The sequence below is a fragment of the Uranotaenia lowii genome, chromosome 2 (genome assembly GCF_029784155.1).
Source record: "Uranotaenia lowii strain MFRU-FL chromosome 2, ASM2978415v1, whole genome shotgun sequence".
Classification (NCBI taxonomy): domain Eukaryota; kingdom Metazoa; phylum Arthropoda; class Insecta; order Diptera; family Culicidae; genus Uranotaenia; species Uranotaenia lowii.
The window spans coordinates 305722045-305794133 of record NC_073692.1 but is presented as its reverse complement, the minus strand read 5'-3'; the positions used below and the strand labels follow the sequence as shown (position 1 = coordinate 305794133).

At 37.2% G+C, this 72089-nt stretch overlaps 5 protein-coding genes across 6 annotated transcripts in view; 2 read left to right on the top strand and 3 right to left on the bottom strand.

Moving 5' to 3' along the window:
* The first annotated feature begins 35534 nt into the window (after positions 1–35534).
* Positions 35535–36405, top strand: LOC129747742 (39S ribosomal protein L21, mitochondrial). Its single transcript, XM_055742079.1, has 2 exons — positions 35535–35730; positions 35787–36405. Exons 1-2 carry the CDS (start codon positions 35673–35675, stop codon positions 36326–36328), a joined length of 600 nt encoding a protein of 199 aa, XP_055598054.1. The 5' UTR covers positions 35535–35672; the 3' UTR covers positions 36329–36405.
* Positions 36406–37549: 1144 nt separating this feature from the next.
* On the top strand, positions 37550–38811 carry LOC129745727 (copper transport protein ATOX1). Its single transcript, XM_055739045.1, has 3 exons — positions 37550–37753; positions 38015–38093; positions 38277–38811. Exons 1-3 carry the CDS (start codon positions 37745–37747, stop codon positions 38408–38410), a joined length of 222 nt encoding a protein of 73 aa, XP_055595020.1. The 5' UTR covers positions 37550–37744; the 3' UTR covers positions 38411–38811.
* On the bottom strand, positions 38552–40708 carry LOC129745726 (POC1 centriolar protein homolog). 2 transcript variants are annotated; one of them, XM_055739043.1, is made up of 4 exons: positions 40585–40708; positions 39596–40476; positions 39250–39537; positions 38552–39104 (listed from the first exon to the last, which is right to left on the bottom strand). In XM_055739043.1, the coding sequence occupies exons 2-4, from the start codon at positions 40451–40453 to the stop codon at positions 38886–38888; spliced, it is 1365 nt and encodes a 454-aa protein (XP_055595018.1). In that variant the 5' UTR covers positions 40454–40476; positions 40585–40708; the 3' UTR covers positions 38552–38885. The 2 variants fall into 2 exon arrangements, with proteins under 2 accessions (XP_055595018.1, XP_055595019.1); XM_055739044.1 differs by having other exon boundaries at positions 38962–39537.
* A 7208-nt stretch (positions 40709–47916) lies between these two features.
* On the bottom strand, positions 47917–53793 carry LOC129742849 (uncharacterized). The gene has a single exon (XM_055734785.1). The coding sequence runs from the start codon at positions 53791–53793 to the stop codon at positions 47917–47919; it is 5877 nt and encodes a 1958-aa protein (XP_055590760.1).
* A 7267-nt stretch (positions 53794–61060) lies between these two features.
* The window catches only part of LOC129742848 (bestrophin-4-like), a 12078-nt gene continuing 1049 nt past the window's right edge, over positions 61061–72089 (bottom strand). The window contains exons 3-4 of the mRNA XM_055734784.1: positions 65167–65970; positions 61061–61900 (exon numbers count right to left, since the gene is read on the bottom strand). Of these exons, the coding sequence (XP_055590759.1) occupies positions 61145–61900; positions 65167–65970 (1560 nt within the window). The 3' untranslated portion in view covers positions 61061–61144. The remainder of the gene's footprint in view (positions 61901–65166; positions 65971–72089) is intronic.

The following is a 72089-nucleotide window of genomic DNA, read 5'->3' as shown; positions in this document are numbered from 1 at the left end:
TCAGGATCAGCATAAGGATCCGCAACCTAATGTGATACATCTCTTCATTTTTAGTAGTTACCTAATCTCTTGTTTGAAGTACAGTGAAAATTGATGGTTTTGTTTATTTGTTTCATTTAATTCATCAAAATAAAACCTCTCTTCAAATTTCATCCGGGCTCACCCAAAGCATTTTTTGAAAAGAAAAGCTTTTAAAGTTACTTAGCTAGGTAATCCCCTATATACAACTAACAAATCTGTACACATTTCTGATGGCTCTACCCCAATCCGTAGCCAAATAGCTGCGTGGGTCAACAACGAGGCCACAAAAAGTTCGTTCCACACATTTCAGATTCAGACCAACAACATTAATTACCCATACGCGCGCTGTGGGACAGCCAATAAATGCAGCAATGTTCCACAATCACATACCTCCCACGCAGTCTGGCCTGCCAGAATGACTGTCAAGTACATCTACATCTCGCTCACTAAACCTTTGCACAAATATGGAAAGATATGAGTGCCAAATGGTGGTAGCCAATTGCAATAATGCAATGGTAGGTGAAGCTAGGCTGTTTTTAGTCAAGACAGGAACGCTCGGTCGGGTGCGATGGAATCCGATTTTTTTTTGCTGTTTGCACCGATCGATCAGCCCACTGCAGTCTCTGAGATAAGTCACTTAATCTTAGAACAGTAACTACTAATTGATCGGTGGCACAATCTACTCAGTAGTTCATACTTTTGCTCAAAGTGTTGCCCAGCAAGAAGCTGCTTTGAGACACATTTTTCTTGTGATCTCTGCTAACACCATTTGGTATATCTAACTGCGAATGAGACATCTCACATATTTTAAGCGTCCTTGGAAGAGCTGTGTAGGCTTTTAAGAGCCCGTTCTAATTAATAAAATACATTCACCGTAAACTAGAACCATCAAATCATAAAAGTCCATACCGAATACCGAAGGCAGACAAATTGAAGGTTAATAAAAAGTTGATGAGTAGATCTCCAGAACCAAAATCATGTTAAACTCAACTAAAAGACCACCAACGGATTCGGATCCGGGCAAATGCATAAGTATCGCGCCGTCATCAGTCGTAATATTTGCTTTTTTATTGGCAATTGTCAATTTTTGGGAACAGTTTCAGCGCGTTTGTACGTCTTGCACTTTCAGGTGATTATTTATTGTATTCCCCAATATCTACACCCAATGCATGATCCGAGGCGCGCTGAGTAGTAAATTTTGAGATTCCGAAGCTTCGCACCGTATTTTCAATTATGAGAGGGAGTGGCGATTTGCTCATTTCATCGGATTAAAAATGACAAACTACCTAAAGGAAGAAAGCGTACCTGGAAGCTGTGATCCCACTAATGATAATTTGTTGGGATGATGACTAAACGAAATGCCTTAAGAGGATCTTCCGAAGACTGGTGAATTTATGATCCAGAATAAATAAAATAAAATAAAATAAAATAAAAACATGCATGTTTATGCCAGATATAATAATAGGTTAAGTAAGAAAACATTTATGAACAAGTTTATTGTGTTTTGAGTAATCGAAGATCAAACTAAAATATTTTTAAATGATCAAAAAAACTTATTAAGGTAGGTATATAAGATTTTTGTACCGAATATTCATTTAACTTTTGTAGTGTTACTAATAGGGAAGCCGTAGTCGTCTCTACAGGTTATATAGAAAGTTATTCAATATTGGTGAAAGTCTGCAAGAGTTAAGATTCCTAGATAGCACTTCTATGGACACCGAATCGAATGCCCCTTTGAGCAGAGACGTTTTATGAAGCGAAGTTTCTAAAGATAATCCATCCAAGAATCGCCGCCAGTCCTTATGTTTCTTGCCCTTGATCAAGTTCTTGAACTTGCGTTCCAGGGCCAGATAACTTTGGAACTTCTCTGGCAATCCAGTTTTGCGAAACTCAGCAAACGCCTTGAATTTTTCTTTGAAGTTAGTACAAAACACAATTGGGTTGATCAAACCTGATAGAGGAATATTATCCGAACTTTTTGTTGCTTGGGGTATGATTGAAAAAAATTGAATTACAACCGTTTCAACCATATTTTCAGGCTGATTAAACAAGTCATTAATTTCTGAAACATGATTATTAAGCATGAAACATGATTGATTCAGGAACAAATAGAGTATCAAAGCAATCGAAAGATTCCTTTAAATTCAACTACTGTATAAGAAAATTTTTTGAACTGAAAAGAATCTTTCGATTGTTTTAATTCAGTAGAATTTTTCAAACAAGTAGGCTTCCTGTTGAGAGCAGAAATAGTGAGGAGTTAACCAGACATTAATAAATAAGAAATAAACCCCCTTATTCTGCGCCGCGCGTGAGGTGACGATAGTCGAATTACCCTAGTCACCCGATTCCAGTAGTCGCTTTAGGTGAGAAACGTCTTTTAGAATGAACTTTTTGAGTTCTTGTCCTAATCTAGTAGTCAGCTGGGCATGAACCTCTGTCACATCGGCTTCGGGAATAAGGTGACAAGACTCACGTGATTCCGACTCGAGTCGACTATCGTCACCTCACGCGCGGCGCAGAATAAGGGGGAAAATATTTTGTTTCGAGTCCACCGTATCTAAACTCAGTTAAAAAACGATATTTTGCAATAAGCATGATAAAGTCTATGGGGTGATAGATAGTTCTAGATTTCCGTTTAGTAAAAGTCATTTTTGGACTTCAAAACATTTATTTTCTCATTTTCTCGCGTTTATTTACTTTTTTCACTTTCATGTGTAGAAGATCAGTAAATGTAATTGATAAGAATTTGTTATAGAAAACTTACATAATGTTCAAATTGTAATACTCTGGTCAATTTGCACGTCAAATTACCCCGAGCGAACAGCTTTGGAATGTTAAGATAATCTTTGAGTATTTGAAGATTTAAATTTATTCAACAACTTGGTTGAAAAATGTGTAATTATTTGACTCATTGTTTTAAAAATATCAGATTTGGAAAAAAAATACGAGAAAAAAACTTATACAACTTTTTTCCCAGAAGTCAAAATCATTCGAAGTTTTGAGTCAAAATTTTATTATTCAAAATATTTAAGGAATCCTACAGTTTTTTTTTTCAGAGAAGTGTTCAGATTTATTTAACCAATTTATACATTTTTTAAAAGTTATCTAAAAACAAGAGCTGATAGAAAAAACTAAAAAAAAAATTTGGATTCATCGCTCCAAATTTTTTTAAAATTAGCTCTTATATTCTTTGCGCCTCGGAAAAAAATGAATTTTGTTGCCTTGTGTAAGTCAAAAATCATAAAATGAAGCATTCCTGGTAGCACACATTTAAGAGCTGATTTTTACTGTTTCGGCAGCGCGAATCCAAATATACATTTTATTTCATTATTTCAGCTCTCGTTACAGAGATTCAAGGCTCACATTTCGAAATAGGTAGAAGTTCATTTAATAAATTTGTGCCCTTCTTTGAAAAAAAATTTAAAATATTACAAAGATATGGAAATAAAGGTTCTCAATAAATTCAATTCAATGGTCAACTTTTTCCATGACTGCGAGAAATTATAAATTATGAGAAAAATTTACATAAGCTTTTATTTGAAATTTTTCCAGTTCTACGAAAATCAAGGAATTTAATGAAATTTCAAAGAAATTTGAAACCGAAATAATGTTCTCCAGTCTTCAACAAAGGTGTTAAACAATTTATATCTTTAATATCATAAACTTAAAAACGCCCTTTTGTGATATCAGAAATGGTTATACCTATCCTATCAAATTTTCTTAAAAAATGTAGGATTACATTTATTTTCTAAAGTTTCGCTTACACTAGGAAATCTAGACAAATCTGTATCCTTCGTAAAATAACAGATAGTGAAAAGATTAAAAATCAGTTTTCAGTTCTTGGGTAGGTTTATTAGTTTATCAGCAATAAAAGACTAATTTCAGTAAAAATAGGTAATGTACGCACTGCAACATGATTTACACATTGTTTCTCAATTTTCACCATCATAAAATTCTTGATTTTTCACTTTAATCATTTTTAAAACGCGTTTTTACTTAAATTTGTTGACCTGGGTCGAGCAGAGCACTATTAATCAGGGCACGATGAGCGTTTTCTGCCGTATATTCTAGCAGCGAATTCAACTCGATGAAGTCAACTGAATAATAGAGCTACAGCTTGACTTGTTTCATCTGTCGATTTGGCCTATTGGTGAGGTGTCGGAGAGGTAATCAGTAGTTCGATTCCTGTTCGAGGGGAATTTTTTTCACATACTATTCATGATTTTTTTTTATTGAGGATTTGAGGATTTTGATGTAGCATCGTCCGTCAAACAAAACAACAGAAACATAATGTATGAGCATGTGTTAATTTTTTGAATTCTACAAACAGACCTAGATTATTTTGATATTGCTTTGTTTGATGAATCTACACGCCTCACCGTTTAGTGCAAAATGCATCGATCATGAATGATAAATGAAAAAAATCACCTTGACCAGGAATCGAACTCGAGTCTACTGATTACCTCTCCGACACCTTACCAATAGGCCAAATCGTTAGATGAAACAAGTCAAGCTGTAGCTTATTATTCAGTTGACTTCATCGAGTCGAATTTGCTGCTAGATTCCCCGGCAGAAAACGCTCATCGTGCCCCGATTAATGGTGCTTATACTGCTCCAGGGGGGGTTCTCATTATGCCCCTACAGTGAATGGTTTTCAGCTTCCGGCAAAAAAATTTAAATTGCTTTTTTAAACGTTTTTATGTACCTTTTTCAAGTTTCATCAACAAACAATTAGGCAATAGACTATTTGAGTGTCTGAACTCGAAACAATGATGTAATTCACATATTATAGCTATGGTCAAATAAGCGTTTTCCTTAAGGTGGCCATGATGCCCTTATCTCCCCTATGTAGTTATAATATTCAAACTCAAATTATTATTGCAAGAAGCGCTAGAGTTTGAACGTTCTAAATTGAATTTATAAATCCGTAATATTTTATATTCGTTTTCTTTTTTGTATTAGCTTTATTTTTTTCATTTGGATGATCGTTGTATAAAAAAAAATGTGGCAGATTTAAAACGGGAAAATGTAAAATGTGATTCTAAAATTTAAATGCATCTTTTTAGTTGAAATGGTCTAGTTTTAAATTTTCTATTTACATAAATCACGTTCAACAGGCAATGATAGAAAAATGTTGTTGCCTTTCTATGTTATACATGTCATGGTTTTCACCCCGGGAAAAACAATGTGACAGAAAATTATCAATAGCGTGGATGATCTGAAGTGAACAATTACATAATGTTTGAACTTTTTTTTAGATCAACTATTCAGCCGACGGCGATTGTTACCAAGAATCGAACTGGAAGCTGCGAACTTCCACTATGGGAGATCAGACGGACAAATTCGGAAAAGTGATTGTCATTAATATTTTTGCTATATTTTTCATGGAAAGTAGACACTTTATTCAAAGAAGTTCAAAACTTTTGGAGCTGTAGGAGCATAATCAAGATATTGATAAATAAAGATGAACAATGACGGAAAAATTCAGAATTTCTCGGAAGAGCTCAAGTAGGCTTGGCCTTGTAAAGACGTCAAAGTTTTCACTCCTTTTAAAATTTTTTTCCTGAAGACAGATTCGCATGCTCTGTTGACTTGACCGCCGTAGGAAATGATGTCGTCAGCTTCCGTTTTTACCAGCTGTAGGCACTGGTAGCGCTTGTTGAAAACGGATGTTTGCCTACCGAAGATCTTTTGCAGTGTCTTGATGGTGTCAGCAAAAGGGATGTCCTTCGGCAATTGGGGAAGGATGTAGTTCACGTAGCGACTGTGGAAACACGTGTCCAATTTTCGGAGCAGGAGCCTAACCTTTGCTGCATCGTCGAGACTGCGTGCGTTGCTTTTGAACAAATCCGAGTAACGGGCGAACCATTTTTCGAATGTGGTGCCGTTCTCCGGATCGAACCTGAACTCGCTGATGTTGGTGGACAGCGATTCCAACACCTGCTCTGGGTTTGCTGCTTGTGGAACGGCCAACCGCTGGAGAAGTTTTGTCATCTGCAAAATCGCTGCTTGGAGTTCTTAATTTGCTGCCATTCTTCCTCGGGTTCAATTCTGGATGAGCAGTTGAATTCCAGAAGTGTCCTCGTCGCCAATTGATATGTCTTCCAGATGCTTCCAGAAATAAGATACTTGGACGTACTAATAATAAGTTCTTTATTCTAGGCAAGTTACAATTGGAATGAAAAAACTAACATGTGCTTTTCAGTCAGTGATTGCTTAGATCGATTTTAAATTTCAAAACGATTGCTTCGATGGTCGAATATGACATTGAAGGACATCGACTAAGGTGATAAACATTATTGAGAAGTACGCTGTAGCTTATTGAAAGATCTCGTGGAGACGTCTTCCCTCCCTCGTGAAACATTCTGCGGAAAGATGTCAAACAGTCTTAAAAGTTCCGGTGCCAAAGTTCCGAGTGCTAAAAATGCATCAGTCCTGCTCCTGCAAACAAAAACGCACGGATCTGGATCAGTGAAATATTTATACCCTCATTGAAAACATATTTGTTGAGATCCAAACTATTTACAGACTTATACTTTTAAATTGCATTAGTTAAAAAAAATTATATAAAGCGTTTGGCAGTGAACTCTACGCTTTATTCCTTTTCTTATTCTGGTATCTTAAGCGGTATTTTATTTATCACATGGTTGTTCCTGGCCGTAGTAATTTCATGTAACAGAAATTACGTTTAAAAGAAAAATGGAGGATTCCAGTCTTTAATTTTCCAGAATGTTAACATGTTTTGGCCATGTTGGTAAAAAAAAGAAGTATTTTATAATTTTTCGAAAATTTGGAAACATTTTTTTATGAACATTAACATTGTTATATGATTTTAATCGCCGTAATTTTTATGATTATAATTTTAATGGCATGTGCGGCGGAATGAAAACTAGAGAGAATTTATTTATAGAAATTTGAAAGAAAGGTGGATAGACAGGCATTAGTGCGCTAATAGGGGGCCGTCCACATACCACGTGGACAACTTAGGGGGGGAGGGGGGTTTGGAAATGTCCACGCTTGTCCACGAAGAGGGGGGTAGGGGTTTGGGTCATGTCCACGTGGACATACTTACTTTCAAAATATTTTCTATAGGTGAATAAATATTAAGATGTTTAAATCAAAACCTTAAAATTGCAAAGTGCTCCAGTTCAAGTTTAAACAATTAGTAGCTACTTGAACGCAAGTGATAAATATGATAATTAAGAAATATAAAATTGTTAATATTATTTTTTATCAGGAAATTCTTATTCGTTTTTTTTTTTCAAAATCAGCCTTTTTAATAACAAAAAGGCTTTTAGTGGTGTTTTCTAACTGTCAAAACATAGGTATTTCAAAAAAGCTATTTGAAATCTGTCCACGTAGACATCCGGGGAGGGGGGTAGGGGTTTGCCAAATGTCCACGCTTGTCCACGGAGGGGGAGGAGGGGATCAAAAATCTCATTTTTCTGTCCACGTGGTATCTGAACGGCCCCTAGGAGAAAACTTGATAGGTGTTGAAATTTTAGGCTAGAGGGCATGCTGATGAAAAGCTCCCATGAATTATTCCGCCTTTGCACTACACGAGCTCGTTTGAAGTGTGTGTAAAACCACGCTTTCAAACCACTCAATTCTCTTTCTCAGTATCTCATGTATAGTTAGCTAGTGTCAAATGTCAAGTTAAGAAAAAGAAGATAACGTATGAAAAAAGAAGATAATCGAAATTTGAAGTTTCAAATGTTCAAACGCGTGATGACAGTTTTCAAGCAAGCGACAGTTGAGAAATCTAGCAAAGTTGAATCAACTTTGCCTAATGGCTTATTCATCTTACATATTTATTTATTTATTTATTTATTTATTTATTATTAAATCAACAGATCAAATATTGATCCAAATGATATTTTAAAATTAAAAACTAACAACGAATACAAATCTACACTGAACTTAGAACACTAAGAATTCTTCTTCGGAATAAAACCTTCGAAACGTCAAAATCAAAATGTTCTGAGAAGCGGTTAAAAGTCTTGATGACGCCAATTATTGCAGAGTTGGCCCCGTAATTGTTTAGTCTAACAGGAACGAAGAGCTGAAGATCCCGATTCCTCAAACCACGAGGTCGGACGCTAAGTGGAAGAACTTCCAAAAGTGCAGGATAGTCGATTCTTGATGAAAGCAGATCAGCGACGAAAGAAGCACGAGTGGCGGTCCTGCGGGCTTGCAGCGTGTCGATGTCGATCAGGCGGCAGCGGCTTTCGTAGCTGGGAAGTCGAAAAGGGTCTTGCCAGTTTAAGTGTCGAAGGGCATACCTTAAAAAACGTCGTTGGATGGCTTCGATGCGATCAGAGCCGTTTTGATAATATGGGCACCAAACCGCAGAAGCATATTCGAGGATCGATCGAACCAGACTGCAGTAAAGACTCTTCAGGCAGTAGATGTCCTTAAAGTCCTTCGTCATGCGGAAAAGAAGACCCAGGCTTCTGGAGGCTTTGTCAACGATATAGTTGGTGTGATTCTTAAAATCCAGCCGCGCGTCGAGGATCACACCAAGATCTTTCACGTGTTGAGCTCGAGAGATTGCATCGTTTCCAAGGAAATAAACGGCTGAGAGCGGGCGTCGTTTGCGGGAAAATGATATTACTACACATTTATCACGGTTTAAAGGTAGGCGATTGGCATCACACCAGGAGGCAAAGAGGTTAAACTGGTTCTGCAGGAAGTTCACATCCTCGGAGCCATTGATAGAGTAGTACAGTTTCAAGTCGTCGGCGTACGCCAATTTTGGTCCGTCGAGGAGTTGCAGCACGTCATTGAAGTAAATTAGGAATACTAACGGCCCTAAGTGACTTCCCTGAGGCACGCCTGATGAAGCTGAGAACTGCCTGGAAAAACAGTTACCCGTACGAACTGTCAATTTACGTCCCGTAAGGTAACTGCGGAACCAGCCAATGAGAGATCCACAAAATCCTAAACGCGCGAGCTTTCCGATGGCAATATCATGGTTCACCTTGTCGAATGCGGCATGAGTAAACAAAATCAAATGTATCATGTATCACAATATTAACTAGAAGTTTTTTTTACATCCGTGTTGTGATTTGAAAATTCTATTAAAAATTTTAAATCCTAATTACCTACATAAATATTTTGATGGCTTGATGCGAAATTCTTAGTAGTTCGACTTTCGATCTCGCTGTCGTTGAATAAACCCTAATAATTAGGAAGCCGGAACGCTTTTGATTAGCCAGGAGCACGTCTGTTTCCAAGTCCACACTTAGTCCACATAGATTAATGTAAATTTCCATAATTTATGCAGCATTCGAAGGTTTCCTTTCTATTGAGATCTTTCTATTTAAGGTTTGGGATTTGCTGTACTGAAGCTTAACATTGTATCAAAGACGCAACGCCCCCACACGCAAAACGAATGCCGCAGTTCGTTAGTTAGTCTAAGCTTATTAAGCTGCTCTCTCCGTCTCAATCCGACTTAGGTCAGTAGCAGCAGGTCCACCGCACGTTCGATGGACCGATTTGTTCTGCAATTTCTTTTTCTGTATTTCCTTTTTCGCGAAACCGCGATTCAAAGTTTTGTTTTGGCCGCGTCTTGCCTTAAGGATTAGGACTCCTAGCTGCCTACCTACTTATAGATGGGCGTATGTATTATAATATACTAAATCGGGTACAGAGAGCTTTCCCGTACGAATCAATGTTTGTTTTCGCCAATCCATTCATTGGAGCGAAATCCATTTTCGAACTATTTGATTACAAGCTTTGCTCTTTTATGAATCGCGCGCTCTTCCCCTTGTACGTGTGCGTTAAAAATTTTAATAAAAGCCGATGGATATAAATACTTGCCTGACTAGAGTCTGCCTACATTGTGCGGTTTTGGACGATTTGATTTATTGTGTTTATAAGGCAGGAATTTGGAGCAGGAACCGGAGCTTGTTGGCCAAATGGAGCGGTCACAATTGGCCTAATGAAATGTCAACGAAAAGTTGCTAATGAAGCACGGCATTGTATGACGAATTAAAATCTGTAAATGGCAACGAATCGATCGAAGAAACTGATTCATTGCCGCCATCAGAAAGAATTCGGATTTGGATATTTTAATCTTTGATAATATTCCGATCTGCGAATTTTGGATAGCCTTCGATGCTATAAATAATCCTCATGCAATTTAGAGTTAAAAAAAAGAGTTAGTTTCAATTCTGTAAGATTCTAAATCGGCTAATTACGCATGCGTTTATTTTAAACAGCCTTGTCTATTCTATTCTATTCTATATTTTTTATTTATAGAGGATTTTAACCAACTTGGTCATTCGTCCTCTTAAAGGAACAGCCTTGTCAAAATAGGACTCAAAAACGTCATGAATTCGATGAATACATCAGTATCAACTATTATCATTATTCTTAAATTTGCTTTGTCTGAGAACTTCTCCGTTTCCTAAAGGCAGTTACAGTTAAGTTCACCGGACCAGACTGAAGGTGACTCCCCCATGATTCGCTCATTAACTTCGCGCTGTCACACCACAGATCAGCCCAGGAAGGTAAATCTTCTCGTTAACCAATTACGCCAACGCACCTCAATTTCCAACCCAACCAATCCGCAAGAGCACTTCAACAAAATGGTTCGATTTTTTTTGTTCGCCGCGACATTCATCAAAACCAAAACCAAAAAGAAACAAAATCTGACACCTTCATCAATCACCATGGTATTTCAAAAAAAAAAGTTTACTCCAAAACAGTTCACCTGAATTCGTGGAGGAAATCTGTCAGCAAAAGACTTCGAAAATTGTTAAGATATTATGACTTTGAAAAGTAGGACCTTCTCAATTGCACAGCTTTTTGTTTGCGACCTTTAAAGGCGGGCGATGGAAAAACTTCAGACCAAATATTCATTTTGTCACCTACGTTCAAATTCCATCAGTTTGAACTTTACAAGTGCTAAATATTCGTGAAAAATTAAAACACTTGATAAATAGTTCATATGGTAATGGAAATTGTTTCAAAGATAAATGTCAAATTTGCTGGATTTTTCAGCATTCGATTGTGTTCTTGTCATTTTTGCAGGAAAATCAGCAATCGGCAAATCAGCAATTGTTTTTATTGCTTATTATATGCACAGCCAGTATTCAAAATTTAATTCTGAATTGAAACATAAATTTGCGTACGAAAACAAACAGACTCCAATTTGACAACTCGATTGTTGATTTTCCAACAAAATAGAACAATTTCTGGAAAAGTCTCAGCGATTTGAAACCCCGAATGCTGAAAAATCCAACAATTCGATAACCGATTGCTGGTTTCCAGCAAAAATTCAGATTCCTGAACATTTCCAGCATTTTTTTTTGGCTGGAATTCGAGGCAAAAATTTACTGTGTACAGACAACGATATGTTTTTTTTTAATGAGGTTTCGATGAACAAAACTTTGATCTTTGTTGCTAATGAATAACAGTCCTTCCAAGCAAGATAGTGCCATGTGGAAAACGAGGAAGCGAGATAACGCAATTGAAATTTTTATCTGTTTCTCGAATTTTCGCTAAATTTTCCACACATTTCCGGAATTTTGTAATTCGAAATTGGTCAATTTAGATTCTAAATCTGATGAATTGATGAACTATAACATTAAGCAAACTCTCTAAATTCCAAACTTTCGAGAGCTCCTTGAATGCATTGCGTGAAATGTGCACACCTCAACATTTTAACGGAATTTTAATAAATTAGCGTTGCATCACACGATTTACAAGTTTTTTTTAGAGATTTGATTTGGCTATGATGTTCTAGAATATTATAATCAAACATTTGAACATTTGTCTAGCAAAGTTAAAGTATTCAGCTTTTGAATTTTGTAGATAAACTAATTAAAAAACGAAAATGTCTTTGTGGTGGACGATGGACAGGCGGAACGAATAGAATTTCAGTAGGGGAAAGGTTTCCTAAATGGGCCTATCGGGTTAAATGACCCTACGGCTGTTTGACGAAATGGCTGACTAGACAGCCTATCTGACCAATGCATTTTGAGGGTGATACGCTTAGAACATAAGGCATGAAAGAATTTTATGAATTTACAAACTCAAAAAAATTTAAAAAATCATACAAGATTTTGATACATTTTGATGTAATATTTCGACTTTTAAAAATTATACGTAAAGAAGCCTAAAACAAAAAGTAGGTTGGTTTTGGTTTCTTACTCAAATAAACTTAAGAAATAAAACATATTTCAGCTTTTGTGGAGGTTTAATAATGATTATATAGTGGAATAATAGAGTGTTTTTGTATGCCCCCATCATGTTTGTAAAATGCCTCCATCCTAAAATAACAGGTTAAATAGAATAAATAAATGATTTTTATCATTGAACCTTCAAATCTAAGCTCTGAATAACATCTTAAGAGAGAATTGAATATCTAATATCAGATTCGATAAAGTTTTTCTCATGGATGAACTGCCTCCATAGTATGGCAACCCTAACTTTTTTTTTATTCCATAAAATTATAATATACATAGATTTTCGTAAAACTTCAGCTTTGTCGTACGGGAATTATTACTTTCTAGCAGTTTCAATGTAATTATACGGAAATATTGCCCAAAAAACAGAAATTTTGTTCAAAACATAAAAAGGCGCATTTAGCCCGCACGGTTTGAGGTTCGGCATTTTAGACAACACTTATAATAAAATCGTTATCTTGGAAACAGAAGAAAATTTTAACATAAAAATTACTCCAATGTATAGAAAACAGATGCCTGCACTCGTGTATATAGTTTTTGTAAACATATTCGACGTGATATTTGAATAAATCAGCGTTTTGCTTAATAGGAGCATATAGCCCGCTCCTCCCCTATGGGCTTCATCAAATTCGCTTTATTTTTCTAATTACATCAATTTAAAGTATTTTTTTGTGTGAATATTCAACAAAGAAAAACTTTTGTTGGAAAAGAGTTTTTTTTAGGGGATTTTAAACCAGTTGGTTTATTCATCCCCACTTGGAAAAGAGTTTCCACAATTTTACCTTTTTACTAAAACTGTTGCACTATAAGATGTTGCGTGCTGCGTGCTGTGAACAGAGATGCCAATTTTTTTCAAAAATGAAGCCATACGGGCACCAAAGTTAAATGTTGTTAAATGTTAACCCTTCGTTTCATAAAGTAACAAATTTGCAACAATTTATGTATGGAAAAAGTGAAAAGTCGTATTATATTTTGATTTTTTTTTTCATAATGTACACATCATTTCCGACTGTTTAAAACGATTTTTAAGCAAAAATAAAAAAATCATGAAATGAAGGGTTAAAATCTCGATCTTTTCATCTTAAGAAATGAATATCTCCGGAACGGCGTTAATTGTTGTGGGTGAATGTGTGATTTTTATGTAAAATTTTACGCTGAACAAATTGGCGTTTAAAAAAAAAATGGGACCATTTCGAGATAGTCGCATTTTAAGTTTCAAAATTCATAAAAATTGGGTCTACATTACAGTTAATAATGTTTATTGTTAGGGAGTACGTGGCATAGCAATGAATATTTGAATAAGGTAGGGATTCTCGAGTGAACAGTGGTGAAAGACGGACGTCGTTTGTTTTACTCGCGCATTATAAAGGAAATCGAGACACGTGCTTTTGAAAAAAAAGGAAATTGTTTCATTGAGAAAGTGTGGAATCGGAAAGCGAATCTAGGATAGTGATGAGTGCGAAGACGGTGTCCCCCAAGGGGCACCGAGTGAAGAAAAGGAAATTTCTAATGAAATGGGAATAAAGTTACGTGATGATGGTCCAAGTGGAATCAAAGATGGCGGACCTAAAAAATTACGTGATGATGGTCCAAGTGGAATCAAAGATGGCGGACCTAAAAAAGTCCATGAAAATTTTATGTACAAGGAAAATGATGATGGTCCCTTTAGAGTGATAGTGTGGAAAATAGATGAAAATGAGGAGGGAAGTGAAGAAAATAGTGTTGGCCTGAATAAAATATCAGTGGGAAAAGTGCTCAGCCAGAATGGCTTTATGAAATCGGTTTTGGATATCAAAAAAGTGGGCAGGAGTAAGGTTATCGTTTACCTCTCCGACTGGAAAGAGGCAAATCGAATGAGCAGGTGCCTAAATTTCGCTCTTCGAAAATTAAAAGCTTACATAGCTTGGGAGTTTGTGACAGTGAAAGGAGTTATTGGAGGTATCCCACCAGAGCATACGGAAGCAGAGCTCAAGGAAGATCTGGTAAGCGAGAAGGAAATCTTCGAAGTCTTTCGCATGTATCGGAAAGAACAAGGTAAGAAACTTCCAATTTCTAAGGTCGGGGTGGTGTTTCGCAGCAGTCAACTACCTCAAATGGTTCGGCTATATGGGGTTAATCTCCCTGTGGAGCCATATGTTATGAAAACCGTTATGTGCACCAAATGCTTACGGTTCGGCCATATTGCCAAATTTTGCAAAGAAGGCAACGATGCGCCAACTGTGGTGAGAGTCACGCGAGAGCAGAGTGCGGTAAAGAGACGAATTGTGTGCATTGCAAAATTGCAACGGAAACCACGAAGCGACAGAAGAGAGATGTCCCGAAAGAGAGAAGCAAAAAAATATAAAACGAATGATGGCGCGAAAAAATCTCACTTACCAGGAAGCAAGAGACGAATTTCGTGTGACAACCAAAAATAGCTTTAGCATCTTGACAGAGAAAAGTGATTTCCCAACAATCTATGAAAGTTATGCGAAAGCAGTAATGCAAAACAAAGCGCAAATTGTTACAAGTAGACCTGAGCTGAGCAAGCGTAAGCCAACTGAACAAAAAAAGAAAGAACAGAAAGAACCTGATTTCACTGGCGATCAAGCCGGGACTAGTCGGGAAAATGGAGATAACATGAGAAACAAGAAACGTAGAGCCACATCACAAATAGCAGTGGCTTCAGATGACATTACAATGGAACAACATTTGGAGCTTCGAAAGAAATGGGAAGATAAACTAAAAGAACAGATTAAACAAAAGGAATCGTACAGAGCAGTAATGAGTAACTCTTTTGAAAAGTTAACCGATATTTTGTCAGGTACCGTTTCATCGGATGCTCATTCCATAATAATAGAATTATATAAAGCTATTGGTCAGATACTGGGAATGAAAATAAATTACGATATTGCAAACGACTATACGAATGATGAGGAATTTTCGGATTTTACAGAATAATATCCAAAGCCTGAGAAATAAAAAGACGGAACTGCTTTATGAGTTGCATACAAATAATTTCTATGCAGCTTTGATTTCTGAAATTTGGGGAAGCCAAGAGGAAATAGGAACCCTTAACCTAACAGGTTATCATAAAATATTAAACTTGAGACACGGCAGAACAGGAGGAGGAGTAGGCATCTATCTAAAAAATAATTACAATTATTTGGAACTAGATTTGAGTACGCATGAACTTTTTGAAGTAATTGGAATAATTATTCCATACTTGAACATAAATATTGTATCTATTTATATCAACCTGAGAATCCCAATTACGGAACTATCCCAAAATTTAACATGTCTACTCAGAGAAATGAACAATCTTCATAACGTTATTATAGGAGGAGATTTTAACTCACACAATGAAATCTTTGGATGTGATTCTACAAATCGAAAAGGAACCCTGGTGTATGACATTCTATGCACCACACCATACTTGATATTAAATGACGGAAGTAAAACATTTAAGCCTGCATCTGTCAATATCACACCTAGTGCACTGGATTTGACCTTATGTTCCCCAAATCTCTTCAATGGGTGTTCGTGGAAAGTAAACGACCACAGCTTGGGAGGTTCGGGTCACCTTTTGATAGAAATCGAATTCCACACAATTAAAGAAAAGAAAGGACGACTTATTTATAATAAAACGAAAATAAATAAAGAGATATCATGCATTCAGCCTGAAGATTTTGATTCTTTTGAAAATTTTGGAAAACTTGTACAAGACTCCCTGAAGCGTAATTCAGGTAGAAGCTGTTTTAAACCAAAATTTTATTGGAATGACCAACTGACCGTGTTGTATAAAGAAAAACAAAAAGCAAGAAGATTGTTCAACATAACTTCGAACGAGCTTAACCTTATCGAGATGAAAAAGGCTGATGCCAAATTTCTCCGACAAAAAAAAGAGCTTATGAAAGAAAAGTTGTGCGAGATCACGAAAGATATTGACCCACGAAACACCAAAGCTAACTGGATGCTAGTACGACGACTTAGGTACAATGATGAAAGCAGACCTAAAAACAATAAAATCCTAATTTCAAAAGACAACGCTGAAGAATTCCTTAAGCCTAGTCCACACTAGGAGACGATTCGTCTCGAGACGGTCTCAGCGTCTCCCATTTTCTTCGGGAGACACTGAGACCGTCTCATGTTTCCAACAACAACAACAGACAACAAAGTTTGTCTCGCACAACAAAAATCGCAGTTCATGTTGCCTAGTGTGGACTAGGCTTTAGAATCAACTTTGGACCAACAGTCGATAATAGTCCAATACAAACAAATTCAACACAAGTACAACCTGACAATAAAATTACCCTACACTGAACCAAATCTGGCAATAACATTTATAAGGTCAATCTAATAAATCTTAAAGTTCAGTGTGTAATAGAAGCTACTGATAAATCCAGTACAAAATATTGGAAATTCCATTGAATCTTAGCAGCTTGTTACAATCACTACCAATTACAAGAATTTTTCGATAAATTTTAGTAGTTTGAAGTTAATATATTTTTTACAGAATAGCTATTCCTCCATTCAGTGTGCTTAAAATTCGTTATTTTTCAGTTTGAGTACAATGAGTTTGTAAGTTTATATGTTTTAAACCTCATAGAAATGGGTATAATTGTTTGAAATTGATTTTTTAGGAATAGATACGGTTGCTACAAGCTTCATCAATAATCCCTCCATGCAGGGGAAGCGAAAAAGGCATTCGATCTTAGACCAGTTGTTAAACAAATTGTTCCTCCGCTGGGAGGAATGGGAAATCACCTTCATTAGGGAATTGGATTGTTCTTCCCGGAAGAGATGGATGGAACTGCAATTTATTAAAGGTAATTTTTCTGACATACATAATCTTGAGCATTTTTATATAAAACTTAATTACGATTCCAGACATCCAATATCGTATGTTTTGGTCGGATGTGCTTTCGATTCTCATACGGTACTGGATTGAGTCTCCTAGGGCCCGCCGGAGAATGCTTTCTATACCCGGAAAAAGTGCATGCCATCATCCAGCTAACAGAACATGATCGATTCTAAACAGGATTGAGGCGGAAACCAGGTCTGTTCTGATTTTAAATTGAAAGGTAAATTAGAATTTGATGGTTAATGTTAAGATAAACAGGTCTATAAACTGCTTTTCTTTTTTCAGATTGAAAAAAATTTCCGTAAGGATCATCGACGAACTAACAGCTGAGTCCAGAATTATGCACTCGGGAATGTGGCAGTGAAAAAGCTGGAGCAGGCGGAATCAAACAAACAAGACAAACTACGTCCTAAGTGTCTATCTTTTACCCGTTTACCAAGGATGCCACTTACTGAAACAACATTTGATTGCATTTATAAATACATCAAATTTTAATTCAATTTTGAAGCTAAAGTTGCTTTACTGATCATATCACACACGCCAGCAATTGTATATCAATACAACTTAAAAAATAAAATCACAATAATGCCGAAAAATAAACAAAATGCGAGCATATTTTATTACACGGATAAAACCATTCATTTCACTACCTTGAACAATAAATTTTATTAAATTGGCTCGCTTTAGAATTCATTGGAAAAAATTTAAAATCAATCATTCGTCTAATGGTAAAAAGTATTGGATTTTCTTTTAGTGCAAAAACACTAGAATTCCCAATAAACCTTATAGCCAGATTTTGTTCAGTGTAGAAGAGTGGAATAAAATAATAAACAAGAAAAAGAAGACTTCAGCACCTGGAATGGACCGTCTAACATATGAAATGCTGAAGAACTTAAATACGGAAACGAAGCAGAAGATAGTAAATGAACTTAATAAATATGTTGAAAATGGTTATCTACCAGACCATTTGAAAGAAATTCGTGTAGTCCCAATTCCTAAACCAGGGCGTGATCTAAACGATGTAGCGAACTATCACCCAATAGCTTGTCTCCCAACAATTGTAAAATCCATTAATTCCATAATTCTCCGCCGTATCCAAGATCATCTACAGAACAAGCATATTCTGCCATATCTTTCCATGGGTTTTAGAAAACAAAGGTCAACCGAAGACTGCCTAGAGTTTGTTACCAATCACATCAAGAAAGGAAAAAGACAATCAAAAATATGCGTAGCAGTATTTTTTGATTTTACAAACGCATTCAATCATGTGAATGTACATAGATTGACTGAACAGATGATAAAACTTGACTTCAACAGAGATATTTGTACCTGGATACTGAACTTTTTGAACAACAGAAAATTAGCTGTGCAAACTGAACAGGGTTGGACTTACACAACGACTTCAAGAGGCTTACCACAAGGAGACGTTTTATCCCCGACATTGTTCAACATTTATACTGCTCCGTTACACTCCCTAGAAAATGAAGAAAATGTCGTCACAGTACAATTCGCAGATGATTTCGTAAAAATCATTTGGGCTGATTGTTTACAAGAAGCTATTCAAAAGTCTCAGCGGGTAATCGAACATTTCATGAATTGTGGTGAAAGAATTGAACTACAACTGAATCTCAACAAAACTAAAGCGGTTTTGTTTCAGAGAAGATACACAGACTTGAAGTTACAAGCTAGAGGAGTAAAAATTGAAAATTTAAGATCTTTCAAATACTTGGGAATCACTATTGACCAAAATCTGAATTTCGGGATACACGTGAGAACATTGAACGAAAAGATTAAGGAACGACAAAATATGTTGAAGATTGTTGGCAGCATAAGAAACGGAGCTACACCAAAAGTTATGGTTCTGTTCAACAAAGCTCTCTACGGGAACTATCTTGCATATGCCAGCACAGTCTACTCAAGCACCAGCCTCTCTAATCAAGAATCGTTGGAAGTGACTCATCGGCAATGCCAGAGAATAGCCACTGGATGCTCGAAAACCACCCCAATAAACACCTTAGCAGCTCTCTCTAACGAAGAACCACTCAAACTGAAGAGATACCAGACAACCAAAAAAAGAATCTCGCTACACTTTAGGAGGAAAGATGTAATACACGCTTGAAATTTATTAACCAATTACACTAGTTTACAGCATTTTTGAACTCAATAAACTGAAGGTCATTTCTAATGTGAAATCGGGCGCTGAATCCGAAAATGAAATTCAAAAAAATCTCAGTAGAGCCGTTTTTGAGTTATGCTCCAAATATGAAATTTCGGAAAAATTAAAAAAGTCCTTGTACTTAGATTAAAATATCTCGGACGGCACAACAGTAATTTGAAATCCCTCTTTTGCATATTGAAGGTGAATAAATTTTCTATCGATCATCTGAACATTGTTTTTGCGTTTGACCAACAGTATTGTTGATATGAGTGACTTTATGAGAAAAAAAATTATAAAAAACGCATTTTTTTCGAGAAAATTTTGTTTCAACGAATGTTTTAGACTCGATGGTAGCATTTGAAAAATCTGATTTTGTTTTGCGCTTCAATGTCAATTTAAAACAAAGATTTTAAGTAGTTATTTATCAAAATCGGTTGAAAATTGAAGAAGTTATAGCTACTTTACCATAACTGTAATTTTTGCAATTTTTAATAATTAAACGAACCGCAGTACACTTATCATAGTATAGGAAGAATGAAACATGGTAAATCTCACTCGCTCCAAGTCAAAATAATTTATTAGCTTTCCAGAAGGTCACATGCCAAGTTTCAGGAAGATCTGGCCATAGGGATAACCGCAATAACTTTTCTGTTTCAAATCCAATCGAGTTACAATCTTCGGGTGAAATATTTGTCTCAACTTAGGCTTTAAGAAAATCAACCATAAAAAACAATCAGCTAGTGATGAAAGAAGTTATTGATGAAAAACCAGTATTTTTCGTTCCTTCCGGGCAAAATACCTTAAAATTTTATTTACGTTTGAGACTCAAGCAACCCCTCCCTATGGCCAGATCTTCCTGAAACTTGGCATGTGACCTTCTGGAAAGCTAATAAATAATTTTGACTTGGAGCGAGTGAGATTTACCATGTGTTATTCTTCCTATACTATTATAAGTGTACTGCGGTTCGTTAAATTATTAAAAACTGCAAAAATTACAGTAATGGTAAAGTAGCTATAACTTCTTCAATTTTCAACCGATTTTGATAAATAACCACTTGAAATCTTTGTTTTAAATTGACATTGAAGCGCAAAACAAAATCAGATTTTTCAAATGCTACCATCGAGTCTAAAACATTCGTTGAAACAAAATTTTCTCGAAAAAAATGCGTTTTTTATAATTTTTTTTCTCATAAAGTCACTCATATCAACAATACTGTTGGTCAAACGCAAAAACAATGTTCAGATGATCGATAGAAAATTTATTCACCTTTAATATGCAAAAGAGGGATTTCAAATTACTGTTGTGCCGTCCGAGATATTTTAATCTAAGTACAAGAACTTTTTTAATTTTTCCGAAATTTAATGTTTGGAGCATAACTCAAAAACGGCTCTACTGAGATTTTTTTGAATTTCATTTTCGGATTCAGCGCCCGATTTTACATTAAAAATGTTGGTCAGTTAATCAAGTTCACGATTTTTTTTAAATTTTGTAAACTTGTGTTATCGTTAAAAAGTAACCATTTTCACACCTTTCCGCGTTAAGTGATTTTTTGGTTTTTTCCATAGAAGTCATTTTTTGACTTCTCTTGAGAAGTGGAAATATGGTTACTTTTTAACCGCAAGAAATTAATGCGGAGAAGTTCAAAAACGGTTAATTTTTAACCGTATCGCCAAATAGAAAGAAAGCAGATTAATTTGTTCTTAAAAATGCTAGAATTGGGATTTTCTTAACTAGAAAAAAAAAATTACTGCGGGTTTTAGAGCAGATTTTTTATTTTTGTGTACTTTTTCATTGGCATCGATAGAAACTGCCGTATCTATGGACAGCATTATACTGCTCTCAACGGTGGTGTGTTAGTAGTAAAACGGGAATCAACTATTATATGTGGAAACCGTCCGTCCAATCGGTAACATTATTTATTCCACGCATCTAGAAATCCGTAGCAGTGGAAGCCGGTTTACGGGCTAGGATATCGAATTCGTTTCCCATATGATTTAATTTGGGGTCACCAGATGATGGGAAACCGACTACGGCACGAAGTATCGCTAAGCGAAACCGGATCCAAACACGATTACGAATCCTCTACGTTGCCAGCCGTTTCTTGGAACGAGCAAACATTACCAGGCATAGATGGCAGGTAAACCCTGTGGGGGAGAAAAATAAATAAATTACCTCTACATTGCCGTTAACCTCAGATAGCTTTCTGCATCTAATTTTTTTTCTTGTTTACCTCATCCTACGGCTGCTTCAGGCCAGTGTCACAAGCCCAAAATTTAGCTTCCTTCAGGAATCCTTCCAGTCTGAATTTCGGTAAACTAAAATCGATCAGATAAACACCGCGCCCATTCTTGTCACTTGGAGCCATTCGCATCGTCCTGTTCCCGATGGTGGGAAAAATTTGGGTCAACACGCTGTGTGGTCCTAAAAAGTGCTAAAAACTTCATCACCCATATTCAGACTGATCAGACTGCAGCTTCCAGGACACTGCTGGTATCGAATATTATAGCAGTACTAATCGAGAGCATCCGGCCTTAAGAAGCGGAAGAGCTCTTGAGGGCGATTCACTGCAGCTTTTGCTGGTGTTGATTTTCCTAGTGGTACTTAACTCAGATACGGATTATTCGCGGTTTCACCGTGGAGTAAATGAATTTGCACAAAACTTAGAAAATATCGACTTATTACTCTCATGATGAGAGATCCTATACGATCCTTCAGGCCAGTGTCCCAGACCAAGTGATAGGACCTGTTGAAAATAGAAATGAAAAGTGAATTTCAACATATTTGGTTTAAAAAACTGCTGAAATTCTATAAAAAAAACCAAAAATGCATCCAGTAGCAATTTAAAATAGATTCAGAAAAAAATACCTACCTTTAAAGAGAGCGCGAGTTTCCGAATAAGGCCACAGTATCTTTTTATTTTCTTTTAATGTTTAAATACTTGAAATTCAATTTTTTTCTCTGGCAAAACAACAAAACGCGACCAACAATAACATTTACAACTTCCATAATGGCGCCGAAGAGTTTTCATTACAGGGATGAATTTAACCATAGTTGTGGTAAATGCTAAAGAACTTAAACCGTGGTTAAAATTAAGCGAGAAATATCGTTAAAAAATAACCAAATTGATAGTTCTCCAGCAAAAACCAAAAAATGGTTACTTTTCAACCATAAATGGTTAAAAAAAAATGAGCGTGTATACCACCAGCTTACACTCAGAATCGAAACAACCCAAAAATAAGAACGGCAGCGCATCAAAACAAAGTTCCACAAGCCTTCTTGATTTTGGGCTGCTGTCAATACACCAAAATCAAAGTTCGAAGCTCGAACTGACCGCCCCAAAAAAAAATCCCTTTTGTTTTCAGATAGTTTCGTTTTATTTTCGTGTAACCTAAAAAAAATCAGTCGCGCTGAGAAAACAATGTCTGGTAAAATACTTTATGATAAACTTTATGGTAAATAACTTGATGATGCTTTTCTTATTCATTCTAATTTATTGTTTTTCAGAATTCAATTTTTTCATCGATTGTATCTTCTTCTCAGCATGATTTGCATCATGCCTCTAGCGAATTTCCGGAAGCAAGAAAAACCTTAGTGAACCGAAAAAAGCGGATGGCGATCTGGTGCAGTCGCAGAATTTGCCTTCTGAAAACGGGACATCCGGATAGCACTACGCTGTGGACTCAACATTGCAATGACATGGGCCGTTACTGAATGGTGCCAATCGCCGGAAGTTTTCGAAATGAAAAGATTTCGAAAGTTCCGTTTATTGATCGTAGCCGCTGTAGCCAAAAGGATAATCATCAATTTCAGTGACCATTTTATCCTTATTTTCTTCAATATCAATCGTGTAGGTCAGACCAATTGATATTTCAACAACAATTTAAATTTTTTATCAGTTCCGTTTTTTTGCGATGGCAATAGCACTTTGTTCTTCTTGACCGTTTTCAATGAAAATTGCAGCCTCGTTTTTCTTCAAATTACCTTTTCGATTCAAAAAACTTTTGCTGAAATTAGTCAATTGTTAAAAAAGTAGTTGGGAAAATAAAATATGTTTATAAAATATGAACGAAAAATATTTTTTTTATTCTATTTGTATATTCCCTTTTGATAATTAGTTCATGAAATGAAAAAATCCCAAAAAAATCCCTGCCGCATGACATGCCCCAAAATTAAGTTGCAAAAATGACGTTTATTCTCAAGTTTGGGAAAACCCCCTCAAACTCATTTTCGTCGGGAGCCAGTTTCATCCGATTTTGCGGCATTTCAACTTGGTTTTGGGTTGTTCCGGCCTAGAGTGTATATGCAACTTGACAAGGAAAACAGAATGGATGAGAAATATGTAACACGGAGTTAGCTCAGTGGGTGGGGATTTGGGAAAAGGTAAACAAATGGGAACTCAGGGTCGTTATGATGATGCAACGCGACACTTCCTTTCCGCGGAACTCGCAGCAGGGTGATCCAATCAGAATTGAGTCGACCAGGGGCGTACACGGGTGATTACCTCTCATGCTAGCAACCAGTCCAAATTTTTAAATGATATTAACCGAGGCGAACCAAGCATGACCATTCATGAAAGTGAATATTTAAAGCGATCAATAGAAAAATGGATAATAAACAGGTGTAAATCAACTAAATATTTCTAACAAAATTACTAAAGCCGTAGATTGAAATTTACATAATTTTTGGGGTTTATTGCTAACAAATTTTGGGTGTGTTGACGTCACAATTTCGGTTTAGCATACTTGCGGTTAGTTTTCTGGGCACTTAGCTGCAGTTGCTGGAGCAGCAGAACCGACGAAAGATGTTATTTACAGGAACCAGGAAGAACCGACGGATGTCCATCGGATGATGTTGCTGTTGTTGTTGTTGTTGTGATCGACGAATGCAGAGTCCTCAACAGGCTTCTTTCCGGCGTCCCGGAAGAGCCTGGAACTTGTCGTTGGTAATTCCGGCCTTGTGTCAAGCACCGGGAGGACTTCGTCGGTAACCTTGAAGTGGCGAGCAAGGTTAGGATGTTGGTCTCTTTCTGTCTGCTTCTGGATTGGCTTTTTGGTGCCGCTGTGTGTTTCAACTGTACGATGTAGCTGGCGAATAGGCATAGAAACAAGAAAAGGCCCTCTTGGACCTGCCAAGTAGGGTTATAAAACCTGCGACTGATAACATCGTCCACGTGGTTCACAAATTGTTTTGTTTTTGTTTTACAATCATTTACCTTTTCTATTAAACGTGTTTTTGTTCGGCATAATGTTCATAATATGTTGTTCTTTTAACGATCTTTAGGCTATAACAAATTTACATTAAGATTTTAACATGTGGTTTTTCGTCTTTATCGTTCCGTGTTAATTTTACTAACCGTACTATTTTCTGCATTTTTTTAACATTTACACCGTACTAATTATCGTGCTTTTAATACGTTTTTGTTTTTGTACTCTAGAATAAGTAGAAATAAATTAACCAATTTACACCACAAACTTTAACAAATTTTACATTACTTTTTACACAATACGCGCACTTCTTTACTCTAACGAGATCACAGACAGAAGGGACATGCTTAGCGGTGCCGATATTCGCGAGACCTCAAGTTTTGGCCGACGCCCATACTTCCTGCAAAATTACATGGTGCGTCGTTCTCTGGGTGCCCACACTTCCCCGCGACGACCCTGGTTGAGCACGACGCCTATGGATCACTCAGAGAAAGAGAGTGCCTGTGCGGAATGACAGTTGGGTTGGGTGAAGTTAGCCGTTATTTCGGGTGACATTTGTTGTTTTTCCGTAAAGGACAGGGATGATTCGATTTTGTGGCGGAGCCACACAAAAATATGTAACAGACGGTTACATTACCCCATCGTCCCTTCTCAAAATGAATGAACTTTCATTCATTTTGTTATGAGAGAGATGATTGCAACCGTCCAATTGAAATAATTTATTTTGATCTAATCAAAAGAATATTTCTTTACTATGGTGTCATTTTAAACGAAGTACCTATATCTCAATCATCACTTGATTGGAACAGTATCGTTTGTTTCAGTGTAGCAATTTTACTGACGGTCACTCACGACAACGTCAAGTTACTGAGTGTTTCGTTGACGGTCACTCACGACAAACGTCAAGAACAAAAAGAGAATGAAAATGTTTTATGTAAACATTGGAGCTGGCTGGTGATTTTAACTTCTGCAAAATTAATCTGTTCATAATTCACGGTAAGTATCCTCAAAAATCTTATTATAGGCAAATTCTAGTTATAATTCAAGTTTTTCTATCTCCTCTCTTTTTAGGCTAAAATTGCAGAGAGGAGAAGTCCGGAAGAACCAGGAACTAAGCGAAGGATTCACAGGTACAGCTTGATTTGCTTCAACATATCCGAAATCTTGGATAACAACAGTTGAGCAATCATATTTAGGTTGTTTTGATGGGCCGTTTTCGTATTCTCGCATCACAAGGGCCGCGGTTCCAGGGACGGAAGAAAATCGGCACCAATCAATGTTTCAGGTAGGTTTATGTATCGTTTTCTTTAGTAAGCAGATACTTGATTGAATTTTCTTTTCCTTTTCAGTTGCTGAACTTTAATCGGTCACGGCGAAGATCACGATGGATTCCCGGACAAGTTAGCGAACATTTTGGAGCTAATTGCACTTCTGCAAAGAGTGAATTGATCCATTGATCAGGGGCCTATCTGGTGAAAATTTCTTAATCGATTGATTTCTCACACCAAGGTGAAAAATTCTTATGTAAGTTTAACTTGTTTTCAATTAGTCTTATGCAATTTTATTCTTATTTTTTGTAGCTAATAAATTGATAAGCAACAAGCTTTTGAGTTTGTCTTTTTTTTTAAATTCGAAATTCGTTTGACGTATCCAAGTTTAATGTCATTATTTTGAAGGTGGGGAAAAGTATAAAGAACTATGCGTCTCATGTTTGAGGCATGTTTTGATTTAGTCGTATAGGGTTCACATTTGGCATTGCGCTCACTTAGACCTCACGTAGGTCTTGAATGAAATCAATCAATGAAATCTTTTAGAATGAAAGTGAAGTCCAATCGAATCTCATCTTAATTAAGAAGATTTCAATTTCCAAACAAAAACGATCTCAGCATTTGAAAAATTTAAAGATGCTGGTACAACACACTGTTTAAACTTATTCTCATTTACAGAAAAAGAAATATTTACATGAAAAGAAATAATTGGGAGATAAACAAAAAGATTACGGAAAAAAGAATTGCTAATTAATGAAAAGTGTTCTGTAAATTTGATTGTTGGTTTTTCTGTGAAAATTGTAACGATTATTACTTGATTTTTGATCTTCGAATCTAAATAGTTATCCTCAACAAATTGAGTTTTCAAATCAACAAATTAACAAAATATAATGCAAAATCCATTTTAGTAGAGGTGTTCTTTAAGGAACCTTCTTATGCAAATTCAGCAAATAATGGGATGGTGTTAACTTACTTACTAGACTATAATATGAAATAAAAAGGAAGAAAAATATTTACAATTTGTACAAACTTTCATCGTAATCCGAATTCTATTTTATCAGACTTTGATACCATTCTAAGTATCTTTTGGTTCAGTATGATTCACTCGAAATATCAATCTGAAACACAAAAAATAATAGTAAAAAATAATTTTGATTTATCGTAGAAGTGCAATGAAAACTTTTTCAATAACATAGGTTTTTAGAACACTGTTGAAACAATAAATTATTGCACTGATCGATGATTTTTTTCAAACAGGCCACGGGAAAACTTTTCTGGTTTCACCAAGGTAAACAATTCGGTGCTGTATCATTTTTGTATGAACGTAAGTCCGGTTCCGTAACAACCTGTTCATCAGCTCGAAACTATTATCGGGTTCGCGATCGTTTGGAGAACGATTCAAAAGCTTAACAGGAACTGTTATCATTCCTCCCTCCGGGGTTCTGGGAAAAAGTATCGAAAGTAAATTTTTTTGCGGGCGCCAATTTGTAACACGGAGTTAGCTCAGTGGGTGGGGATTTGGGAAAAGGTAAACAAATGGGAACTCAGGGTCGTTATGATGATGCAACGCGACACTTCCTTTCCGCGGAACTCGCAGCAGGGTGATCCAATCAGAATTGAGTCGACCAGGGGCGTACACGGGTGATTACCTCTCATGCTAGCAACCAGTCCAAATTTTTAAATGATATTAACCGAGGCGAACCAAGCATGACCATTCATGAAAGTGAATATTTAAAGCGATCAATAGAAAAATGGATAATAAACAGGTGTAAATCAACTAAATATTTCTAACAAAATTACTAAAGCCGTAGATTGAAATTTACATAATTTTTGGGGTTTATTGCTAACAAATTTTGGGTGTGTTGACGTCACAATTTCGGTTTAGCATACTTGCGGTTAGTTTTCTGGGCACTTAGCTGCAGTTGCTGGAGCAGCAGAACCGACGAAAGATGTTATTTACAGGAACCAGGAAGAACCGACGGATGTCCATCGGATGATGTTGCTGTTGTTGTTGTTGTTGTGATCGACGAATGCAGAGTCCTCAACAGGCTTCTTTCCGGCGTCCCGGAAGAGCCTGGAACTTGTCGTTGGTAATTCCGGCCTTGTGTCAAGCACCGGGAGGACTTCGTCGGTAACCTTGAAGTGGCGAGCAAGGTTAGGATGTTGGTCTCTTTCTGTCTGCTTCTGGATTGGCTTTTTGGTGCCGCTGTGTGTTTCAACTGTACGATGTAGCTGGCGAATAGGCATAGAAACAAGAAAAGGCCCTCTTGGACCTGCCAAGTAGGGTTATAAAACCTGCGACTGATAACATCGTCCACGTGGTTCACAAATTGTTTTGTTTTTGTTTTACAATCATTTACCTTTTCTATTAAACGTGTTTTTGTTCGGCATAATGTTCATAATATGTTGTTCTTTTAACGATCTTTAGGCTATAACAAATTTACATTAAGATTTTAACATGTGGTTTTTCGTCTTTATCGTTCCGTGTTAATTTTACTAACCGTACTATTTTCTGCATTTTTTTAACATTTACACCGTACTAATTATCGTGCTTTTAATAAGTTTTTGTTTTTGTACTCTAGAATAAGTAGAAATAAATTAACCAATTTACACCACAAACTTTAACAAATTTTACATTACTTTTTACACAATACGCGCACTTCTTTACTCTAACGAGATCACAGACAGAAGGGACATGCTTAGCGGTGCCGATATTCGCGAGACCTCAAGTTTTGGCCGACGCCCATACTTCCTGCAAAATTACATGGTGCGTCGTTCTCTGGGTGCCCACACTTCCCCGCGACGACCCTGGTTGAGCACGACGCCTATGGATCACTCAGAGAAAGAGAGTGCCTGTGCGGAATGACAGTTGGGTTGGGTGAAGTTAGCCGTTATTTCGGGTGACATTTGTTGTTTTTCCGTAAAGGACAGGGATGATTCGATTTTGTGGCGGAGCCACACAAAAATATGTAACAGACGGTTACAAATATTACACATTCCTGGAAAAGGTTTACCTCGATAACTACGAAGAGGTTCGTAAGATATACGGATCATGGCACGCTCAAGGCGTACAAGTAGATGTACGACACCATATAGAGGGAATGCCCATTAACAAGAAAAACATGTCCACTGAAACCATGAAACAAATGGGATTGGAATATATAAGAAATGAATATTGCCTCTGGAGAAAAGTTTTTACGGATGCCTCAAGAACAAACCAAGGTTGCGGAATTGGGGTTTTCGAGGAGGAAGACGATATCAGAATAAGCATTAAATTGGACCAGCAAACAAGTATAATGACAGCGGAACTACTCGCAATTAGATGTGCCTTAAAAGAAATAATTAGATTAGAACCTGTTCGTACTGTGATTTTAACAGACTCACAGTCTTCTTGCTGGCTGTTGGAGTCTCATACTGAACTGAAAGACTGGGACGAGCTAACTGGAGAGATATGTCAAGACCTCATGGCAACGAGAACGGTCCTACAATGCACAGTGGTGCAGAACATCAATCTAGCTGTACGAAATTAATAGCGCCCAGGGATGAAGAGATAGACATTCGGTGTCTTCAGCAACATTGTTCAGTTTTACATGGAGCATATTCAAGTATCAAAATTTTGGCCGAGGGGTCCACCGATAGCGAGATAAAAATGCTAACTTTTTTGTTCTTCAAATTAGAGCTTTGATGTCTTCGACAAAGATGTTTATCTGATCAAAATACATAAGTTTATTGAATATGTTAAAGTCCTATCACATCATTCTCAGGAGTTACAGTCAAAGTAAAAAAAAAACTCTTGAAAAACAGTTTTTTGAACCTGGCACGTTGTAGATTGGATAAAATGGTTCGCTGTCTTTGAAACAAAGTTGTAACAAGCCACGATCTACAATTGTCTCATACATTATGATGGGTTTAGAAGTTGCTGAAGCCCTATAGAAAGCATTTAGTGTATTTTATTGGCAATTTTGGAAGGCTCCTTCATCGAAAAGTGCACATTTTCGCATTACCCCCTTTTTTGTGATTATTTTTGATGATAAGCAGAAACATTTCCATTTGAAATTAGCGGGGAAAACGGTGGAACTAGTAGAAATTTGAATGATTGAAAATACACTTTCTATATAAAAATTACCAATTTTATTTATAGAAAAATACGTTGAAAACATTTAATTTATTAATAAACTGTTGCAGTTTTCCTTTATATAGTTTTTTTTTCATTACAAGACGTTTAATTTCGATTTTTCAAATCATTTAAACTCCAAAAAAATCTTGGAACAAATCTGTTAAATTTGGTAGAAGTAGTTATATTGTACTGGCAAAACCGGTTCTATTATTCATTTATATGATATCAAATACTAATTTAGTGCTCTACCAAATTTAGCAGATTTGTTTCATTAATTTTTTTGGAGTTTAAATTATTTGAAAAAAAAAATGAATTTTAATGTCTTTTAATAAAACAAAATATATGAAAGAAAACTGCAACACTTTATAAATAAATTAAATGTTTTCAACGTTTTTTTCTATAAATAAAATGGTTGTCCTAAACTTCATTTACCCGAAAACCATTGCCCAGAATGAAAAATCCCCAGAATTTCAATCGCCAGAAAGAACCATTCCCCAGAATTTTTTTCCCCAGAAAAATTTTCGCCAGAATGTACAATTTCCCAGAATTTTTTTTAACCAGAATGAACCATTTACCAGATTTTTTTTCGCCAGAAGGACCATACATAACTTTATTCGTTTGCGGCAAAGCCGCAACCAACGAGGATGAAGGGGCTGAGGCGGTACAAAACCGCCGAAGCTCCCAAATCCGAGGTGGCCGCCGACCCGCCGTCGGAAGCGGCGGCCCCATTACATTGGTCTAGGTCTGGGGGAGGAAGACTGAATAAAAAAAGAAAAAAAAATTCAATCGTCAAATTTCTCTCATCAATCTACCGACCAGTGCGAAGGTTCAAAATTTTACTTTCTTATTTAGTAATTTTTAATAAAACTTTTTTCATGCTGAAAAGCACTTGTTTTGCATGAAACAATGATTTAATTAGATTTTGTTTTGCTCTGGCAAATTCCTACATGATCAGGAGAATTATGTCGCTCAAATTTCGTCAAAGTTTTGAAGCTGATAAATAAAAATGGCTTGATTAATGGTTGTTCTAAAAATATAGCTAAATCTAAATTTAGCACCTAAACAACTGAGTTACATGACTCACTACACGAAACTGATCATCTAATGTTAAAATTTGAACGATTATAAATCTTTTCAACAATTGCTGGCTTTTTGCCGAACAATAAAAAAACGATGCAGAAAACGATGCAGCAAATTTCAGTCTTCCTCCCCCAGGTCTAGGTCTGCCGGGGCTTCCTAGGTCTGCGTGAAAGCTAGGGGTGATCCCTTCGCCCCGTCCGCCACGCGACAGCGTGAAGGACAATAAACAACAATTTAAAGTTCGAACGCGCAGCGTGAGGAGTCGGATACCAAAACCAAATAAATCAAGTACCCAAACCACAAAACATAGTAGGTATCGGTTCTGAAATAATTTTAGTTGGAAACTTTGAAACAATTGGTTTCATTTGAAAAACCATTTTGAGAAATTTAATTTCGTATCATATGAAATTTACAAGAATTCATTAGATTTAACAGCACAAAAATAGAAAAAAATACAAGAGAAAATAATCTGGGATTTGTGTCATTCTGGGAAATGTTCTATTCTAGGTAAAAAAATTCTGGGAAATGTTCCATTCTGGGAAAAACATTTCTGGTAAATGGTGCATTCTGGGGAATTTTTTTCTGGGAAATGGTTCATTCTGGGGTTTGATTTCGGGTATTTGTCATTCTGGGGAAAAGTCATTCTGGGCAATAGTTTTCGGATAAATGGGATACAATCAAATAAAATAGGTAATTTTTATATAAAAAGTGTATTTTCAATCATTCAAATTTCTACTAGTTCCACCGATTTCCCCGCTAATTTCAAATGGAAATGTTTCCACTTATCATCAAAAATAATCACAAAAAAGGGGGTAATGCGAAAATGTGCACTTTTCGATGAAGGAGCCTTCCAAAATTGCCAATAAAATACACTAAATGCTTTCTATAGGACTTCAGCAACTTCTAAACCCATCATAATGTATGAGACAATTGTAGATCGTGGCTTGTTACAACTTTGTTTCAAAGACAGCGAACCATTTTATCCAATCTACAACGTGCCAGGTTCAAAAAACTGTTTTTCAAGAGTTTTTTTTTACTTTGACTGTAACTCCTGAGAATGATGTGATAGGACTTTAACATATTCAACAAACTTATGTATTTTGATCAGATAAACATCTTTGTCGAAGACATCAAAGCTCTAATTTGAAGAACAAAAAAGTTAGCATTTTTATCTCGCTATCGGTGGACCCCTCGGCCAAAATTTTGATACTTGAATATGCTCCATGTAAAACTGAACAATGTTGCTGAAGGCACCGAATGTCTATCTCTTCATCCCTGGGCGCAATTAATTTCGTACAGCTAGATTGATGTTCTGCACCACTGTGCAATGGATTCCCAGCCATGTAGGGATATACGGAAACGAGCAAGCGGATTTATTGGCCAAACAAGGAGTAGAAAGCGATGCAATACTAGTTAACAAATTGTGTTGGAATGATGCAGTTTGTAACTATAAAAACCAATTAGCAGATGTAACAAACCAGTGGTACAAAGAATTGGCACTACAAAACAATAAAGGAAGGAAATTCTACGATCTGTTCGAGAATTTCCCCAAAAAACCATGGTATTGGCATTCAAAATTAGATGGACGTCAGATAAGAACTTTAAACAGAGTAATATCGGGCCATGATTTTTCGAAATACTGGCTCAGTAAAATGAAAATAGTCGAATCAGACATATGCGAGCTGTGTGATCAACCAGAAACAACAACCCATTCTCTGTTTGAATGTATCAAATACACACACGTACGCAATCACTTTGATTGGGAGCTCTATAAATCCATACCTCAACTACTCCATCCTAATAACGGAAATATAAGACAAGATGAACTAAAAAACATCCTCAAATTTCTACAAATGGCACACCTAGAAGTGTAACGTAATATCGTTACTGAGACGTCAAACCCAAGTTAATTGGCGGATATGAGGCATAGTTCCTCAAGCCATAATCATCCAAACTACAACAACAACAACAACGAATAAGGTAGTGCCAAGAGCCATATTGTTTTTTTTTTGTGACGTCACAAAAACGATTGTATCAAAAATTAATATGAGAATGGTGAGAATTTCAAAGAAAAACACGTTTTAGAACGACAATGAATTCCAATTTCATCTTGATTATGTTGTAAGGCCTCTATTTCACTATATTATGAAGTTTTTTGATCCTTTGAAGATTGCATTTAGTTTTTTTTTCTAATTTTATTAATGAATACAATGTCGCCTTGAAGCTAAAACGTGTAAAAATGAAGGAAAAATCAGCTTTAAAAAAGTTTAGCTGGTAGATATTGAGTGTTCGACTGATTGTCATGATTTTAATCCAACCAATTCACCATATACAATTCTTATGTAGAACAATTGACATCAATACATGATTGTTAACTCAGTTTACAAAAATGCCATTGAAAGATTATGGTTTTGTATAAAAATTTGTGTTTTGATCACTTTATTGTAATGAGGAGCTTAAACTGCACTGACTTGAACAATTTCATGTAAGATTTTGAAATAATTTTAAAGTTTTGCAAATTTCAGTGGGAAAAATCCATCATTTTTTCTAACTTCGATGGTCTATTTTATAGAAAAAAATATTCGAAAATGCAACTTTTTTCGTACCGATCTTGAAGAGCAAGAATCCTTCTACAATAACATGTTTTCGAAGTTGAAAATTTCCAGCAGATTCTTCGAATTATCAACGAAAAAAATAAGTTTCCTAATAAATTAACAGATTGTTCGTGATTGTATGAATATCTAATTGCTGAAAAAAACTGGCACTATTGCTGGTACCAAGGTTTCTTTATAGAAGGTTTGCTGACTTTTGCAGTAAGTAGGCGAGGAGAGCGCGGGTGTTGGTGGTGCTCGTTATCTTTGTTTATAAACATAAGAAAAAAATTGATTGGTGAAGCAAGATGATTCAATTTAATCAGAGTTCATTTTCAGTGTCCTCAAGTCAGTTTCCATCAGCCACCGGCCGTTGTTCGAAGCCAACCAACCCGAAATTCCAAACCAGCTGATTTCTTTTGGACCGGTGTTTCCCATACTAGCCAGCTTCTAAATAGCCTACACCAAAAAGGTTTTTTAATATCCGCGATCAACCAGCCATCAAACCAAACCCTCGAATACCAGAATCCTTCCCTGACACCGGCAGTCATCAGACAACCGATCACCCGCAGTCCGAGCTCATCCTTAACGAGCGCACACGCCGGATTTGTGTGTAGCAACAACAGCAGTGTCGGTGAGGATATATCCAAGCCAATCGGAAAACATTGCAGCCTGTTTCTGCGGTGGCAGAATGCAAAACTCACTGCTGAAACCAACCAAGTTGAGCTGCATATCATTCCGGATATTCTGAAAGTGTTTACCTATCTGTTAACGTCACACTTAATCTTTTCTCCTGTGATCGGGACAATTCCGTCCTGTATTTTCAACAGCTGAAATTACAGGACGATTTCAGGACAGAAAAACAGGTCAGGAAAACAGCTGTCCAATTCACCTGTAGGTTCGAAACGGTTTCGTCCTGTGATTTGCGGTTTGTTTTTCAGATGCTTCTGAACGTTCGAGACGGCTTCTTTCCTAGATCTGTTCCTTTCTTCCAAACCAATCCCAAATTTAATTTGTTTTTCTATGTCCAATAAAGAAAATGTTTCTTTTTTTTAATTTAATCGTTTAATTAAGGATATTTGGATACATCATTCTACGCAGAACACTAAGAGAAATTTAAAAATTATTGCACTTAACAAAATGAAACTAGAATAGAACTCTCGTCTGCCATAAATAAATCCTAAAAAGAAAATTTATCAAAATTACTCTTCGACTCCACATTCTCAAGGCATACGACATACCTACTTCTGAACTGCATCTTTTTCGGTTCACTATTAGCTGGCGAGAGATGGATATTTCTTGGATATTCCCAGCAGCAGCAGGACTTCGGCGAGAAAATTTCAAAGTGAGCCGGCACAGGAATCAAACAGTCCAGTTCGTTAGCTGATTAGTACCTACCTCCGGACAGATATCGTTTAGCCCTTTAAATAAACTCTCCAACAGGCTCATTATTTTGCGAATGTCTTCGTCTTCGAGTACTTTGTTGGTAAACAAACGCAACGTGTCCATGGTAGCCAATTTGAAACCTCAACATGGCTGATTCGAAAATTTCGTTGATCAGTACACCTACTATATACCCCCCTTGGCTGGTACTAAACTTCAAATGTCGTGCAACACATCACCTGCTGTGTACTAAAATACAGCCCTGCGTGCGACTGTGACGAATTTTATTATCGCAACATGAGCCGTATCATATTTCGAAAGGACACAACTTCGGACAGTTTACGAATACTCAATTAAATTGAGAGTAAATTTATTCAATACAGAATTCTTAATTGTTACTTAAGTAACAAAAGAACATTAAAAAAAACTAATATTCAAAGTCATAACTGTATACGTATGACTTTGAATATTTTAAACACTTTATAATATATCTTTAACCTGCTCGAACTCGAAACAAAAAAACATGGTGATGATTTTAGTAAACAGATTAAGACAAACATATTAGTTCTTCCGAATATTACAAATTTTGATAACAGGACGAACTTCAAAATAAAAAAAAACTTGTGATTTCTAGAAAAGATTCGCCTTTCTGGAATGATAAGCTAGATGTTGCCGGCTATGTACTAAATTTTTCCAAAGACTTGAAATCGTGATTCGGTTCTCAGTGCGGATACAAACAAATACAAAATAGTCGAATAAATGGTGTAATATCCGTATTTTAACGTTATTTGCTATAACCAGTGAAATTCAAAATGTTTCCTTTCCGGATAAGCTCAGTGCTGAGAAGCGTAAACACCGCATTTGCTGCAAGTAAGTATTTTTATTCAGAGCGATTTCCTGACGTTGATCATGTAATCAATTTGCAGATGTTTTCAAAGCACTTCCGCTTGCACCACAAACCGTTTCCGGTGCCTGTAGTTCCACACTGCTGCCCCGATGGAACTCATCGCTCGTAGTCCCGCAAAGTAATAGCAACCCATTGGCAGAGATGAACAAACAAATTGGAACCGGCACCGAGGGACGTCTATTCGCTGTAGTGCAGCTTTGTGGCAAACAATTTAAAATCACTTCCGGAGACATCATCATCGTCGAAGGATATTGGCCACCTTCAAACGGGGACAAGATCCGATTGGACAAAGTTTTGCTGGCTGGGGGTAAGGACTTTTCCGTCATTGGAACCCCGCTTGTTCCGGCCGGTTTGGTTGACATTCAAGGAACTATTATCGAGAAGACGCTATCCCACACAAGAACCCACTTCCGGAAGAAGCGCAGGAAGCAGTACATGAGAATAAACTTCTTCCGGAACCAGCAAACGATGATAAGAATCAACTCCATCGAGATGAATCCGGAAGGGATTAAAGATGGTGCTGAGTCGAAGGATGAAGAGAGTTTTGAAAGGTTTTTCTAGATTGTTGATTTCTTAAATTGAGCTGAAGAGGCTCGATTTCTAATAAAATAGTTGAATGTGAATTGCTTCCAAAAATATCTTATATTTGTTTCGCTAGTTTGGAGACCGTTTTGAAGAAAAAATTGATGATTTTCATATTACGATACATTGCATCTTAAACACATTTTCAAAAGCTGATATGTGCATACTAAGCCATTCGATTTCAACAATAACTGTATGCATTCAAACCGAGATCAATAACCGGAACATCACATCGACTTGTTTAAAATGACATGCATCGCGTCGTCAATGGGTTAATGCTCATTGTTTAAGCATTCATTGCATTAATCAAATTGACTTCTAGTCTCCATATAAAAAAAAATGTACATTAAAAGTATTTCCATAAGAAATATCAAAGTTTTTGAAGTTAAGTCTACTTTGGAAGCGTATTTGAAGCCCTTCTAAATTATGTCTTCAGGGATTGAATTCATAAATTGGAATCCCGTTTAATTACCTAAGATAAGTACATTTTTAATTACTTATCAAACTGCAAAATGTATTGAACAATCTAGTAAAAGCAATGTGATTGTAAAAGCTACGCGATCACGTTAATTCAATGTTTATGTTGATTCGACGCAAATGCATACATACATACATTCATACTGTTGAAAACATTCATATGCAGGGATGCCAGGTGTTGAAGATAAAAAATCTGGGCAATTTTGAAAAAAAAGTCTGTGTGTGTCTGTGCACAAGGAAGATCACCAATTTGGTACTAAACAAGAATTTTTTCGACGTGTGAGAGGGGGGGGGGGGGGGGATGGGCTGTGGCGGGGGAGGGAGGGTGTTGTACTCGGGTTATTTTCGAGTTTAATGTTTATTGTTAGGAGTACGTTAAGAACTACATAACAAACACTGTTTCCTACCACGTACCATGCCGAAAAAAAAGTTTTTGAATGATTGGTCCAATACCCATGAATCCAAGAGAGATTTACAGTCTAACCTGGCACTTACGGATCAAATCCGATACATGAACATTGATTTCATCACTTAATTCCAAAAGTCTGTAAAATCTGGGCACTCTGAGCAAAAATCTGGGCACAATCTGTGTCTGACCAATATCTGGAAGAAGGGTCAAAAGTCTTGGTTTTACAGACAAATCTGGGCACTTGGCAACCCAGTTCATATGCCAAATGATAAACAGCACGAAGAGAAACGTCAAACTTTCCAAAATAGCTTTGCATCATTGACCCAGTGGCAGTCGTCCGAGTTGAAAGCATCGAAGCGATTGGATTGTTAAAGTTTCTGTCCGAACAAAGCAACTCATAAATAATTTAGACATTTTATTCTTTCGTGAATTGGTTCTGTGTCAACGAGATTGCGAGAATTAGAAACTATTATCCTGTTAAACGTAGTTGAAATATCGAAAAATCAATAATGTCTACGGTAGGTATAATTTCTGAACGCCGTGCTACCAAGCTGAAAAATGATAGATACAGCCAGGTCGATTACCGATTGTATTAATACAATTGTCACTCAATGGGATCGTTAGCTCCTGATTAGATTAGATTAAGACCTGTGCGGTGTGGCTGCTGGAAACGGGAGAAGTCAAATCTTTTGAGCAAATATGTCTATTCAAATTATAACAGCAATGATTAAAAGAGAAATTCTCATATGATAGCATTCTATTTTCTTTTTTTTTTTAAGCCGACCCACGAATTCAATGTTGAAATGACTTGTACCGGCTGTTCCGGTGCCGTGGAACGAGTACTCGGCAAACTCAAAGGTAAGCAAATATCAAACAGGTTGTTTGTCTGGCGACTTAGTTTATGTGGCCTGTTCCACTTTTTTAACTCTCTGACTTCGAATCATAATTATTGAACATTCTTAATGTTAGCAAATATTCTAAATTTTTAGTCGATTTAATATTTTTTTATAAAATTGTGTCTACCTTTTTATAATTTAACAGAAAAAGTCGAAAAGGTTGAAATCGATCTGGACAACAAAAAAGTGTTCGTTACCTCGAATCTATCGGCAGATGAGCTACTGGAAACGATCAAGAAAACTGGAAAAGAAACCAGCTACGTAGGACTCAAAGCTTAGAGAAGGAGGAATCTAATAAGGAAACAAATGTTACCAGTGCAATGTGGAATCCATAAAGCAAAAAAGAGAGGAAAATTGAACCAAACCCGCTCAGGGATGCTTTCTCAAATTCTGTTTCCAACTGATTCGCTAGGCCCTGTGTGTTATCCTTTTTGTTTTATTGTAGCTTCTATTAAAATATATTTTTTGATCAGAAAGTATTTGCAGTATGTACATTTGTTTAGCCATGTAGATGTGGTTCCCATTAAACTTTTTCATTTGGAAGTCATTTGAAAAAAAAAAACATCCACAATGCCAAACATCATTCGACAATGGAGATTATATACTGTGCGAGTATTGTTAAGTGAAAATGCGAGCAAATAGAAATAAAAGGTTCTGAATTTTTATACAATCTAAAACTATCACATTATGGATATAGAATTGATCAAGTAAACTTAAAAGAAAGCCACCGTTTTCAAGTCTTCCATCTTCGCATTCAATTCCGATTAAGCACAACATCTTCGAGCATTGAGACCCGTCTTTCGAGCTTGGTCAGCGAACTTTGGACTTTCTTCAACAGACACATGAAATTATGTTCATTATTTCCAAATCCATTTTCATCGGTGACATTTCGATTGTGATATCCATGCGTAAGATTACTCTCCGATAGGCGTCGAGTGGGAACTTGATTTTTGCGAAGTCTTATGACTATTTCCTTGGAGCGTAAAAATGATACGAATAAAAACTTTAGTCGATGAAAAATAAAATGCTTAAAGCTAAAGTCTTTTCAATCCAATCAATCAGTGAGACATAAATACGAATATAGATATAGGACACAAAAAGGGAAATCAATCGCAAACCTCTACGGCATCTGTAAGGTGGAAGTTTTCCGTTTGCCGTGCGTCTACGACTATGCTGGTGTCTTTGATGTGGTTGTTTTCCTTGTTCGTGAATCGACCCAGAACTTCTTCGTCCTCATCGGTAGTCGGAGCTCCCGTTTCGTAGCTTAGCTTTTTGCAGAATGTGGAATCATTCGTCGGCTTTTGCTGACTATTTCGTTGCTGAAGTTGCAGAATCTCACTACTATTAGATTCGGTCAATATGGAGCTCTCTGATTGTGCTGCGAAGTTAGCTTTCCATAGCATAATCTGTGTAAAATAAGACAGCTATTAGTTTGAATTAAGACATCATTTCAGCTCTACTCACCTGAGTGCAAGCCGTGGTAAAAAGTTGTCCATCATTGGAAAATTTGACCGCCTGCACCGGACCCGTGTGTCCTGTCAGGGTATAGATGTGACGTCCCTCAAGCAAATCGATTATCTTAACCGCTTCGCTTCCCGTTATCAGATAATGACCAGAAGCATGGAAGTCCAATGAGTTAATAGGATCGTCAAAAATTCTATAATATTGAATTAGCTTCCGAATCCTAATATCATAAATCTTAACGCGGGCATTATCCAAACCAATGGCAACAAGCGATCCATCCGGGTGCCATGCCACCTTATTTCCGGCTCCTTTCTGATCCACGAACGTATGCACACAGCTGCCAGAGTTGGGATCAAACAGTTTCAGTGCTTTGTCGTCGCCACAGGAAGCGATCAGTTTGTCGTCTGGAGAAAACCGGGCACAACGAACCCAATTGGTGTGTCCGGTGAAAGAAGATACAAAGTGCTTCCTTGAAATTCTCCAGAGTTTAACTGATTTGTCATCGGAAGCCGTGACCAACTTTTTCCCATTTGAATTGAAATGCACCGATCGTATGTTGGACGTGTGCGCTCGAAAATCGTCGCAGTTGCCCACCAATGAGGGTATCCAGATCTTCACGGTCCGATCCTTGGAAGCAGATGCCACAATTCTTCCATCCGGGGACCAACAGATGTCGTTGACGATATCCGAGTGAGCTTCGAAGCGCATACATCGCACCTGTTCATTGACGTTCCAAACGATGGCTGTGCTGTCGCTGGAACTCGTCACAAACCTAGTTCCATCCGGATTGAAAGAAATTCCCGTTACCTTACCACGGTGCCCTTTCAGATGTCGCAGCAGTACAGGATCTGAAGCCATTTTCGTTGATCCGTTGAAACAAACTGTTTGCAAAAAAAAATTACATTAAAATAACGGTAGCTTTAAGTATGGAAAAAAAATCAAGGCTTACTATTGAGATATCTATTTAAAATTTAATAAAACGCACTTACTTGTGATTAATTTAATATTTTTCTTTGATTTTTCAACTTTCGAAATACAGGAAACACTCGACCGTTCTTCCAATTTAACGTTTCTGTTGTTTGTGTGGTTCCAATCAACTGTGGTAAATTTGAAATGGCGACTGGAAAGGGTTCGGCTGTTTACTCCGACAGCAAATAAACCGAATGGAGAATACACGCTCAGAAAATTTAACGCTCGGATTAAATTACAAGAAAATTTAGTTATTTTAACGATGATGTAACGGCGATTTTCGGATCTCCGAGAGATGATCTACCTTTTTTGCAGCAGTACAATAACAGACAGCTCAACTGTAAATTTATTATAGAATGGGTAAACTTGAATTGCGTAACCTTGCTTATTTCAAATCCAATACTTACAAATTTATTAGTAGAACCTCTTTTCTTCTTTGATTTGCGATATCGTGTTTCTGACCGTGGACTACTTAAATCTTGCGTTTGATTAAACTTTTTCTTGACTGCCTAATAATCGACCTAATTGCAATTGTAACGTTATATGAGATTTTTGATTTCCAAATTAGTTTTAATTGAACTTACATACGATGTTCGCTCTATCGTTTATGCCAACTATGCGCAACAATTTGAGACAATCTTCTCAAAGATTGCTACTACTAATGATTTTCCGATCGATTGACCGGATTTGAGGTTAGTTTATTTTCTGTTGATGGTGTCTTGTAATCTAGAAATTTTATAATTACTTTCTTTTTCAGGTGTACAACTAAAACGGCATTTACTTACAGCAGCTGAACTACGGGTGTAACTACAACAGCCTTGGGCCAACAGGTAGCCAACAATTCGTCCGAATTTAGTAGCTCTACTACGCCGCATTAATCGACAACCTAAAGCAAAGTGCATGACTACATCAGTACTGTAGTGACCGGACGACTAATATTTCATATTAAAGAACCGCGTAAGAAAACCGTATTCCGAAAAACGCATGTTTCCGTATCAAACATCGTTTCTTAACTGACTTTTTCTCCAGACGCTCACACTCACATGATGTTTCCCAAAGCTGGAGATATCATCAATACATTCGCAATTCAACTCTCGATTCTCTTTTTCACTCACGAGAACGGTGGAGTGCGTTCACAAAATCGCTACACTGTCAATCTATATGAAGCTTCACGGTCAATCTATTTGACATACACATTCATACATATTTCGTCATTTACATAAATACTTAATCCACATACCAATCCTAATCCCTACATCCGCCTCCTTGCCTACTCTTAAATAAATTACATTAATTGGAAACTGAATCTTTACAGGTATGAGGATCAACATTTTCAAAAATAGAAGTATTTCTGTTAGTTAGTATGTACTTATTCTATTAATAATTTTAAAAAATTATAAAACTCATTTAATTTATCCGGCATAAAACTCATGTCATTTTACGAATCGGTTATTTATAAATTTCGTACATCATCGAAAATATCTTGATTGTAAATTGCAATCATCTTAGCATGATGGCTTTTTACTTGAATTTCTTTTTTTAATAGGTAGTTTCTACTTTTATAGAAAGTTGATCAAGTTTTTCTTTTAAATTTCTCACTTTTTTCATAGTTTTTGAAATTTTTTGAATTTTTCAACTTTTTTTTCATTTTGACTTCTATTCGCCTTCTCGAATAATTTTTCAACTAATCATATCATCATTTTTATTCAGTATTATTTCAAATGTTTTTCGTACTGATAATTTGCCATCATTATTTTCAAAAGTAGAGGCTGGTCTGGTTTGTGAAATGCGATTGCTCCCAAGGTTTTATTTCACTTTTCTTATCTTTATTTCTTCATCATAATTATCATTAAACTAATTTTTCTCTCGTACATTTAGATTACTGGTTTTTTTCTTCTAGGCATTGAAAAATCTTTTTTTTGACTCGTTTCTAAATCTCTGCATTGATTTTGAACATGTAATTTCCCGTTCCAAAACCTCCTGTTTTAACCAGAATAGTCAAAAAAATATTTAAAAATAACAATTCACATAATTTTTAGCAAAGTATCTTAAAAATTATTTCATTTTGCATTTGAAGAATATTTTTATAATTCTTGGTTTCAAATTTTACTTTTCCGCCACCATCAATGCAATATGGCTTATCTTTACTAACATTTTAAATATTATTTCTATCAAGAACTTCCACATAACAATATTCTTATTCAGGTTGTTTCAAATATAAACATTTATTCGCATTTTCATTATTATTTCCCTTTTTTCTAACGTTAGTAAATTTTCTTAAAAATGCCATTGCTTTTAAGATATTTTAAAAGTATTTTTTAGCTTATCTTTCTTAAAATTTTTCATTCATAGTAATTAGATATCTATTGTTATGTTTTTCGTCAATTTTCTGAAAACTGTATTTGAATTGTTTATTTTATCCTACTAATTAATGTTTTAATAACTCATCAAAAAATTAGTTTTGATCCGTTTATATCTATCCTGATTTTCCAATATACAAAGTTTTTGAAACTTTTAGCTTCCAAATGTCTTTCCAAAACGAATGAATAATTGTGTTCTTTTCTGTTTTTATTTCTGTACAATGTTTTAAAGTTATTTTTGAGTGCATCAGAACTTAAAAAAAACTACTCCAGTTTTAATTTTTTAACTGGATTTCGAACGTCATTACACACCATCTCTTCATTTGTACGTATTTTTTAAAACAACATTTGTTTAACCAATCGAAATATTTGCTAGAATTCGAATTAAAATCAACTAACGCAACTATCTTCTCTGATTCGTCTCTACGGACATATTATAATTAGCAGCGGGCGTCAGTTTTCTATCACTAGAAGAACTCACCAATACACATATTCAAGGAGAAATTTTTCTATTTTATCGCTCTGTGTTGCGCAATAATTTCCCTGTAAAAATTTGCGTGCGTGTGAATTGTCGTCCAAAGCTTCGATTGTGGGGAGAATCACAATTTTATAAATTTATTTGATTGTAATATTTATTAAGAATTTTGTCAATTCATATTAAAGTTCATGTTTAAAACGCCAATATTCTCCACGTAGTCACGTTCAACAGTATTTACAACCTTTTAACATTTGTTCTGCATAATTTCAAAAAGAATTTATAATGTTCTGAACAAGTTGTTTTTCCTCAACAGTGTTGTTGTGTTTTCTTTAAGCCATTCTAAACACTCATATTAAATCATTTTCCGTAAAGAAAGATTAGCTGATCCTTCATCACGTTCCTTTTAAAACTCTTAAAAATTAAAAATAAACTTATGTTATAATGTTTTTCATTAGCCAGGCTTTTTCTAAAAATGAAACCCATTCAATGTTTGGGCTACATTCACTAGTTTTTTAAATTTTTTTAATAGTCAACGAAATTTATTCCCAAAATTTATATCTTCTTACTGTGTCTAAACTTTCATGGACAGAGCTTCTTCCATTTATGTTTTGCAATAACAAAAATCTTTGAATAACCACTCTAAACCTTTATCCGGCGTGCATGTATATGTATGTTTCGTTGTTTTATAAACCATCGAAAATACGTTTTTTACTGTGTAACTGTGTTTACTGTGTAACTTATGTCATTCTTTGCCAGCTTCATTCATTATTCGTTAACTTCATTAAAAAACAATTTATTTCTTACTGTGTCTGAACCTTTTCCGGCAGAACTTCTTCAATTTTTCGTTCTTCTAAAAATAGTCCATTTAAATTTGTTTCTTAGGCATCTTCCATTTTTTGATTTCCTAAAATAATTTACCAAAAATTTGATTTTTTAAACTGTATTTTTTTATCTTTTGTCGGTAGATTCCTTTGTTTCTCGTTTTCACAAGTTGAATAATTTATTTTTTTTTTACTTCTCCGACATGTCCTCGGTAAAGCTTCTTTCATTCTTCGTTGTTTTTCCTCAATTTGTCTAGCTTTTCATTGGCACAGCTTTGGCTTATTTCGTTTTGTTTCCGTAAAAAAAATATTTCGAACTGTGTCTGACCTTCCGTCTACAGGCGTTCTTCATTTTCCGTTTTCTTCCAAAAAAATGCAATGAAAATAATATTTTCCTACTGTATCTAACCTTCTTTCGGTAGACCTTCTTTAATTTTTCGTTTTCTTCCAAGAAAGTCCTTCTATAATGTCTTTTTTTTTTCTTACTGTGTCTTACCTTTCGTAGGTAGATCTCCATTTTTCGTTTTTTTAAAGAAATTCCTTCTTAATGTTCGACCTTTCGTCGACAGATATTCTTTCATTAACCATTTCTTCAAAAAGTATCAATTTAAAATTTGATTTTCTTTCTGTGTCTAACCTTGTAACGGCAGAGCTTCTTTCTCTCTCTGATCTTTCATCGGTAAAGCTTTTTCTCATTCTTCGTTTCCTTCAAAAACAATCCTTTTAAAAAAATTTTTTCTCTTTACTTACTATTTCTTACCATTCGTCGGCAGAGCTTCATTTTTCTTTTCTGTAATAAACAATTTTTCGTACTGGATATTACCTTCCGTGGGCAGACATTCTTTTATTTTTACAGGAATTCAACCCGTTAAGATCATTCTTCCGTGTACAGACATTCTTTATATTTCCGTTTTATTAAAAAAAATCCATTGAAAATTGTGTCTAACCTTCCATCGGCAGAGCTTCTTCCATTTTTCGTTTCCTTAAAAAAAATCCATTCCATATAACTTTGTCTTACCTTTCGTCGGCAGAGCTTCATATTTCGTTAACTTAAAAATTAATCCATTTAAAAATTGTCTATCGGCAGAACTTCTCTCAATTTTCGTATTTTTTTCAACAAAAAAAATCCATTAAAACTGGTTTTTCTTACTCGCTCCAACCTTTCAGCGGCAGAGCTTCTTTCGTTTTTCGTTTTCATAAAAAACATCAATTTCTTCTATCTTTGTTTTACCTTTCGTCGGCAGAGCTTCATTTTTTGTTTACATCAAGAAATCCATTTAAAAATATTTTATTTTTTATTTTTTTATTTGTCTGACCTTCCATCGGCAGAACTTCTCTCAATTTTCGTTTTTTTTTTCAACAAAAAAATCCATTGAAAATTGGTTTTACTTACTCGTTTCAACCTTTCAGCGGCAGAGCTTCTTTCATTGTTCGTTTTCATAAAAAAATCCGTACCATCTAACTTTGTCTTACCTTTCGTCGGCAGAGCTTCATATTTTGTTTACTTCATAAAAATCCATTAAAATTTGTATTTTTATTTTTTTTACTTTGTCTGACCTTCCATCGGCAGAACTTATCTCAATTTTCGTTTTTTTTTTCAACAAAAAAATCCATTCAAAATTTGTTTCACTTACTCGCTCCAACCTTTCAGCGGTAGAGCTTCTTTCATTTTTCGTTTTCATTAAAAAATCCATTCCTTCTAACTTTGTCTTACCTTTCGTCGGCAGAGCTTCATATTGTTCATAAAAATCCATTTGAAAATTGTATTTTTATTTTTTACTTTGTCTGACCTTCCATCGGCAGAACTTCTCTCAATTTTCGTTTTTTCCAAAAAAAATCCACTGAGAATTTGTTTTACTTACTCGCTCCAACTTTTCAGCGGTAGAGCTTCTTTCATTTTTCGTTTTCATTACAAAAATCCGTTCCTTCTAACTTTGTCTTACCTTCCGTCGGCAGAGCTTCATATTTCGTTTACTTTAAAAAATCCATTTAAAACTTATATTTTTATTTTTTACTTTGTCTGATCTTCCATCGGCAGAACTTATCTCAATTTTCGGTTTTTTTTTTCAACAAAAAAATCCATTAAAAATTTGTTTCACTTACTCGCTCCAACCTTTCAGCGGTAGAGCTTCTTTCATTTTTCGTTTTCATTAAAAAAAATCCGTTCCTTCTAACTTTGTCCTACCTTCCGTCGGCAGAGCTTCATTTTTCGTTTACTTAAAAAAAACCCTTTAAAATTTATATTTTTTTAATTTTTACATTGTCTAACCTTCCATCGGCAGAACTTTTCTCAACTTTCGTTTTTTTTTTAACACAAAATCCATTTAAAATTTCATTTACTTACTTATATCCACCTTGCAGCGGCAGGGCTTCTTTCATTTTTCGTTTTCTTGAAAAAAAGATCCATCCAAATTTTGTATTCTTCCTAACTGTATTTCACCTTACATCGGCAAAGCTTCTTGCATTAAGAAAAATAGTCAATCGAGAAATTTTGTTTGATTACTTTTTCGAACCATTCATCGGCAAAGCTTTTTCATTGTTATTTTACTTAGAAAAATCTTTATATTTCGTTGGCAGAATTACCTTTCATTTCCGGTTCATTAAAAGGAAAACCATTTTTTCAAAAACTTTCATTCAAAATTTATGTTTTGCTTCATCACTTTGTCTGCCCTCGGCAGCAGAACTTCAAACAATTTTCATGATCTTTGTTTCATTTTAATGTTAAAATTTTTCATCGTATTTCATAAAGCATTTTTGAAAGAATTCTTGGTTTACTACATTATCATGATTTAAAAAATAATGCATGACTTTACGTTCAATGTCAGAAAACTAAAAAAAACTTTTCTAATCTAGTTTTTCACAATCATGCAAATCCACTGTTAATTCCAATCTGTTTTCGTAAAAAAACTAAATCAATTTTCATTCCACTTTCAACCGCCTCAAATAGTTTTGATTTTTCAATTTGAGCACAATTTGAACTTACCTAAACCTGAATAATCCAGGTTCCATCCATCCATTCAGTATTCATTTCAATATGAAATTTTTGCCTTTCTTTTTTCAAACTAATTCACTTTGTTTGCCCAAACAACTTCGCCACAATTATCTTCAAACTACATATTGATTACACTAAACTAGGAGCGTTACTGCGCCATTGTAGTGACCGGACGACTAATATTTCATATTAAAGAACCGCGTAAGAAAACCGTATTCCGAAAAACGCATGTTTCCGTATCAAACATCGTTTCTTAACTGACTTTTTCTCCAGACGCTCACACTCACATGATGTTTCCCAAAGCTGGAGATATCATCAATACATTCGCAATTCAACTCTCGATTCTCTTTTTCACTCACGAGAACGGTGGAGTGCGTTCACAAAATCGCTACACTGTCAATCTATATGAAGCTTCACGGTCAATCTATTTGACATACACATTCATACATATTTCGTCATTTACATAAATACTTAATCCACATACCAATCCTAATCCCTACAAGTACTTGATTTGAATTTCATCATTTATCGAACTAGTGGTTATAAGTACATACCCCAATTGTATGGCTTAAATAAACGGGCACTTCCTTGAATTTTAACTAACGTGTTATAATTTTGTGCTGAATATTTGCGGAACTAAATTCCTAACCAGGTGGTTTTCCATCAACAACTTTCCTTAATCTTCTTCCTACTTCTCTTTTTTATTTTAGCAATTTCCTCTCTGTTCCTGCCTTTGTAGTATGGGTAATTTGATTTGACATCTGACCACTATGGGCCGCGTCAACACCCCCCACACGTAACTCCGGTAAATCTCTAGATTTTCCGGTTTTACCCTTTTCTTCAATACCTAGCTCCAACACTGCAAGGTTAATTACACTTCGTCGGTTTACCCCTTTGGCAGTTCTGATCAAAGCCTGTCGAACCTTCCCGTCACGTCCTTCGAATATTTCGTCGACAATTCCTCGAACCCACTGGTTCCGGTCCCTTCCAGTCACTACAAATACCAGATCGTCTTTCTTGATGTTTCTTTGTTCTTGGAACCACTTCGTACGCCGATTAATTGATGGTAAGTATTCTTTCAACCAACGTTGCCAAGCTCTATCCGCTAAGAACTGTGATCTCTGAAAAATGTTTCTTAACGCATCAGCTAGTTCTGTCTCAGTTTTGGGTTGAAATTCTTCCGCTTTAACAGTCCTCAGGAAATGGTTTGGGGTTAACGATTCGTCCTCCATAACATCCTGGGATTTGTACGTCAGGGGTCGTAAATTAATCATATCTTGGACTTCGGATAGAGTAGTCCAGAGGATCTCATCCGTTAGCTTCCTTCCATCGTCCAATGCTTTCATAGCTTCCTTTACTGAGCGCACCATCCTTTCCCAGATGCCACCCATGTGGGGGGTTCCTGGGGGGTTGAAATGCCACTTTGTTCGAGGAGTGGTCATAGCTTCAGCACATTCGTAGTAAATCTGTTTCTGCATCTCATTCCAGGCTCCCGTGAAGTTCGTGCCATTGTCGGAAAAGATGTCTGAGGGTACTCCTTGTTTGCATACGAATCTACGTATTGCCATAAGGCACGATGGTGTAGATAAGGTGTAAACTACTTCTAGGTGTATCGCTCTAATAGATAAACACGTAAAAACAGCGACCCATCTTTTCTCCTTGCGCCGACCCACCGTTACTTCAAGCGGGCCTAAGTAATCCACACCGACAGCTTGAAATGGTCCCAATTGAGGGGTTACGCGTTGTATAGGTAACGGTGCCATCATCGGAGCTCGTGGAACACAACGGTGAACTTTGCACCAAACACAACTTTTGGCTACCGTTCGAATCACGCCGCGTAATCCTATGATGTAAAATTTTTGTTGCACTTCGTTGAACACCGTCTCGCGGTTGCCATGTCCTAACAGTTCGTGATAATGTTGAATAATTCGCAAAGTTATAATGTGATCACGGGGCAGAATTATAGGGTGACGTTTGTCAAATGGTAGGTGTTCGGCTTTCTCCATCCTGCCTTTAACTCGTAGAACTCCCTTTTCATCTACGATGGGTGTAAGCTTGAACAGTTTGCTGCTTGTTGGTAAAGGATATCTTGTTTCGTTGCGACCACTTTCTGTAAATTTTGATAATCTGCGAATTTCATCAGGAAAGCCATCGTTTTGAGCTTGCTTCCATAAGATAGAATCAGCTCTTTGGAGCTCTTCGCTTTGAAGAGGACATTTCACTTTTTTACATTTAATCTGTAGTTTCAGTACTTGCGATTCTTTCAACTTGGCACAGAACAACGGCTCTCCATTTTTTTTTCTTTTTAGATTGTCAATGTACCTGATAACTGTAGCAGTTACTCGTGAAATTCGATTCCAAGTTGACATATTAGTCACTGGAATGAGTGGAAGTCGTGGGGCACCATCATGATGGAGTAAAACACATGGTTTTATTTCTTCCGGGGTGTTACTGGGTGAGTTGATTTGTTCTGGCCAGCGGCTTTCTGGTTCATACAAAAATGCGGGTCCTCGATACCAAGCGCCGTCCATGTCCAAGGGAGATCCCGTTCCCCATTTAGTGAGGATGTCAGCGATGTTCTGCTTACTGGGAACCCATCGCCAGTCTGATGTATTTGTAAGGTCCTGTACTTCAGCGATACGGAATGACACGAACTGTTGATAGTTACGGGCTTCAGATCGAATCCAGCTGAGTACGGTTCGGGAATCCGTCCACAGGGTACATTTTCCAACCTTCAGTCGATGATTTTGCTGAACCGTTTTCATCAACTTTGCTCCACGGACTGCTGCCATGAGCTCCAGGCGCGGCACCGATATTCGCTTCAGTGGGGCCACTTTTGCGCTCGACATCACCAATGAAACCTTCACACCATTGGCCCATTTTACGCGGAAGTAGACTGCACAGCCATAAGCATACTCACTGGCATCTGTGAATACATGCATTTCCAGTGATTCAATTTCTTTTGAATGTAAATTTCCGAGGTAACATCGATCAATACGAAGGCTTTCCACTTGAGACATTATTTCGGTCCATTTTTTCCATTTATCAAAAGAGTTGTCATCTATGGCTTCATCCCACTCACATCCAGTCCTCCACAAGTCCTGGATTAACATCTTGCCTAGAATTGTGAAGGGAGAAAGAAGCCCTAGCGGATCAAAAAATCCCATAACACAACTCAGGACAATCCGTTTTGTCGGTCGTGAGTTCCCACTTAAATACTGTCGAACTTCATCACGATGCGCAGTGGAAAAGCAGAAAACGTCATCGTGGGGGTTCCAAATGATTCCTAACACCCGTTCAGTGTCTGTTTCTTTACACTTGTTGAATTTGATAGCCTGTTCCTCATTGGGTTCTCCCAAATTTAAAAGCATTTCTTCAGAATTCGAAACCCAGTTTCGAATTTCGAATCCTCCTCTGGCATGAATATCTCGCACTTGGGTGGCTAATCCGACCGCTTGATCCAGCGTATCCACGCTGTCATAATAGTCGTCAACGTAGTGGTTTTCAACTATCGCAGCAGCAGCCTCAGCATATTCCGTTGCATACTCACGCGCATTCAAGTTTTTGATATACTGGGCAGAGCATGGGGAGCATGTTGCCCCAAAAGTGGCCACATCCATGATATAGATCGTCGGTGGCTTCGAACGATCTTCCCGGAAAAGAAACCGTTGTACCTGTTTGTCTTCTGCCCTAATTTGGATTTGATGGTACATCTCCCGAATATCTGCACCAAAGGCTAAACGTCGTTCTCGGAAGCGACTGATGACAGACGGCAGAGACACCGTCATATCCGGACCCTTCATCAATTGGGAATTGAGCGAAATTCCTTTAACGGTTGCCGCCGCATCCCAAACCAGACGAACTTTATTGGGCTTATTTCGATTTAAAACCACGTTTAATGGTAGGTACCACGTTTTGCTGGCATTGGCTACCGAAAGTTCTTCCGCTGTCGCTATGTGCGCGTATCCCTTCTGCAAGTATTGCTCAATTTGTGTGCGAACATTTGAGAACAATTGTGGTTTATTTGCGAGTCTTCGTTCTAGTTCTTCCATTCGCCTCAATGCCATTCCATAACCATCAGGGAACCAAGGATCATCTGTTCTCCAAAGTAAGCCTGTTTCGAATCGGTTACCGATTCGTACGGTGGTTGCTTCCATGATTTTACGAGCTCTTTGTTCCTCCTTTGATTCAGGCGAAACCGAACTAAGGTTCTCTTCCACCGAGTATTGGAATTTTAACAGGTTGTAGATTTCTTGGTTGGTAGGTTGTACATGAACCCCAACATATCCACTCGAGGTGGTAAACGGTGACTCCTTAACTGGACCATACACTGACCAACCTAATTTCGAACGTACGCCTATTGGTTCACCAATATTCCCCACCTTCGTTTCTAATGGTGCTATAATCTCCAAGTTATTGAGTCCGATTAAGAGTCCGGGTCGCTCGGCTTGGTAAGACTGAACTGGTACTTCGGCGAGGAAAGGATATTGCTGTTTAAGTTCTTTAGTATCTAGAACTTGCATTGGGAGGAGGAGCTGCGAAACTGTTCGAACATTCCTTAGCTGCCATCGATGATCGTTAGTCCCTGACGATATTTCGACGTCCGCTCTGATGGAGTCCTTTTCGGTGCGCGACACGTCTGCTGTCCATTTGATGGTTAACGGATCCGACTCACCTACTAGATTCAGTTTTGCTGCCAGTGAGTTTTCGATCAACGTAACTGATGCGCCTTCGTCGAGAAAGGCAAGAGTACTCACAACTTTATCCGCAAAGTAAAGACTGACAGGTATCATGCGAAACATAATACTGGAGGAATCAGGGAAGTGCGTGTTTAGAGATACAGTTGGGCAGGTTGATGGGTGGAGGAGTGTATGATGACGATCGCGACATCCAGCAACGTCACATTTTATTCGGTGGAATCTGCATGGCAGCCGTCCATGCTCATTCAGGCAAATATGGCACAGTTTCCACTTCTCCGCAAGGTCAAAACGCTGCTCCTCAGACATTTTCTTGAATTCATCGCAGAAGCGTAGACGATGATCCGTACGCCCACATGCTTTACATGGTTTTTGTGCTGTGAGTGTTTGTCGTTCTTCAACGCTGTGAGTGAAAACTACTCTTTCCTTGGTTCTTGGTTTTTGAGAATCTAGTACGGATTCTACATCGACATTTGTTTCGCAAATTTCAGACACAATTTTAGAAATGAATTTTGCAAATGTGCGTAGATTCACGGTGGATTTTCTCCTTTTATACCGTACCCACTCTCGTTTGTTTATTGCCGGCAATTTGTTTACAAGATCCTGGATCAAAGTAGGGTTGATCAAGTGCGCATACAAACCAGATGCTTCCAAGTGACTGCAAAGCTGTTCTACCGCATTTCCGAACGGAATATAAGTCGTTAACTTTTCTGCTTTTGGAGATTCCAATTTACGTACTTTGTCGATGTAGTGTTGCAACAGGATCTCCGGACGACCGTATAATTTGCGTAATTTTTTGATGACTTTGGGTACAGATTTAGGATACAGCAGGAGTCCACGTACATTTTCCAAGGCCGGTCCTGTTAGGCTTTCCTGGAGGCGAACTAAGTTTTCGATGTTATTGTAACCGCACGCCTCTGTAGAGGATGTGTAGCTGCTCAGAAAAAGTGGCCATTCTTCCGGCTTTCCTGAGAAAGGTGGAAGTCTTCGATTGATTCCATTGCGTGCCGTCAATTGTGCTTTTGAAGGTCTAGTTTGATTCCCTTGTAAAGCAGCCTTTGAACTAGTTGATGAACATGACGATGAACTATCGGTGAAATCAGAGAGGGAGCTACTCGAGGAACTATCAGTCGAGCTAGCTTCCGAATCCAATACTGTAGTTTTCTTAGTGTAGTTTCTACTCTTCAGTGACTCACCAGGTGCTTTCCAGCATTGTTGATCAAGTTGGCGTAAAGGAGTCGAAGTTTTACCACGAGTACCCTTTGGCAGCACAGTTTGAGATTGCAAGCTGAATTCTGCTAATTCTTTATCAAGAGCGTCCATTTTAGATTGATAAGATTCGCGCATAGCTTTGAGTTTTTGTAAATGCATTCGCTTGTCTTCCAAAGCCCTTTCAAACATCTGTTGTTCCAACTTGATTTGCCTCTCACGTATTTCTGTTTCGATGCCATACTGCTTTGCCAATGATTCAATTTCCAAATCTTGTTTTTCGAACGCTTGCCTTCTTTCCACATCGAGTTTCTCTTTTCTAATCTGTTGGTTTTCGTCCCGAGTAACAATTGTTTCATCCTTATTATCGCTGAGGAGATTTGGCCGTTGTTCAGATGTCGTGCTCGACTTATCTGAGCCATCGGTTTTCTTCGTAGCGCCTTTACGACCGGCTTCTTGCTTCTTCTGATACTTGGCGTACAACTGCTGACAAGCTTCGGACGGACAGAACCATTTCTTCTGTTTTTTGACCTCGTCCGTGACTCCAACGCAACGGTAGTGGAACCACCCTGCACAACCGTTGCATCCGACCATTCCTTCATCTTGTGTGGATACTTGACCACACGACTCGCAAGGGGTTGATGTAAAATCCTGTTTTCCACACGATGCCATTTCGAAGGTTTGATCCGTTTATCCGATAATAAATTTTTGAGAAATGTAACGGCGATTTTCGGATCTCCGAGAGATGATCTACCTTTTTTGCAGCAGTACAATAACAGACAGCTCAACTGTAAATTTATTATAGAATGGGTAAACTTGAATTGCGTAACCTTGCTTATTTCAAATCCAATACTTACAAATTTATTAGTAGAACCTCTTTTCTTCTTTGATTTGCGATATCGTGTTTCTGACCGTGGACTACTTAAATCTTGCGTTTGATTAAACTTTTTCTTGACTGCCTAATAATCGACCTAATTGCAATTGTAACGTTATATGAGATTTTTGATTTCCAAATTAGTTTTAATTGAACTTACATACGATGTTCGCTCTATCGTTTATGCCAACTTTATTTTTTTTTTTTTTTTTAATCATAGGTTTGTTTATTAAGGCATTTTACTTTTTATAAAGTTTCGTTTTGCCGAGTGTATCACTTTATTAATCTATGTTAGTAGAAGGGGGAGCCGTAATAGTCGCGGCGACTCAACTGTTAGTTGTATTCTAATTTGGGGGTTGGGAAGGGGAGCGTTTAGGGTTCACTATCGGAAACATTTCTCCATCTGGGCTCGGTGGTGGCTTCATGTAGCTGTGGATGCATGAGCTACTTCAGATTGTCGTCTTCCTGACCAGACTTCTGGTGGAGTTTGTGGAACCCATTGGACGGTAGGTTACTCTATTGAATAGATGAAATGAACATTAATAGGGTACATATACAGGTGAAAAGCCACGAAGGAAGGAAGACTAAACGACCAAGTCAGACATTTTAAGATATTTGTAGATAGGGTACAAATATTCAAGATCAAGTTTTGCCAAGATGTCTCGAATTGGAACACCAGGTGGTTTACGTCGGGCCCTAAGGGTATCCAGTAGCCAAGCCCTCGATCGATCAAACCGTTCACACGTCCACACAACATGATCAATGTCGTGGTAGCCATCCCCACAAACACAAACATTGCTTGTAGCTAGTTGTATACGAAACAAATGCGCGTCAAGCCGGCAGTGATTTGACATGAGCCGAGAAACCACGCGAATGAAATCGCGACTCATGTTAAAATGCTTAAACCATGCCTTCGTCGGAACCTTAGGGATAATCGTATGGAGCCAACGTCCCTTTGTGCCATTGTCCCAGCTAGACTGCCAAGCGTTAATCGCTAAAGTGCGAGGTATTGAAAAATATTCATTGTAAGTTATTATCCTCTCAAAGATTTCACCTTGTAACGCGCCCACCTTAGCCAATGAGTCCGCCTTCTCATTACCTTGTATAAGACAATGAGACGGGATCCAAGCTAAGGTAATCCTATACGAATTTTCGATCAGAGCGCCCAATATCCCTGAAATTTCCTGCAAAAAATGGGAAGAGCGCTTCATCAGTTTCATCGATCGAATTGCTTCAACGGAGCTGAGACTATCCGAATAGATGAAATAGTGGTCTGCAGGCAGTGTGCGAATGTGTTCCAAGGTGCAGTAAATAGCGGCTAGCTCAGCAGTGTAAACGGAGCATGGCTCTCGAAGCTTAAACGAAGCTTCAAAGCCCTCATTATAGACTGCGAAGCCAGTCGCGTTGTCGATTCTAGAACCATCAGTAAAGAACATTTTTATAGGATCAATTTCACGTACTTTTGAAGCAAAGGTTGAAGGAATAATGTTGGGTCGGACGTGATCTGGTATTCCACGGATGTCAGCGGTCATGGACAGATCGAATCTTATCAAGGAACTGCTAATCGGGTAAAAGTGACTCGTGTCCGAATTTAATAAAGAAGGATTTATTTCTAATTGTCTAAAAGATTTATAATTATTTACATATGTTACTTGCGGATTAATATTCATAAGCCTTTCCAAATTTTCTATCACCAAAGGATTCATAGTAACACTTCGAATTAGGAAACGTAGCGATAAATCGAAGAACCGGTTTTTCAACGGCATTACTCCCGCCAGTACTTCGAGACCCATCGTATGTGTCGACTGCATACAACCCATGGCAATACGCAAACAACGATACTGTATTCGTTCTAGTTTAATCAAGTGGGTATCCGCGGCTGACCCAAAGCAAAAGCTTCCATATTCTATGACCGACAGTATCGTTGTTTGGTATAACCTGATGAGGTCCTGTGGATGAGCACCCCACCAGGTTCCAGTAATCGTTCGAAGAAAATTGATTCTCTTTTGGCATTTTTGTGTCAAGTATCTAATATGTTTTCCCCAGAGGCATTTAGAGTCGAACCAGACACCCAAATATTTAAAACTAAGAGATTGAGTTATAGTTCTACCCATCATAAGGAGCTCTATTTGAGGAGGGGAATGCTTCCTTGAAAAAACTACTAACTCGGTTTTACTAGGCGAAAACTCGATGCCTAGATTCCTGGCCCAATGTGATAGATTATTAAGAGTTTCTTGTAACGGAGATTTTATTTGAGTGTCTGTTTTACCTGTGATATGAACAACACAGTCATCCGCAAGCTGTCTTAGCGTACAATTTTGTGCCATACAAGCATCGATTTCTCGGACATAAAAGTTGTATAGCAGGGGGCTTAAACATGAGCCTTGGGGTGGACCCATGTAACTAATTCGTTCAACTTTGGTTTCTCCATGGCTAAAATGCATGATTTTTTCAGACAACAGGTTGTATAGAAAATTGTTCAAAATTGGTGAAAGTCCGCAAGAGTTAAGATTACTAAATAGCACTTCTATGGACACCGAATCGAATGCCCCTTTGATGTCCAGAAATACTGCCCCCATCTGCTCTTTTTGGGCAAACGCCAATTGAATGTCTGATGAAAGTAATGCTAGACAGTCGTTCGTACCCTTGCCTCTACGGAATCCAAATTGTGTACTTGACAACAGATTGTTTGATTCAACCCATTTATCCAGCCGAAAGAGAATCATTTTTTCGAGCAATTTCCGGAGACACGAGAGCATTGCAATCGGCCTATACGAGTTGTAATCAGAAACTGGTTTTCCCGGTTTTTGGATGGCGATGACTTTCACTTGTCTCCAGTCATGCGGAACAATGTTCAGCTCCAAACACTTATTGAATAAATTCAACAAGCGTTTCTTAGCGGTATCTGGCAGATTCTTCAACAAGTTGAATTTGATTCTGTCCAGCCCGGGAGCTGAATTGTTGCAAGACCAGAGCGCAAGTGAAAGTTCCACCATCGAGAATTGATCCTCCGTTTCGGAACTATTCTCTGTATCCCGATAGTGTCTCTGAGCTGGTGCTGCGTCCGGGCAGACCTTTTTCGCGAACTGTATCAGCCATCGACTTGAACTTTCTTCAGTTTCGTTCGAAGGTGTGTGATTTCGCATGTTTCGTGCCGTTCTCCAAAGCGTGTGCAAAGACGTTTCTCGAGATAACCCATCCACGAATCGCCGCCAGTACCCCCGTTTTTTGCCCCTGATCAAGTTCTTGAACTTGCGTTCCAAGGCCAAGTAACGTTGGAACTTCTCTGGCAATCCGGTTCTGCGAAATTCAACAAACGCCTTGCACTTTTCAGTTCGCGCGCGCGAGCAATCTCCATCCCACCACGGAGTGGGAGGCCGTTTCTGTATCGTCGAGCTTTCATTCCGTCTGACCTGTGCCCCGATTGCACAGTCCACAATTGTCCCGGAAATAAAACTGTACTCTGCCTCCGGAGGCAGTTCTTCTGTTGAGTCAATGGCTTCAATGACGTCCGATGCATACTTTTTCCAATCTATATTCCTTGTGAGGTCATAAGGAATATTGATTTCTTCGGGTGGACTACGACCATTGATGACAGAAATATTGATAGGCAAATGATCGCTTCCCTGAGGGTCTTGGATTACCTTCCACGTACAATCCAAACTCAGAGAGGAAGAAGCTAAAGAAAGGTCTAAAATACTATGCTGTGATTGGGATCCATTAATTCGAGTCACTTCCCCATTGTTTAAGACAGTCATGTTGAAGTCGTCGCACAGCTCATAAATAATGTTAGCACGTTCATCATCACGTGAGCTACCCCAGCCCACGCCATGGGAGTTGAAGTCTCCCAGAACTAGCCGGGGTTCTGGGAGAAGTGAAATAATATTCGCCAATTGGTTCCGGCTCACGCTTGAAGTTGGCGGAATATAAACCGAGGCTAGACAAAGGTCTTGACCTTTTATTCTAGCTTGGCAACTAACGACTTCAATACCTGGAGATGGTTGTATTGGAATACGATAGAAAGAGTGGCATTTCTTGATCCCCAAAAGAACACCACCCCCTCTTTGCCCATCACGGTCCAGGCGAATAATGTTGTGGCTGTGGAAGTTGAAATCTACGTTAGGAGAAAGCCAAGTTTCGCATAAGGCGAATACATCACAATTCAAATTGTGTACCAAAGCTTGAAAAGAGTCTAATTTTGGTAGAATACTTCTGCAGTTCCATTGTAATACAGAAACAATTTCTCTTCCCTCATTGAATGAATTAGCCATCAAAAGAAATTGTTTCTGAAATGAGGGTCATGGTGAGAGCTTTCTTTTTTAAAATTTCTCTCAAAAGGGGTACAAACATACTAATCATAGTTCTCCATCCTGCTGGCACACTGAAAAAGTCCAGGATGAACGCAACAATTTCCGAGAATTTCATCTTACCATCAGCCGAAAAGCTGGGAAAACTATTCGACGATGGATCAGATGCAGTTTCTCTGGAAATTGTTGCATTCCTGTTAGCTACTGATGGGCATGAATTCTGAAGGGAAGCCTGGGGTTTTGACTTCCCAGAAAGTGGAGGGAAGTCCTTCGGGGATGGATTAAAACCCGGAGGATTCTGAATAGGAGGGGAAGAATTACTATTTCCACTTTGAGGATTTCTTTTAGTTTTAATTTTGCTGGCAGCTAATAGGGGTTGTGTGTTAGTTGTGCGTTTCCTTTTTGTAGCCTGTGAAACATTATTTTTAACAAATGGCCCAGTTGATGTTCCTTCACATGGATCCTCCCCTTCGGACTCATAGTCACTTAGAAGGCCAAACTGGTTTTCTGAGACGATTGGCAAAGACTTCATCAGCATGTCTCTATATGATTTTTGAGAGCGAGTTTTCAAAGAAGCCTTGATTTTTTCCCGGCGCGATATGTACTTTGGACACGCTGAGAGAGCATGAGATGCTTCACCAGTGCAATACAAACACCTGTTTGCTGCTGGTGTTGTACATGAAGCTTCCTCATGCTTCTCCCCGCACTTAGAGCAGCGTGCCTGATTGCAGCAGTAGGCGGCCGTATGATCCAACTGCTTGCACTTCTGGCAGAACATGACCGAAGGCACATAAAGTCTCACAGGTAGACGAACCTTCCCGATCGCAACGTAGTCAGGAAGTGCAGTGCCGGAAAAGGTAACTCGAAAAGAGTTCGACAGGGAAAAAGTTCTTTCTTCCCCCTCGCCTTGTGCCGATTTTAGCTGACGCGCGTCCAGCACCTTGACCGTGGGAAGGCCAGGGTCTTTGAATCGGCCAACCCCGGACTTCACCAGATCATCGACGGTCAAACCCTCTTCCGTTACCACTCCGTCGATTTCCACGTCACGAGCGGGAACGTAAACGCGATACTCGATCGTAAACTTCGGGTCACAAGCAATGGCATTTGCTTCCTTCAAGCTACCAACAACAATGCGCATCTTGTGCGGTCTCATAGGCTGGTAGCTTATTACGGAAGGGTAAGATCGATCAAGGTCCCGTGCAATTGAAATCACATTGGGTGATTTCCCATTCGGTTTGGACCGGATGTAAACCACCCAAGGTCCCGTCGATTCAGGTTGGTAAACCCGACGACGAGGGGGCGGTTTAGGCAACTCTAAAAGGGGAGCGTTTGTTTGAGGTGAGTTTGATATTGGAGGCGAAACACTTGGGGTTGAGGAATGGTTGCCGAATGTAAAGGCAATCGGTGAAATCGATAAGCCACATGGATGAGGGGAAGGGGAAGGAGAAGGGTTATTTTCAGTATCCGAAATGTACATGGGAACATTCGGTTGGATATCGAGGTCTATCTCATCACTATCTGAAGAGTTTTCCTCGGATACAGCTTCCTCTTGGATGGGAGGATCTTTTCCTCCCTCGCCGTCGTCATCCATTAGTCGGTGACTTCCGAGCTAATGGGCAAGAGGAGAACAAAACCTTATTAAGATAAAATGTAAAAACCAAAAAAAATATATATATATATAAATATATATATAGAAAAAAAAAATTATATATACAAAATATAAAATTAATAATATTAATAATAATTATTCAACTATAAACAACGAAGTGGTAAAGAAAGGAAACCGTAAAACCAAGAAAAAGGTAAAAGAAAAGAAAAAAAACCAAAAAAAACTTTTTTTTTTGGAAAAAAATACTTATTTAGGCACACCGTGTGTGTACCAGTCTGCTGTGGATCCAAAAAACGTGGTCCCTTTGTTTCAACTTTGTTTTGTTGAAGACGACACACAGCAGCAAGGCCGAATGCCTTCAGCCGAACAACCGGTGATTCACTCCTGTTCTGGGGTTTCGCTATCGATTACGGCACTTAAGTCCGGATTGATAGCATCCCCAACGGATGATGCAAGAGGCACTGATGGTAAAACTATTTTGCACTATTGCACTTTTATCACACCGCGAGAGATAGAGGAAAAAAAAAAACACGTCTGGCTGTGGTAAGTGATGCGAGACGAATGTTATGCCAACTATGCGCAGCAATTTGAGACAATCTTCTCAAAGATTGCTACTACTAATGATTTTCCGATCGATTGACCGGATTTGAGGTTAGTTTATTTTCTGTTGATGGTGTCTTGTAATCTAGAAATTTTATAATTACTTTCTTTTTCAGGTGTACAACTAAAACGGCATTCACTTACAGCAGCTGAACTACGGGTGTAACTACAACAGCCTTGGGCCAACAGGTAGCCAACAATTCGTCCGAATTTAGTAGCTCTACTACGCCGCATTAATCGACAACCTAAAGCAAAGTGCATGACTACATCAGTACTTGATTTGAATTTCATCATTTATCGAACTAGTGGTTATAAGTACATACCCCAATTGTATGGCTTAAATAAACGGGCACTTCCTTGAATTTTAACTAACGTGTTATAATTTTGTGCTGAATATTTGCGGAACTAAATTCCTAACCAGGTGGTTTTCCATCAACAACTTTCCTTAATCTTCTTCCTACTTCTCTTTTTTATTTTAGCAATTTCCTCTCTGTTCCTGCCTTTGTAGTATGGGTAATTTGATTTGACATCTGACCACTATGGGCCGCGTCATGGGCCGAATCTTTTTTAATCGGAACTCATTTTGTCGTAGTTAATGGATATATTTAACGAATGAAAAAAAAATTAACATCATTAAGTAACAGTACTGTCAGATAAGGCGGAACTCATACTTTCAAAAGAGATATTGTGTTTCGTCTCTGATACACTACGCGCAGAAAATAATGAAACATCTTGCTGGAATAGACCTTTAAAGTCTTCTGTAGTTGTTCTAGATACAGAAGGAACTGGACCTGACTGAAGATCAGCGATATCAACCAATAAACGATGAAATTGCGTTTTCCGCTTCTCCCTCCGAGTCTTCTCCCTTTCTTGCCTTATTTTTTCGAATAAGTCATCAGCGTCGTCATCCTTTTCGTCCGTTGTTTTTCGATGTTCCGATATGTTGTTGCCACTTGAACCGCCAACGGCCCGGGTCGCCAAAGACTGAATCAAATTTACCATGAGCAAACTTGATGGATTACTGGACTCCCAGAATCCAGACGTGGTTTGAAGCGCTGTATTTTCGGTTCTTGTTGTCTCCCCAGCTTGTTGATTTCGATCTTCTACCGTGATTTGGGATACTTCTTTAACTAAATCTCCGACAACTTGAGAGATCGAAGTTGCACCAGCTAGGGTGCTGGTGCTATCAGCTTGACCAGCCAATGTTGTGAAATGCTCAGTTGACACCGATCCCAGTTCTTCGGCATTCAGATTCTCAATGTCTCGTTTGCCAGCAGTAACGACTTTCTTCAACGATGTTCTAAGCATATTACCTGCCGAGGCAACCGCAGAGGAGCTACCCTGTACGCCAATCAATCGTACAGTATTTTCGCTGATTTTACGTTCACGCTGCAAATGATTGAATTTGTTACTTTGTAGTAGAGTTTACTAGATCAGATAATGTTTAATATTAACGGAAATGCCAGCAAATTTTTTTTTAATTTTCAGGTACCAATTAGGCTGGAACAAATATCAATTTCTTCAAATTTTCAAAAATTCGGAAATATTTAATGTAAATTTCGAAAACAAAATTCAAGAATCCAAAAGATTACCAGACGAAAAAAACAAATTTTGGAAGTTATTTCACCATTCTTGATTTTATTGAATTTTTCGATAAAAAAAAACTTGTTTTTTAAGTTTTGTGCTACGATATTGTATGCAACTTTGTTGTATACAAGCTTTCATGAAATTTATTCCAATTTATTTGTTTTTCACAATATTTTTTACTGTCCCCCCCCCCACCCCCCCCCCCCCTCGCGATGTTCCAACTCCGAGTGACAAAAGAAGGATTTTAAATTTGTTCCGGCCTTATATAATTATATTATAAGGCCGGAACAAATGTCTTCTTCTTCTTCTTCTTCTTCTTCTTCTAGGCGAACACGCTAGAAATTATTGAACCATTTACGATTCAAAAATAACCATTTTTGACCTTTTCCCGGGAAATGTCATTTTATGAGTTCTCCATGATAAGCCAGAAAATGACTTCTAGGGGAGAAGTTCGAATACGGTTATTTTTCAACCGAATGGGATTCTGAAGAAGAAGTTGAAAAATGGTTATTATTCAACCTCAGTGCTATGTGGAAACAAAGCGACATATGTTTAATGGGATTTTCAAATGAAAAGAAAAGAGATTTCTGAATTTTTGAAGAAATTACTTCTACTTTTGATCAAATTCAAACATTTCAATAACATTTGCGTCGATTTTTCTGAACGAAAAAAATTCTCGTTTGGATCAGATCCGATATATTGCTCTTTTTAGGTCCTAAAATGTGCTTTAACCGATTGTTCCTGATAGTTCTCACTAGCAGCATCCTCGATGAAAACTCGCATCTCACAGCTGTAGGTTTCCGTATCTGCCCGAGGTAAATTTTCGACTGCTCTGATTAGCAAAAACTCGCCGTAAAATCGAGCACTTGTGTTCCCAACCTGGAATTTAACGCGTCAGAGAAAACATTCCGATAAAATGTGGAGGCAGGTTTGGATATGCTAAAAGTGAATTAAAAAGATTATAAAATTAAAGCCCAAATTTACATTTATTTACCAACCTTCAATCCTAGGAAGTCGATTGTTTTCGTCAATGATAAACCGGATCTTCTACTCGACCATGTTTGGATATAGCTTCTTCATCCAGGCCTTCTCCGCCATCATTCGGGTTTTCATTATGTACGAATGAAAAGATACCACATCCGGATGAACATTCTCGATACTCTTTTGCCGGAACAACTACCGGGAGCATCATTCTAGGCTTTTTCATTGTAATATTTTAAACCTTCCGGGTAATGCGGGGACCGATTACGATGCTTTTATTTTTGTTAGCTGTGAATTCGACGATGACCCAGAGGTTTTCCGTAATTATTGGAACTGGAAGCGGAGCTCTCAATTGGTGCACTGAAATTAGTTATACTTTTATTAGCCGTCAGGTTTGGAAAAAAATTGAAGATTTTCTTCGGAAAATCCATTACCTGTTAGAAACTCCTTCATGATAATTCGATTTTCAAGGACAGGTAAACTATACTAATTTAAAAAAAAACAATTGAAGAACGCGTTCGGCTGCACTATCAATTATTTCAAAATGGCGATTAAAACACCAAGTTTTTCAACCATTTTCTGGTTATTACTCGAGAACTACAAATATGGTTAAATTTGGAACAAGAAAAATTATTGAAAAATAACCATATTGGCAGTTTTCAATCAAAAGCTTAAAAATGGTTATTTTAGATCCATAAATGGTTGGATAAAAATGAGCGTGAAGATGTCTTCTGACAACCTCATTTGGTGGCTTAGAGTATCAGCAGCGGTCAGGTGTCAAAGCTATAATAACACTCCATTTTGACACTTCGACGGCGCACCGCAAGGTTTCAAACCAGGTGTTATCTTGCTCCTGGGTGTTAAAAACGCGAGCCAGGAGTCAAATATGAATACCGACCAGCTCCTGATTTGACAGGTGCTAAAGTGTCTGGGGAAAATTTACAAAAGAAAATAGCAACAAACAACAACAACACCTATCGATGCGTCACCAGTGGCAAAAATGGGAACCAGTTTAGCACTTACCAGTGCGCAAATGAGCTGTCAAAGCTAAAATAAGACCGAGAATGTGTCCCGGGTTAACACCTGGGATAGCACTTACCGGTACTGATGCTCTTAGTAACCGGAACAAATTTCAAAATCAAATTTAATCCTTCTTTCGTCACTCGGAGTTGGAACATCGCGAGGGGGGATAGTAAAAAAAATAATGCGAAAAACAAATAAATTGGGGAAAATTGCACGAAAGCTTGTATGCAACAAAATAGCATACTATATCATTGTACGAAACCTATAAATCAAATGTTTTTTATCAAAAAATTCAATAAAATCAAAATACAAAAGGTGAAATAATTCCCATCTTAAAAAAATGTTTTTTGGTCTTGTAATCTTTCGGATATTTGATTTTTTTTTTTTGATATTTACATATGTAAAATACTTCAACCTTTGTTTATTTCCTACCTTCCGTTTTTTTCGGTTATTTCGAAGGGGGGAGGGGGGGGGGGACAAAAGAAGAAATTGATATTTGTCCCAGCCCAGTTTAAAGATTTAAAATAACTTGCAATGTAGATAATATGTAATTCTGTTGCATGCAAGCTTTTGAACAATTTTATCTAGTTTTTTTTCAATTACTTCAAACGCAACTGCGCAGTATTTCTTTTGAATGAGGACCAGATCACTTAAAGCGATTTAATTGGCCTTTTGTGATGACCTCAATTAGCCAACAAAATCTTCAACTATGCCAATACGCTTCTGGCAAAAGGCAATGGCTCTACAACCAAAAGAACATGATTCCGCGCGAATATTATTTCTTGTGCACAACTTTAAGACATATCGACGATAGTTTTTGCAAAAATTGATTGATTATAATCATAATTATTGTTGTTGTTCTCATGAAAAATATAGTGGGTCCACAATATCTTCATAAGCTGACCGGAGCCTTCTATGAGCAAATAATGCATCAAAGTTCATACACCTTGTAAGTCAACTTCAAATTCTCTGTAGGAAAGCAGACAACACCCACACTAAATTTAGCGTGAACCATGTACCTATGTTCTTTCATGTTGAGCAACGAGAAAATTCAAAATATTTACCGATGGATCCTCTTCCGCTAGTCTCCATTCGACCTCAATCTTCGCAGTAGATGGTTGTGGTGGTTCTTCTTTTCGCACGGCCGATGCAACCGTGTGTGGCAGCTCGTACGGAAAGCCTTCATCCCAGTACTGATCTTTGACCAGCATTGGATGTTCGTGGTGCATATCATCCACGATTAGATACGATACCTGCAAATTTCGGTCCACCATCCAGTTAAGCTCAAAGTCGTCATCATCCTCGCCAAACGGATTGATCAACGATTCTGCCACCTTGAGCCAGCCCATGTAGAAGAAAAACTCCAACGTTGAGAATATCGGAAAGTACTGCTCGATATTGCCTATCTGATCAGATCCATCCACCTGTCTAGCGTCCACCCACTGCGTACTGATGACTGAAGTCAGAGAATATGAATAAACGGCTAGGGTTACCACTTGGGTATAAACCAACGGAAGACTGATCATATCGTATGACATTAACAGTCCACATTGTCCTCTGAAGACATTCAGCTCATCTATGATAGTCTTCACGGCGTAATCGTCCCGTATGCGTCCTTCCTTTCGAGCTCGAGTAACTACGCTAGCTGCCCAAACAATAGGCATCCAATGTTTCGGATATTTCGGAAAATTGTTATCAAGTTCATCCATGATAAGGTACTCATTCTCATTCAGCAGTCCGGCTTCAATAAAATGTTTCTTGGTGGGAAAACGCTTCTTCACTCGTGGGGAGATGTTCGCGAAAACCATCGTAAGGCAGAGACATACGTAACGCATGATCGTCCGGCGCATGACGCGGCCACGTTCATCCTAGAATGAAAATCATTTCAGTATACCAACCTGTGAAAGGGATATTATACTAAATCTTAACAAAAACCGTTTTCTAAAGCTGATGGCAGCCCTATAGCTCTACTAAATCCTTTTTAAGTTCATGAATATCCATTTATTTTTTTAAAGTACATACATTGGCGGTGCGATGCATGACAAAAATATAATAAATATATTTCTGAAAGTAAAACCAGAAAATTTTAACGAATGCTCGTTCATTTTTTCGTTTCCTTTCACCCCTCTTCTTGTGCAAAATAGCTTTGAGATATTACCACCCACTCCAAGCAAGAATTTGTGCTGACTTTTCAAAATTCAGAAACTACCTCACTGTTTTATTTATCATATTTTTGTCAAGCATTGCACTGCCAATGCAGTTACATCACTAGAGCCGGTATGAAATTTTCTTTCTTTTGCATATAACTTTTTTGCCTAAACCTTACGATAACATACTCAAAATACAGTGCAAAGCTGAATTTAGGTGTAGGAATTGTATCAAAAATCCGAATTGATGAAATGTTTGAAAAACAGCTACCTTTGAAAATTCGTCTTGAATTATGTATTTCGTATTTTTTTAAATCTAAAGATGCCAAAATGTGACAAATTACGTCAACTTTCCAATACATTTTTTGAAATTTTTCTACTGTAACAAGAACAGCTTTGGCGGTTGATTGATTGAAAAATACGGGTTTTACACAACTTTTTTACATTTTTTGTGGCCATGATCTTTAAAAAAATTGATAAAAATTTCCGTATGTGCAACATATAGCTTCTAACTTCAGCTTTCTCTTGCACTAAGTGAAATTTTTTTCGAGCACTGAATAACAGATTTATAGCAATTTTCCTGAAGCATGTTTTTTCATAAAAAATTTCTTGGACTTAACATAACTTTAAAATGAATGATTGTAGCTGAAAACTATCTGAGAAACATATTTGAGTCACATTATAGGCTTTTCAATACTATGAATTTTAAAGAAATCGGTCGAGAAACAAGAAAGTTTTAGCGAAAACAGTGTAAACCGTCATTTGACCGCTCGCGGTATGAATAGGTATACCACATGCGTTATTCGAAAACCACAACACTTAGAAAAATTTTAAAAACGCAAAAATACTTGCATTTTGAAAATGAAAATAGTCCTGTCGTTAAATTTGCGAAAAAAAAATTATATAAGGTGTAATCATCATTCAAAGTTCAAAAACCGTCATTTGACCGCCTCCGGTACGTTTAGTTTTGTTTGTTTGTTTCGATTATAGTCGTTTTACCATCTTTATGGCATTCGTGACTTTATCAACGTTACAGTTGGCGGATCGTTATTGAAAAACTATCCGGTACAACTGTGTTCGATGTTTACTCTTGGGCTCGAACTCGCGGCTCAGGAGACAACAGACTTGCCAACTGAGCTATATCACAAGCCCCGGTACGTTTAGTGTTAACAATTAAAATTATAAGCCTGCGAACACTTGCGATTAAAATTCCTCAACGAACAGTCATCTTGACATTGATATCTTGATTGTAAAACTCATTTATGAGCAGAATCTGAATCTGTATTTCGAGTATTAATCCTGAATCTGAATTCGGAACCGGATTCCAAAATTTCAATAATCATTTCAATTTAAATGCTGATCTTTTGGGTTGGGTATGAATTCATTATTTCAATTATTTATTTTTAGTCCAAATTTGAAATTGTTTAAACCCTTGAACCTGATGACCAGTGCTGCAATTTTCTGAAAGCACAAAATGAGAATGACTTTGAATTTCTATCAGTGTAGAAAGTTCAAGCTGACATGAATGGAGCCGAAACGTCAGCCAATTCAAAAGCTTCTGATCGGCTCAGTCATTCTCATGCTTTCGTCAAGCTTTGTCGTTATACAGTGAGCGAAATAAGAATAGCACCACTATGTGTTTTGCTTGTTAAAATATGAATGTTTGAAAATCACCAAAATTTTCTTCTATAAATTGTTTTGAATGTTACTTTGATTTATCGGCCTAGCGGTGAAAAGTGATGTCCTTTTTAGTAGGGACATCTAAAGATTATGAAATTTTTATATAGATGGATAGAAGGTTAGAAGAAATGAAAGATGGTGAAAATGAGCGGGTAGAATTTGTCTAGAAGCATTACCATCACATACCAAATTTTTGTTCCTCACGAGCCTACTACTATGAAGTGGTAGATACAGATAGAGTTGCATCTACCACCACACATTAGTAGGCTTAGCGGACCACGCTAAGCCTACTAATGTGTGGTGGTAGATGCAACTCTATCTGTATCTACCACTTCATAGTAGTAGGCTCGTGAGGAACAAAAAATTTGGTATGTGATGGTAATGCTTCTAGACAAATTCTACCCGCTCATTTTCACCATCTTTCATTTCTTCTAACCTTCTATCCATCTATATAAAAATTTCATAATCTTTAGATGTCCCTACTAAAAAGGACATCACTTTTCACCGCTAGGCCGATAAATCAAAGTAACAAACAAAAATTACGGTGGTTAATCTCTTCATAAAATTGTTTTGAATTGTTTAACGGATAAATCAAGCATAAGTTTACTTTTTTTGGACGTTGCAATTGGCGTTGGGGACCAAAAACTATGGAAAAAAGGTGCGAAATAAGAATAGGACCACTTGTGTTTTTCAACGAAAACAAGATTATTTCTAAAAATTTACCGTGTAAAAGTGAATAATAATGCTTCTACGAATTATTTGAATATATAGCTGTATTTCAAGCAGTTTTCTAGGATTTCAAAAATTTTCAAAGGTATTAAAAGATGGTTTTAAGAAATGCTCCTCTAGCGTTTAGGAATTTGATACTTGAGCTAAAATACTTTATCAACCTGCTTTATTTCTTCATTATCATTCATTAGTATGATGCAAATTGACGAAACATCGATTTGAGGCTGAATTTGAACAAAAAAACAGGCTTCAAATTCAAAAATACTAATGTTTTTAAATAGTCAAACGCTATTTCTCTAGTTTCAAGTCTTAGATGGCAGCACTATCTTGCAATTAAACCGAATTGATACCCATTTTTGTATATCTGGGATTAATTCAGGTGTGCTGGATGATTTTGGTCAAGAAATAAGTACTTGGTACCGTGTGGCCGCCTTGGAAATTATAAGTTCACAATATCAAAAAATTAAAATTTCATCAAGTACCGATAAAAGTGAATTTCTTGGACCGATAATCAGAATAATTTTAAACTTTTCGATGGAGCTTGATGAATCAGATAACTAGCAGTATTATTGATATGATTTGAAATTGAATCGGAAGTTGAGATGAGCAGGAATTTTGGCGGTAGTATATTCTTGTGCTGGTGATTTTTTTTGCAAATCCGGAAAAGATGTCTGCAGCGTGAACTCCAACAAAAGTGTGTTGGAAAACTACCTCGAAATGATGAATTTGGGCTTCAATAAGCCTGAAAAATAAATAATGAGACTTAATTTGGTTTTAACGGCAAGATAGTGCTGCCATCTATGACTTGAAACTGGAAAAAGTGATGTTTACTGAAAAAAAAATCTAAGTTTATGAATTCCAACCTGTTTTTTTCTGATTTAAAATAAACCAAAAATGTTTGATTCATCATTTCACGTCATTTTAATGAAAAAATAAGTAGTTTGGTGAAGAATTACAGCTCAAATATCAAATTCCTTAGTTCTAGAAGAGCATCTCTAAAAACATCATTTCAAAACCATTGAAAATCTTTGGAATTCTAGAAAACTCCTTAAAATGCAGCTATCTATTCAAATAATTTGTAGAAGCAATATTATTCACTTTTACACGGTAAATTTTTAGAAATAATCTTGTTTTTGTTGAAAAACACAAGTGGTCCTATTCTTATTTCGCACCCTTTTTTCATAGTTTTGGTCCTCAACGCCAATTGCAACGTCCAAAAAAAGTAAACTTATGCTTGATTTATCCGTTAAACAATTCAAAACAATTTATAGAAGAAAATTTTGGTGATTTTCAAACATTCATATTTTAACAAGCAAAACACATAGTGGTGCTATTCTTATTTCGCTCACTGTAGCTGTCAGTCAGTTGAAAGCACATTCGTGAACCAGAACAAACTTGTTTCGCTCGGCTGCTACGATAGCGATTTTCGCTCTTTGTCTCGATCAGTGAATGCAGCTGTAGCATTCAATCAGTGTCAGCAAAAGTTGCTGATAATGTCGGTAGACATTTGTTTTGCCATTTTTGCAATTGAAATTTGAAATGAAAACAGGATTTGTAAACCGCTATGACTAATCGATTTTTCAATTGAGGGACGGCTTCGTAGGTTAGAAATTTCTTACTGATGTATATTTTACTAAAACTTTCTCAGGGGTATTTTAGCGACAATGACTTTAATGACAAAATACATATATTGTCTATTTTTATGACGAATTATCTGCACATCTGCATTATCTGTTTGTTACTAACCTTCTTTTAGTTTTTCTTAGATCATCCTTGTGATAAATAAAATGACCACCTCATTATTTAATCAATTTTATTGCATTCGGATTATTTTACTAGCAAATTCAGTATTCCATAATATTAACCTGCAATCGTAATTGGTTATGATAAGTTTCAGGATTTAAAAACAAAATGTTGAGAAGTTCAACAAAATTCAATATAAAAAACTGACATCGCATGCAAGTGACCAACTACTCAAATAAAAACGCAATTTTGAAAGGTTTTTTCATAATTAATTTCATCGATGATTGTCGTACACATAGTTTCTTCCGCAAGCCTAGCGAGTCGATTCGCCCAAGCTTTGTCACCATTCGACTAAACTTAATGATATTGAAATAAAGCTTTCATCAATGTCAGCATTGTTTGCCTGAAACTGAAAATGAAGATTTGCTAATCTCATGAACCTGCAAAGAGCCTGAATGTATACTAACAATCGATGTCTCCGATTGGTGAATGAGTGTGCAGTGTGCTTTCGGGATTGAGCTTTCTGTTCATTCTCGTATGAATCCAGTTGGAATTGAACTGAACGATACACTGCAATAAATTCAATTGAATATTGAAAGCTGACACTGAAAATTTGCAGCACTGCTGATGACGCACGTAACGCCCAACAATTGAAGTCGATGCACTTCTTCGTTGGACGCTATCTCAGAAATTTTTTTTTAAAGATCGTCATAAAAAAATACATTGCTGGGCAGTTTCACGGAAAATTGGATCAATTTTTATACATGCTTTCAAAGCTATTCCATAAATAAACCATTAAAAAATATGGCACAATACATACAATTTACGAGTGGTTTCCATCAAATTTGGTACATAATTAGTCTTGTGATTGTGGAAGGGCAGTTGAAACGGAGGGTTTCCGACAATGATGAGATGATTTAAGCTGGGCCGGAACATATATGAAATCACTCACACCATCCCGAGCATATGCACTGGGGCAATGATTTCCATCAAAAATGTATGAAATTTGGTTTTTTGATATACACGGTGCAATATACGGTTCGAAAGATCTTGACGAGACAAGAAAAAGTCACAATGGGACCAAAAAAAGTTATGAAACAAAGAAGTTGTTTTCTGTATATAATAAAATCAGTAGGGGAGATGGGGGCATAATGGCCACCTTAAGGAAAACGGTTATTTAACCATAGAAAATAGCTATAATATGGAGGTTACATTATTGTTTCGTGTTCAGACACTTGAAAAGCCTATTCCCTAACGGGCTGGAACGTGAAAAACTAGATGAAAACGTTAAAAAATGCATTTTAAAAAATTTTGCCTAAAGCTGAAAACCAGCCACTGTGGAGGCATAATGAGAACCCCCCCTGAGGCAGTATGAGCACCATTAATCAGGGCAAGATGTGCGTTTTCTGCCGGAGAATCTAGCAGCAAATTCAATTCGATGAAGTCAGGTGAGTCGTAGATTCATCAAACAAAGCAATAACAAAATAATCTAGGTCTGTTTGTAGAATACAAACAATTCACGCACGCTCATACATTATGTGCTTTGTTCGGAGGATGATGCTACTAGCCGTATAATGTAACAATAAAAAAATCGATCATGAATTGTACATGGAAAAAAATCACCTCGAACAGAAATCGAACGCTAGTCTTTTGATTACCTCTCCGACACCTTACCAATAGGCTAAATC

What these genes read in the sequence shown, in the direction of transcription:
- LOC129747742 (XM_055742079.1), top strand. Translation starts at nt 35,673, where the DNA reads ATGTTTCCTTTCCGGATAAGCTCAGTGCTGAGAAGCGTAAACACCGCA. An exon ending in AAACACCGCATTTGCTGCAA is followed by an intron (nt 35,731 to 35,786) that starts GTAAGTATTTTT and finishes ATCAATTTGCAG; the next exon opens with ATGTTTTCAAAGCACTTCCG.
- LOC129745727 (XM_055739045.1), top strand. An exon ending in AGTACTCGGCAAACTCAAAG is followed by an intron (nt 38,094 to 38,276) that starts GTAAGCAAATAT and finishes ATAATTTAACAG; the next exon opens with AAAAAGTCGAAAAGGTTGAA.
- LOC129745726 (XM_055739043.1), bottom strand. Translation starts at nt 40,453, where the DNA reads ATGGCTTCAGATCCTGTACTGCTGCGACATCTGAAAGGGCACCGTGGT. An exon ending in TTACCACGGCTTGCACTCAG is followed by an intron (nt 39,538 to 39,595) that starts GTGAGTAGAGCT and finishes TATTTTACACAG; the next exon opens with ATTATGCTATGGAAAGCTAA. An exon ending in ACCTTACAGATGCCGTAGAG is followed by an intron (nt 39,105 to 39,249) that starts GTTTGCGATTGA and finishes TTACGCTCCAAG; the next exon opens with GAAATAGTCATAAGACTTCG.
- LOC129742849 (XM_055734785.1), bottom strand. Translation starts at nt 53,793, where the DNA reads ATGGCATCGTGTGGAAAACAGGATTTTACATCAACCCCTTGCGAGTCG.